The sequence below is a fragment of the Gigantopelta aegis genome, chromosome 8 (genome assembly GCF_016097555.1).
Source record: "Gigantopelta aegis isolate Gae_Host chromosome 8, Gae_host_genome, whole genome shotgun sequence".
Classification (NCBI taxonomy): domain Eukaryota; kingdom Metazoa; phylum Mollusca; class Gastropoda; order Neomphalida; family Peltospiridae; genus Gigantopelta; species Gigantopelta aegis.
Genome location: NC_054706.1, coordinates 33802904 through 33853904, shown reverse-complemented (window position 1 = coordinate 33853904; position 51001 = coordinate 33802904). Strand labels below are relative to the sequence as shown.

Here is a 51001-nt window from a genome sequence, read left to right as displayed (position 1 = left end):
GATCTTCTTGTATTATGCGATCGGAAAACACTGTTAATGTTAAGCATGAGATAAACAAAACTACGATAAGCATTGATAACAGTGAAGAAGTCCATAACTGTAAGTTCGTATAATTGTGTTGTCTTTACAAAGTAAAAAAGCGAGATATTATAGGTGTTACTTTTTCAATGATGACAACTGCGTCAACATTTCATGTGAAAATAAAAATAAATTTTTGCTATTTCTTTGCTAAACTTGATTACAACAATTTGCTAAATTTAATTTTATCTCTTTGTGGCATTTTTCCAACTCAGAATATGCTAAAAAAAAAAATTTTTTTAATAACATACAGAATATTTGTCATCTTTTTAAAAGCAGTTTTTGTAACATTCTCAAATTCGTTTTGCATCTTCCATAATATATTGTTCACACTGTGATTTGAGAGGATTAATATTTTGTGTGTGGATTTTTAATAGTTGCTTTTGCTTCTGTTTAGTTTTGGGTAATTTCAGTGAAATCAGTGGGTCTTTGTTTTGGTCTAGACTGAAAAAGTCATTTGTAGATTTGTTTCTGTTTCAGTTAGCAACCTCTCCAATGTAGAGAACCTGAAGTCTTAGATGTATTCATTCATCTTGCTGAAAGATTTATACTTGAAGCTTAAAAACCAGGATCTGACAGGAAGGGAAGCGGATACACTACAGCTGATAGAGATCTGTTTTATAACTGTACAAATTTAATAAAGTTTTACTACAGAGTTTATTAGCATTGTTTATACATTAACACCCGGGGCGGGACATAGCCCAGTGGTAAAAACTTGATGCGTGGTCTGTCAGTGGGCCCATTGGGCTATTTCTGTAGCGCACGCCCGGCTCCTCCGTCCATAACAGGAAAGGTGGGGGGAGGGGAGAGAAGGGAATATTAGGTCGGGAATAATAATGTGGCTATACCGATCGATGCGTTATGACAATACAAATTTAAAAAACGGAATGGTGTATAGTGCATGAGCGCCACCTGTCAGGAAGTCTATGATAACACTTCATGCAAATGTTATTACTTTGCATTTTGTGCATAAAAGTCGATCAAATGCACCAGTAGACATGCATGTAGTATGCAGGAGCAGTCGGGAAGGGTTTTTTTTGCTGTGTTTTTGTTTGTTTGGGTTTTTTGGGGGGGTTTGGGGGTGCAATGATGTGGTGCAGTTTATGAAAAATATTGACTGTCATATTCCAGAATTAATGAAATTTTTTAAAATGTAAAAAATTAAGGTGAATAAAAACAAATTTGAACAGCCCTGCTAGATGTCAAGACATTTTATAGTTCTGACACATCTTCAGTGGAAATCTGCTATATTTTTTCAGAAGCAGCAAGGGGTCTTTTAAATACTTTCCTAAAGATAGAACTGCACATACCACCACTGGTTGGGCTTTAAAACTTAGCAATCTTAGCACTAACATCACCTTAAGTGCATAACTACTCTTGTGTATACCGAGTATGAATATATGAATAATGGTGAAGCGACTTCCAAGCAGCCTGGATACGGAAAATTGGGTGTTGGGAGCCTCTCCAAAAATGAAGTATTTCCAGACTAAGGACGACATCGCCAAGATCATAAGACCAAAGTAAAGACATAAATGTATGTGATTCACTATATGTAACAAGAGCCCAAACTCCTAGGATGGTTTGGCATTGTCACCCTTTCTCACCAATGTTGCCCAATTTAAGAAAATTATTGTCGCCATCGACTAGCCATTCTAAATATTGTTTTAGGATAACAAGTTATCATTTACTAAAAGCTATAAACCAGTACTAACGTCGACAATCAGAAACAGATTGGGTTCTTTAAAAAAACAAATCCCAATTTATCTATCGAAAGGAGTAATTTCGCGAATTTTACGTTGTCGCTTGGACAACATGCAAAATTAATACAGTCGTAACATAATATTTGCAACAGCTATTGCAATACATATGCGTTGCTAAGATTCTGTAATATTCAATAGTATTCATGTGAAAATTTTAAATAAATATATTTTCACACAAAAAAGTTCTAGTATTTTGAACATTGTCGCCCAAATTCGAGTAATCTACGTTACATTTTCATTTGTTAATTCACTATGCTAATATAACGACGGAAAAACGTGACACATTCATACTTCAGAGCTCTAACATCACCGAATCGATGACAAATACACTTGTTACATTTAATTCAAATTATTGTCTCCATATTGCAAAACTGTGTGTAATTTTGAAGAGTTGTGTTAAGCATGTAATCTACGTGACCGCCTATATCGTACAAATGTATAGCGCCAACCACCCACAGGTTTGTGTACGCAATGCAGTGATACCAAGTAATCTAAATGAACCATATATCTACATGTTACATTATTTTAATGTATTACTGGGAGTGTAGAAGCACTTGAAGTAATTTACGTGATGTAATCAACGTTACCAGTAAATGTTAACATTTTTATTAACACGACAGTTTGCCGTTTAACATGAAAGCTGGTATTTGGATGTACGACTATATTGAATCACACTAAACGTAGTAGTCTCCCTTGCCAAAAACACGTGTTTCCTGTGGAGAAAATATTTGCAAGTGACGAAATTTGAAAGCTGATATTAATCGGATGCATCGCACAAATTGTTCAAGATCTTGGACCAAATAAGGTAAGTCAGTGAATAAATGTAATCTTTCTTAATAATTTAATATATTTATTTTAACACAACCGTACGTTTGTGTGAAATTGTACTATAATGGTTCAACATAGGCTATCGTTTCCGAGTTTGTTCTTTTTTCTATTCATGATTATAACTGATTAGTCGTAAATAACAGACCAAAGACATTACCTTCGAAATTTTGACTTGATGATTTGAAAATAGTGTCAGACATAATTGCAGGCAGACAATTACTTTGAATATTACTAAATATGTGTGCAATGTATAGGTAACGTAGATTACATATATATTCTAAGTGTACTAAAATAATGTAGTCTTGGAATAAAATGTAATTGTTAGTTGACAAAAATCATATTACTAACAGTTGGCCTTAAGAACCAATGTATAGATATTAACTAACTGTTGAATTTGTCAGTGTGTAGTACTTGTTTCAATGGTAACGTAGATTACATATGTTGGTAACGTAGATTACTGTAAAGGACTTTTTTATTTTCAGGATGGGAAAATCAAGGGCAGAGATTCAGAGAGACTATAGACAGAGAAAATTGGAAAAGGAAGGTGACGGTTATCTAAAAAAGGAAAGAGAGAGAGTACAAAACGTATTATGTACCTATAACGGAAAGAACAACAAAAGATGCAAGAGAGAGGAGAGAGAAGGTCAGAACATGGGTAACAAAACACAGGAAACGATTAAAGGATGCTGAAAAGAACATTTCTGAAGGTGGTTCTAGTCCGTATATCAATGTGGATGTTATTCAGGAGGACGAGATCTCTTCAAGTACAGACCCAGCAAAGGCCAGACCATCCTTAATTGTTAAACTGCCATTTTCTGATAAAAAGCAGAGGACAAGGAAAAGAATAAGTCGTGCCACAGCCAAATCAAGAAGGCGCATCAATGTTCTTACATCACTTAACAATAACTTGATTAAAAAATATAAATGCGTATCGAAGAGATACGAGAGACTAGTTAAAAAGCAAAAAAATGCATCTGCCATTGTAAGTGTAAATTCCCACCCAAATGAACCAGAAATGCAAACTCCTAAAAAAGAGTTGTGGCAGAACTTCGTAAACATGGGATGAGTCCAAGGACTGTCCCAAAAAGCATCACCAAGAAGTTGATTTTAGCAAATGTTATTGGTGAAGAAATTAAACAAGCTCGAATATCAAATGGATATAAAGGAAATCAACTGGTTAAAAGGGTTGTATGTGGTGCAATAATAAAGAAATATCGTTTGCAAAATTATCTTGGAAACATGACAGGTTTTAGCCGTAAACGATTTTCAAAACAAAGCAAGGAGTGTAAAAGAATTCCCCATATCACAAGATTACTTCAGCAACGCCAATGCCTTCAGAAAACGTTGACAACTTTTCTGGAAAGAGATGACAATAGTAGAGTGATGCCAGGAAAGAATGACACGAAAAACAGTACATAAGGAAAAGAAACAGAAAAGAGTTTTGAATGACAACTGTTCATATCTGTACCTTAAATTTATGTCAGAGAATACAGTGAAGATGTCACTAGCAACCTTCTGCAGGATGCGACCGAAACATATCATCCTAACACAATACATTTCTCGAAACAAATGTCTTTGTCAAAGACACCAAAACATGGCATTATTATTGAAATCTATGAAATCTTCAGGTTGTAATGTGCCTCTCAGTCCTGATGAATATGGACGCAAGCTGAAGGATCAATCACCTGTAGATTTTCTGAAAGAACTGAACAGGGAGAAGATTGTTTATGGAAAATGGAAGAAGGTGGATATGCCAGATGGAAGGAAGAGGACAAGAATTGTAGAAGAAGAAATAGAGAAAGAACAATTTAGTAAACTTGTCTCAGAACAATCATGCGAGTTCTTGGCACATGCATCACGGGTCAAGGACCAATATAAAGCCATTTCAGATCTGAAAAAAACAATTTGCCGAAAAACCACGTTCTTGTTCAAATGGATTTTGCCGAAAATTATAGCTGTAGCTCTCCAGATGAAGTGCAAAGTGCATACTGGAATAGTGTTGCTGTAACTTTGCATCCCGTGGTTGTCTATTTCAAGACAACTCCTGAAGATGGCCTGAAACACAAAAGCTACGTGTTTACCTCGGATGACTTGGGACACAATATAGGGACAGTGTATGCTATCCTGAAGAAGCTAGTTCCTAATATACAAGCGGATTTCGGGCCCATAGATTGGATACATTACTGGACGGACAGCCCATCCTCTCAGTATAGAAATAAAACAGCATTTTATATTGTCTCAGATCATAAATGCTTGATGGGTGTCCCTGCAACATGGAATTATTTTGAAAGTGGACATGGGAAGGGACCATGCGATGGTGTCGGGGGCACTGCCAAACGCATGGCTGATTTATCAGTAAAGCAAGGCAAAATGAGAATTGAAAGTGCAAGAGAGTTTTACACATGGGGACAGAAGTATCACCATAGTGCTAAGTACATCTTCGTCAGTGCAGAAGAATGTGAAAAAAAGCTCGTTCAGAAATTACAGAATTCAATAAAATCCTAGTTCCTGTTAAAGGTACACTCCTACTGCATGCTGTGGTGCCTGTCAGTCGTGGAGTTGTAAAAACTCGAGTTGTTTCCTGCTATTGTGCACAATGTTTGGAAGGAAAGTATCATGCCGATTGGACTGTCACAACTGTACATGGTAAACACCAACTGCCTCCACCGGTTAATCCCGAGAAGACAGACCAACTGCCTGCAGATCTTACTCCTGAATGCTCTATTACAGCTGACGTTCCTCCACCCGGTACGTCCTCTGAAAATTCAATTGGAGCCGGTGATCTCTCTGAGGATATGTGGATTGCCTCAATATATAACAACGATTGGCACATTGGATGCGTGAAACAGATTGATGCAGATGATAAAGATTGTCTGGTTACCTTCATGAGACGTGAATCTTCGAGGCTAACCCAAAAACCAACTTTCAAATGGCCTAGTTCCTCGGATGAATTATGGATAAAGTTTGAAGACATCATCTACAAAATAAATACACCAGAGCCGAAAGGGCGCAGCAAAAGAAGTTTCGAGATCACAGTTGATGAGACTACGCGAATTTCTGAAGCGTTCAAAATTAGGATGAAAAAAAAATGAAATGAAATGAAATCTACGTTACTGTTGCTTTCTTACAAGCATTACCGTTCAATTAACGTTACATTCAAAGTTAGTTTAGTATTTTGTTCGATATATTGTGCTTCATATTATTTTAATAAGAATCCAATGATACATTGCAGTGCACATTTTAAAAGTTCATATTTCTGATGACAACATTCTACTTTATACCTTTTATGTACAGATTATTAAAAAACCCTAAGTTATTTAACTACTCTGAACATGTGACTACATGACAATAGAAAAAACAAACAAATAACTGAATGGTTTAATTAATGAAATATGTTCATGTTCATTGTTTACTATTCACATTGTGTGTTTTGTAATCTATTTTATTTTTATGTATTTTTTGTAATTTACGTTACATAATTATCAATCAGACTTGGTTACACAATTGGACAATGATCTTTTTGGTCTTTGGCTGTGATTGAGTACTTTTTCTAGCAAATACGATGATACACCAAATGCAGTTTCCAAGTAATCAAGTTTTTTGGCATGAGATACATTAAAGATGTATCATTGTAATTAGTAGTGAACAGACTTTAAAATTATCTTTAACACATAGATAGTTTATGTTACTTGATCAAATGCCTTATTGTGTTTAACTAATCAAAATCTATGAAATAACAATAAACAAGTGGAGTATGTCTGATTATATTGTGAATGACTGGGGATAACAGTTACATCAGATAATACCATTGACTGAGGTCACGTAGCTTACCTATAACAGTTTGTAGTGTTGTCGTAGAAGATGTAGAACTTTGAACTTTTTTAGTTCCGAGTTCTGAAATTTCAGATTTTTACCCTCTCAGTATTGCTCTTTTAATAAAATATGTTTTTATAAACATTCTAATGTTTTCCATTTTCATAATTTTGAGCTGTCAATTTGGGCAATATTGGTGAGAAATGGTGTTGTACATCTTTGAAAAAAATTGAAAATTAAATGTCCGGAAATGAGTGGCCGCCATCGTTTGTTTCTTTCTTTCGTGCTTGTATTAAATTGAGGTTCAGGCACGCCGTCCAGGACGGTGGATCAATCGGGACCATGGGAACAATGTACACTGTGAAGTGCACTCTGGACACAAAACATTAAAAATATATAGTAAAATAAAAAAGCAGCGAACAGTTTGTAACTTACCTGAAAACTAGAACAGTCTTTGAAGCTGATAAATTGTGGAATTGGAATAGATTCTTGTGGGAAGGCAGCAAGGAAGAAAATGTATTTTAAAAAAATCACACTCACATGGATAGACATTGTGAAACCAGCTCACATGTGACAAGACATAAATTGATGAAAAAGGTACTTTGAGTGGGGTGGGGTGGGGTGGGTGGGGTGGGGTGGGTGGTGGCAGGGATTATCATAGGTCATTTTATGAATGATGCAAAAAATATGAAGACATAGTCTCAAAACAATGGTAATCAAAATGGAAATCTAAAGACTATTTTGTATTTTGGCAACATAGTTTTCTTGTTTTGAATGTAGTGGTGTCATAAAAAGTTAAATGCAAGGCAAGTCATTTGTCCCAATAGAAATCTACTAATCCTTGCATTTTTCTCTGGAATTTGTCACTGACAGTTTTATAACAGAAAAATGGCCAATCATGTTCCCCACCACCACTCATCCAAATGACATAAAATTATGCTATAGTACACAAGAGAGAAGTTACATTCTGGCAATGAGGCTCAGGCTTAAAAAGAACATATATATTTTTCAAGTCGTAGTCAAACGACACTTGTCGTAAACAGTGTTCATGGTACTATGTATTTCTTTATTTGCTTCATGCACTAAACACTTTTGGAATTTTAAAGCCTCCCTCCCAACTGTCAACTGTGCAAGCTTTCATTAAACGAATTCCTGTCGGTTTCTTTCAGCTGTCTTTTACATAATTTCTGGGCTCCAAACTACAATTAGTTTGTAAAATTTGGTAGCAACTGTTGCTGAGGTAACACATAAAAATATATATATTTCTATCTTTGTACAGTACATTTTATAATACAGTACATTGAATAAATTATGGAAAATATTAAAAGAAACTGATGACAAATTCTTTTACAGTCATGATGTTTTGCAATTTCGCAAAAACTGTTAAAACACCCACCCTACTACTGATATTGTTCCTTCGGGCCTGAGCATAAATGATTAGTACATTATCATTTAATGTTTTATTAATTAATAATTGCAAACAAATAGGATAAATTTCAAAACTACCACAATATAATATCAAGATAATTCTCTTCTTGCAAACAAATACCAGGGGCGGCAGTGTAAAAAAAATAGTGGTACGGCCCTGAATACCTTAAGCCGTATATAGGCAAACAACATGTTACACTCCTCAAACGCTTCAGCAAATGCATAGGATTGAAACTACCTTTCCTTGCAAATACTAACAACCAAAATTTGCATTCATCTGCAGAATGTCATGACTGAATTACATTACAAAAATAAGAATATTACTCAGACAGAAAAACAAAAACGTATTAATCATTGAAAAATACATCAATAATGTTCCCAATAACTTTAATAAACTAAAGATATATACACTACAGATTGTGTTGCTTAGAAGCAAAAAAAATAAAATAATAATAATAAACTACAGGAATTTCTTAATACCAACACCAAACCAGTAACGTATTTGTTCATGACACAATAGCAAAACTGTAGTTAGTATAATAATAATAATAATAATAATGATGATTTGTTAAAGCTGCCATCTCTGGTTTCAGTCTTATACAATCAAGTTCTAAGTTCAAATACAAGCATAACTGCACTTTTAATTCACTCGCGAGTTGTCGCCATTAACGCATTTCGTCAAATGCTTACTACTCACTTCGAAAAATTATCACCATTTTGTAATGCAACAGTAGCTAAACCGTGCTATTTTTAGCCGTATTTGACGTCGGTAGGAGCCCGTCAAAAGTGTCCCACTTTCAAAATACTGGGTTTATTTTTAACTTGGAAAAGTCAGCGTAGCGAATCCAATGCGGAGTGCGGCATCTTATATGCACCAAATATGATTGGATTAACTGTTCTAAATGCTTAAATAATAAAAATATTCCAGGGACTGCTGCTTTAATTATATCAATTTTATTAAACAAATTTAACCATTTTGTAATCATAGTCTCACATCTTTATTTCCTAGCCTGGTTTTAATTAACAGCATTTTCTGCGCTTTAAAATTGACAAATACAGCAAATATATATATATATATATATATATATATATATATATATATATATATATATATATATATATATATTGTTAATATATACTGTATGACCTCACATGTATTGATTAGGTAAGTTTTATTAATTAGCCACCTGTCTTAAATAGAACTCTTAAAATTCTTCCAAATCATAAGAAACTTCTGCACTGACTCTCGAACAATGAAGTTGTGTTTTGAGAACGTGGTGATTTCTCTCCCCCCACCCCCCACCCCACCCCACCCCACCCTAGGGGCTGTGCTGCGTACACTTGGGCCTTTGTCCAAGTACCGCATTGAGCACAATGGTGATTCAGCGACCGTCATGCTACTCTACGGCGTAGATGGGAAGCGACGCTCACCGAGCAGAAGACGGAGGAGGCGACCTAAGACTACGCGGGGGGGGGGGGCTAACTTGGCGGCTCAACCGCCAGGGGCGGCCCCACCTGTTCCGAAGAGGAGGGCGAGATTGACAGGGGCGGCGCAGGGTGATCCAAACGGTTCATTCTGCGCGGCCGCCCCCACCCACTCGACCGAAGCACTCGCCAGGAACGGTCCAGGGGGACCAAAGCTGTCAGCTCCACTGACAGTGGCGGCCCCTCCTGTAGATGTACCAGCTCAAATGGATACGGGACACGTGGTCATTACTGACCCCCCGGCAAGTCCACCAGCACCTCCGGCAGTTGTTGCTGTTCCAGCGGCGGTCCAGCGAGAACCCAAGAGGAGGAAGATGTCAGCGGCCACCATACCGAAGACATCCGACCAACCCGACTGGATTCTCGTCTGCGACAAACTTCCAGCAAAGTACCGAGGAGCGGTTATCGGTGACTTCACCGACAGCAAGCACCTCAAGGGATCGTGGGTAGAAGAGCTGTGGCGCCAACTTCCAACAGGACAGGGGAAGTACCAGCTACAGGCAGCCATCCACTCAAAACAACTACGTGACAGCACAGCAGGACGGACTGTACAGGCAGGGACTCCTGATGCCATCGATGTCCAACGCGACCATTCATCGCATCCTAAAGATGGTACTGCGGGACATCTATCCAGGAGCCATCGACAGAAACATCCAGCTGTTGACTGAAGGACTCTCCAACTTCAGGCCTGAACAGTCTATCACTTCGCCATGAGTCCTGCTGCGCCAACCTTAACTAGGACAGGTAACCTCCTTTTTGGGGCTTAGTTGGACTTTAAAACTTTTTGGTCGTGGTTCAAAATTCTTATGTTTATTTTTTTATAAATAGTCCAACGCATTTTACTTTGGCGCCCGTTCAATTGCTCAAATCACCTTAAAACCTTTTAGGCCGATCAGTCAAACTTACTTTTGGGTTTAAATTCTTAGTCCGGACATGATTTTCGGTGCAGTTATTCTCCGTAGACTTAGGTTTTTTACAGGTAGAACCAAAGGAATCGAACTTTAGCCAATGAGAACATGGCCCATACTTGGTGTCTACTATTCGGTCCGCGCAGTCGCTGGACCTTACTAAATAGTTATATTCCAAATTCTGCCCACTTCAAACTCAACCCCCCCCCCCCCCCCCCTTGTCCTGGACTTAGTCACTGGCGAATGTCAGAGATTAAGCCCAAGACAGGCGTGTGTGAAACCTTCGTGGTATATACGCACGTTAAACTCTTACCCTGACCTGACCAAATCATCCGTTTCAGAATGCAAAGTGACCTTTTTAAAATTCCATCTCTCTAAATAGACCGCTTGTAACATTCAAATATGTTTTGCAGAGATTTGAAATAAACATTTTTAATATACTGTCATTTAATTATGACACTGAGCAGAAAATACATTCTAATTCAGATATAATACATTAATTAGTATAAGAAATCTGCTGATTACATGTACAGTAAATAATTGTATCGTTATAAAACCATTTTGGTAATACATTTATTTCATCAGTATACAATATATACACACATCATTATTAAAAAAAGCAGTTACGATCTCGGAAAAACAAATAATGAAAAGAGAACATTAAACAGCTTCATTTTTAGAACTGCTAATACTAATTATCTCATCTAAATATACTCATTTCATATTTTACAAATCAATACAAACAATATATTCAAATCTGAAAAAAAGTCCATAAAATTATCTACACAGATTTCAAAGTAAATAAATGTTTATTCACATTTCCAACACCTTTGGAAAATATCTTTTTTAGATAGCAGGACTTGCTAATATTGTAACCTAAGTCAAACTTATTATCAAGCAACAAATAGTGCGTCACTTATTCATTCCAATTAATTTAGTGAAAAGAAATGTGTCATATATTTATTTCTATTAATTAATTCAACAAAACCAAATTTTTCATCAATTTTCTTAAAATGAACCACCATAATTGATAATAGCAAGAAAGTTGTCTGCATCAAGTAACTTGCCATCCTCAGAGTACTTCTTAAGAATGTGCTGCCACAAGCTATTGCAGCTTAGCAGATACTTGTTACCTGAAATGAAATATAATACATATAATTATTACATCATGCATTTTCTATCTGATTTCCGATTGGTTAATATTACGTCACACATGATTCTGTCTGAGATCATATTGCACTGCTGTGGTTTTTCCGTAACTGATAAATCATGATATTGCACCATTTCTGGTGTAAAATGGGGAATCCCCTTAGCACTGACCGATAAGCGCCATCAGTTTGATTGACATAATTTGGAAATTATTGCGTAGATGACGTTGTGTTTCACGTATAACATCATGGTGCAAAATACTTACTAGATTGCATAGTGTTCGATTGCTTATTTAGAAAATAACTAAGGAACTACGGGGAATTATGAAATATCTGTCCCAAGTGAATGAATGTTGTAAACCCGAGGGACAGATAATTCAGAACTCCTAGTAGTGAGTTGGTTCTTCTCTTCATTACCTATTGTCACTTTGAAACAAACTAGTCAGATTGTTTCTGTATATCTTTGTAGATTGTATAATGTATGTGTAATCTGACTCATGAATGAAAACATTATATAAATGAAAACATTATATAAATGAAAGCGAAGTGGCAAACAACCAACCAAACGTCATGATTTTTAAGCCAGCCATTCAGTGGCTGAAGATGCAATCGAAAAAATATTACCCTTATATTTCAGCCCATATAGGTAATAGATGTAATTTATGTAATTATTTTTTATTAAATTGATTGAAGTAATAAAACAATTATGGCACCTCAGCCTCCAGCCTCTGCCAATATTATTATATAGGTCTCATCAGTGCCATAAATGCATACAAGAAAGAGGATTCTGTCTATATATTTATGAATGATATTAGTAACATGCTGAAGTGTGAATTTATTATTTTAATGGGCGTGACATAGCGTAGTGGTACAGTGTTCGCTTGATGTGCGGTCGGTCTGCGATCGATCCCCGTCGGTGGGCTCATTGGGCTATTTCTCGTTCCAACCAGTCCACCACGACTGGTACATCAAAGGCCGTGGTATGTGCTATCTTGTCTATGGGATGGTGCATATAAAATATCCCTTGCTGCTAATCGAAAAGAGTAGCCCATGAAGTGGCAACAGCGCGTTTCCTCCCTCAATATCTGTGTGGTCCTTAATCATATGTCCGACGTCATATAACCGTAAATAAAATGTGTTGAGTGCGTCGTTAAATAAACCATTTCCTTCCTTTGTTATTTGATTATGATCACACAAGTTCTGGTTGGCACAGGGCTCCGATTAGTGACTATTTAGTTGCAAATGTAACCATAATTGGATGTTAAATTTCAAGTTTGTTTTGTTTAACACCACCACAAGAGCACGTTGACTTATTAATCATCGGCTATTGGATGTCAAACATTTAATAATTCTGACAAGTAATCATCAGAGGAAACACATACATTTTTTTCCTAAAGCAGCAGAAAGAAAGAAATGTTTTATTTAATGACGCACTCAACACATTTTATTTACAGTTATATGGTGTCAGACATATGGTTATGGACCACACAGATTTTGAGAGGAAACCCGCTGTCGCCACTACATGGGCTACTCTTCCGATTAGCAGCAAGGGATCTTTTATTTGTACTAAAGTCGCCACCATCGGTAATTATTACCGTCGTATTATACGACGTCATAACGATTAGCACAAATTAGTTTGACGTAACACATTTTAAATAAATATTTTGAAAATATTACGCTCAGAGTAGTAAGGGGGCTGTGGTATGTGCCTTCCTGACTGTGGGAAAGTGCATATAAAAGATCCCTTGCTGCATTAGAAAAAATGTAGCGGGTTTCCTCTGATGACTACGAGTTAGAATTACTAAATGTTTGACATCCAATAGCCGATGATTAATTAATCAGTGTGCTCCAGTGGTGTCGTTAAACAAAACAAACTTTTTTTCAGCCTAAGCGAAGATGAGCTGTAGATAATAATGTTAAAAAATAATAATAATAATAATAATATGATAATAATAAAAACATTTTAAATTTCAGTTTCATTTTAAAGACAGTTCAAAATTATATTCATAAAACGTTTTATGAAATATGTGGGCAACCAAAAGATGATGTTGGGCAACCAAACTTTAGCTAATGGTTGCCCACCGGGCAACTATCACAATTTCACATTTGTGCACCCCTGATAAATAAATGAAAATTATATAATAATAAATGGATTAGGTTTCGTTAGGTTACTATAACCATTACATGATATGTATTATACGTTTCTGAATGACGCAGTAATCGGCCATGTACTTGTACACATTTATCGATTTTTGTGGTAAATCCAAGGACGGCTAGTTTCGTTTTCCCCCAAAACATTTATATATAAAGACACATCATATTCTAGTGAGCTGGTGATTGGATGGATGTGACGTCACCCAGGTATAACTGGTTACGAGTACATACTTTAGACATACACGGGATCAGCCGTGATGCAGGAACACTGTAATTATAGTAATTAATGGGCAATTAATTAACATTACAATTGTTTAAAAAGTTTGTTTTGTATAACGACACCACTAGAACATATTGATCTCCTAATCATCGACTATTGGATGTCAAACATTTGATAATTCAGAATTTCTGACATAGTCTTGTAGGAAACCCGGCTACATTTTGTTCCATTTATAAACGTACGAGACGGGAGTGGGGACGGGGGCGTTTCAAAAATGATAGAGACCTTTTTACTATGTGCATATATTTCTATCATTCTACCCTGATTGGTTGTAATCCATGTGAAAATGCGTTATGATTCGTTTGTAACCCTATATCATCCGTGGCCCTGTTTCGGTGAGGGCCGTGTTTCGGTGGTTTCGTCGTTTGTGCTTAACAGTACTTCATTTGAAGATTTCTGACGTCGTTGACTTTTGCATGGGGAAAGTAAACAAATGTTTGTCACATTCACAGAAACGTTCGTAAAAATAAGATTAAAACGAGCAAAGAAAGAAAGAAAGAAGTGTTTTATTTAACGAAGCACTCAACACGTTTTATTTACGTTTATATGGCGTCAGACATATGGTTAAGGACCACACAGATTTTTTTTAGAGGAAACCCGCTGTCGCCACATAGGCTACTCTTTTACGACAGGCAGCAAGGGATCTTTTATTTGCGCTTCCCACAGGCAGGATAGCACAAACCATGGCCTTTGTTGAACCAGTTATGGATCACTGGTCGGTGCAAGTGGTTTACACCTACCCATTGAGCCTTGCGGTTTGGAGTCGGTATCTGGATTAAAAATTCCATGCCTCGACTGGGGTCCGAACCCAGTACCTACCAGCCTGTAGACCGATGGCCTGCCACGACGCCACCGAGGCCTGTCTACGAGCAAAGAAAGCAAGATCGAACTTAACCCACTCATAATCACGCCACATTTTTTTTTTTCAATGATTTTCGAATACTGTTATTTCAAACAAAACTTATTTTTAAAAACTACTTTTGTCTGTTCTCAGCTGTACTGCTATTTTGTTATTGAAGTCACATGATTATCACGGCGTCTGCTGGCAACTCTCTTTACAGATACTTGCCACAAATATATGTTCCTTATATGTTTTAACATAAATATAGTTCTGGATATCTGTTTGTATATTTATTAAAACTCAGAATGCAGATTATATTTTTAACCAAACCATTTTACCATTATAGCTATTCATTTGTTCAACTTTTAACACAATTGCAAGACATCAGAATTGTTATATTCGTGTTCCTAAAATGTTGTCTGTTAACATTGGTTCTCGAGGACTCCATTTTGTAATTTGTCTTAAAATATTTTTTATAAATTATTATAAGTACATGTTTTGTTGAACAACATACATGTTTTGATAAAACACCGAACAGTTTGGTGTTGGAAAGTTTTGTTTGTAAGCTATACCACCAAACGTTTCACTCACCGAAACAGGTTACTGTCACGGGGATCCTATAATACCCGTAACTGAATAAAACACGATTATCCAAATATCTCTCCTAACTGTATATCTATTAGATCTCTCTGTATCGGGCAGTCTATACCCGAGTGGCTCGGCTCTAGGTATAATCAGAGATAGTATCTTATATAAAGTATATGTAATATAGCACGTTTAGTTCACTAGAAAACACAACAAAACACAATACACTTTGGAATCTGTATTAACCTTACGCTGACACATATATTTGCCGCAGTTAATTACTTACAACAACAATAATAATAACAACCCAGAACTAATCACTTAATTAGTTAATCACTAGGTGTCTAGTTTACACAATATTCTAATCACTTCACCGTGATACAACACACACACGTGTGATAATTGAGAAACGCTTCCAGGGGAACTTAATTAATAAATAAATTACAACTCTATTCCTAACTGGTTAATTTTTAATTAACCCTTAACTACTCATTCAGTAACCTTGTAATACAGAATTAATACTGGTACATGTCACCATAAAGACAATAACCTACAGTTTACCTAGGTCCTCTAGGATGACTGGCTAAGCTTTAATATTTTAGACAGTGAAGCCTACAATTTACTTCGTCAGATTACCGGAAACACTGTCTAAATAATATTGGTATAATACAGTATTAAAATATTTAACGTCACATCAATCACATCAAGGTTATACAACAGAGCAGAAATATATATTTACCAAGTCCAGTCGGACTAACGTTCCCCGGGAGCCTTCCAATATGTTTCTCCTGGATATCTCTAAAATCCTATCTATTTATTACAAAACCCGAATATCGCCTGGGGGCACATCGCGGTACTCCCCCTATTATGTGAATTTTCAACAGCGACCAAGACGACATTTTTTCTTAGATGGTCAGACTAGCTGTCGCCATTCCGCTAGGAATACAAGGTCGTAAAACAGAACTCGCGAAGGTATTACGTAACTACTGGCCACATGGCCTCCACACCTGGTCTGGGTGTGTATTAGGGGGTACGGTCGCGTGGAGGTATTACGTAACAAAGTGCCCACCTAGTCTAAGTGCATATTGGGATCAGCTCGACCACCGTCGCGCAGGGGTATTACGTAACCACGCCGCACACGGCCCTCTGAAACAATTAACATCACCACAGGCGAAAAAATAAGAGCATGTTCCGTCACAGTTACGTATACAATATTTACTGCTGATGCATGCTACAGTTTTGACGCACGTGCAGTGATCTTTGGTACATAGCGGCCAGTTTAGTGCTCATTTGAAGCGTAACAATACAGGACAGCACATACCATGGCCGTTACATCACGGGTTTTTTCTTTTCCCGAATAATAGAAGTTAATCGACGGATTTAGCCATAATTTTGGTCATATTTGTAAGTTATTTCACGATACAGTGTGACCATTCTAAAGTATTTGTAAGTTATTTCACGACACAGTGTGACCATTCTAAAGTATTTGTAAGTTATTTCACGACACAGTGTGACCATTCTAAAGTATTTGTAAGTTACTTCACGATACAGTGTGACCATTCTAAAGTATTTGTAAGTTACTTCACGATACAGTGTGACCATTCTAAAGTATTTGTAAGTTACTTCACGATACAATGTGACCATTCTAAAGTATTTGTAAGTTACTTCACGATACAATGTGACCATTCTAAAGTATTTGTAAGTTACTTTACGATACAATGTGACCATTCTAAAGTATTTTCAATCTGGACATTTCCTCCATGCCCAGGGTCGGTTTAATGAACAGCGGGGCCTGTAGTACAAATAACAGCGGGGCCTGTAGTACAAATAACAGCGGGGCCTGTAGTACAAATAACAGCGGGGCCTCCTTCCCAGGAAATATATTTGTGCACAATTTTAGAACAAAACTCAAATTGAGATTATTTTGTTTTCATTGCCGTCTGACCCATAATAAAATTTTATTAACATAAGCAGTCAGTTTGAAAACATTTAAAAATAGTATTAAACTTTGTCTTGTTTAATGACACCACTGGAGCACCTTGATCATCGACTACTTACATTATTAAACATTTGGTAACTGTGACATACCGTCTTCAGAGGAAACCCGCAAGATATGTTTCCATTAGCTGCAAGACATCTTTTATATGAACATTCTCACAGACAGGACACTACATAACACAGCCTGTGATATCCCACTCGTTGGAATGGAAAAACAATCCAATAATGGAATGGGCCAATCGATGTGATTTAACCCTTCGACGCTGGCATCTCAGGCGAGTGCTCTACTGATTGAAGAGGATCCCGCCCCTTTAAACTGTATTAGGCACTGCTGCTTTGGTTTACAAACAAAACAAAATGTTCAATAGGCTTACCAAGGCCCAATACAGGTCTTTTAAATGTAGATACGTTTTACAATACTTTGAATGTTTTAAATATTGTGTGTGGCAGATTCCATTATATTATTATTTCTACATGTTTTATTTATTCTTCTACATCATATACCAAAATGAAAGTCAATGAAGTCATATACTCATAAGGATAATGCAAATCATATATAAAATAGTCATTTGTAACGAACAATGCACATCGTATAAAGATAAAAGCACATCCTTTATAGAAAAATAAAGATATAATTCATGAAATACTAGCATCAAAACGAAAAGAATAGAGAATGTCATTTTGAATATTATTATATTCAAATTAAAATATTTCATGTGGTTAAAGCCACTGACCCTAGTTTCTGAGGTACGTAACCTTTCTGTTTCGTATAAAATTAATTTTTGAGCTCCTACATAGCCGAGGACGACCAGAAACACACACTGGATTTGCCAAAATTAAAGGGACAGACCCTAGTTTCAACCCGTGAAATTAACACGAAGTTTAGTTAATCAACAACATACATTTGGATAAAGTCTGTGACTTTGAAATGGTGAAATACCCTCTAAAATAGACTAAAATAGACTCCATAACTATTACTTCTCAGACGCATGTGGGTGGGGGGGTTTTAATATGAGAAATGCATTTTGTGATATTAAAAATACCAGGATAACCAAAGCTTAGTAACTGGTTTAACGTGTCTATATACCACTATGGTTTTGAACACGCCTATCCAGAGTCCGGCCTCCGATAGGATCGGGGGTCTGACTCGGGACAGGAATAACCTAACAAATAGGGTCAATTTTGAATATTAACGCCAAAAGTATAGAAAAGGGGAAAATTGGGGTTAATAAGTTTTGGCTGCGCCCTTAAAGAAACATATTAACATTCCTAACCTATATAAATTATTAATATAATATAATTTTGGCGCAAATTTAGATGGGCTGGCCTAAAAGTAATAATAATTCTTAAACAATATTCATTAAACCCATGGGAGGTTAAAAGGAAAGGGGCTACCAATCATATTTTAAACATTGGTGTGACCAGGTGAGGGTCGGAAAGGAGGGGAGGCCGGCCCTACACAAAACCTAAGGCCGAACCGCCTACCCCCCCCCCCCCCCACCCCCACCCCCACCGTGTCCAACCGCAGTTCAGTCCAATCCTGGCAGCCTAGTAGTTGTTTAGGAAGTTATTATAACTTCCTAAACCGGCGTCACTTGAAGAGTGACGCCAAAGGGTTATAAGAGTTTAATCGTTGATGCCACTAGGGGAGTGGCGCAAAAAAACATCCAGCGATGGTTAATTTAGTACTTCGTTTTGGGTACCAAAATTCTTTTGGGAAGAAGCACAGGAACAGGCATTTGTTCGTCTGGAAGAACAGTTAGGTTCGCCACCTGTGCAGAGATGGCATATGGTACAGCCTTCTCTCGCAGTCTAATCTTGTAGGTTTCCTTTGTTTTACCCAGACCCGAGAAGAGCTTAGGATATACCTCTCTGTAACTGTTGGATGTATTCTGAACTGACTCGATACGTTTTATCAGTTGTAATGCTTCAATCGCTGGCCTGCCTAACAGCGGCTCTTGCAGATTCTTCACAATATAGACATCTTGAGTTGTAACAGCATTGTTAAACTTCATCCTAGTGCCGAACTTGCCCAACACATTCAGTGAGTTTTGGCCAGAGTCAAACAGTTCTTTCATAGACGTCTGAAGTTGAGTTTTTATCTCTGTGATGACAGTTACATCTGCACCTGTGTCCATCTTGAAACGCACACTTTGGTTCTCCATGAAAACATTAACATACCAAGATGCGACCCACCATCTTTGAAACTGCACCTAGAAATGCATTTTCTCTTGAATCTTCAGTCATACCACTAACATCTCGGTGAGACCTCTGTCCACCCGGCTTGCCAACCTTGCTGTAACTCATTGCAGCATAATGTCCCATTTTAGAACACTTACGGCATTCGGCATCTTTGGCTGGAAAAACATCATGTGGTTTATGTGGCCTTCCACATTTCTTACATTTCTTTTGTTGCACAGTATGTTTGGTTCCCGGGCTATTTCTCCTGTTCACTCTGTCTGTGACTCCTGGTGCACTGCTCGTAATTGCTTTTACTTGTATGTGTGATGACTCGTGTGCTCGGCACACTTCTATGCACGATGACAATGTCAACTTTCTATCCTCCAAGAGTTTCTGACGAACTGTGTCATCTCTCGTTCCATGTACTATCCTGTCTCTGAGCATACGATCCTCATATGTATTAAAATTGCATATTTTGACGAGTTTCCGCAGTGAAGTTACATATGCATCGATTGTCTCGCCCTCTTCTTGGTTCCTTTTGTTGAAGAGAAATGTTTCGTATATTTCATTGGCTTTGCCTGTGCAAAACTGCTCAAATTTTCTTAGCACATCGTCAATGCCATTTGCATCTTCATCTTGTCCAAAAGAAAACCCCATCAAATATGTCGAAGGCTTCTTCACCTACGCATGCCAAGAAGACAGAAGTACGGTATTTAGGAGTCTAATCTTGTTGCAATTTCGTAATTGCTCCATTGCCTTTTGAACTTTCTCCATGCTACCTCAATATTTCGTGCATGTACTTCTAATTTACTTGGAACAGGAATATTAGGTCGAAATTGGTGTCTCAACACTTGTTCAGCAACTTCTCCGTTCTCATTTTCTGCTATTTTTATTTTCAATGTTCACTGATTTAACAGTAGACGAAAAATAGTTCAAGGGGTTTAACTCTGTCTGTCCTCTTAGGATAGTTACAAACGCGGTTGTTTCCCTTGATTCGGCGAATCTTTTACGCGCAACGTTCTGACGTCAAACTAATTTTGCTAATTGAACTGACAAGATGAGGCCGCGATTTCCTATTTCTGGAAATACTTCAAAGTTCACCTTTGTTTGTTACAAAAACCTCCGGATTCTGACACCATATTGTGTTAGGCTGACCTGGGCGTACAGGTTATAAGTCCTTGTAATGATAAACAATAAGAACGTGACACTTTTAGTATGCTGTAAGGTTTAATAGATAGATAGATAACTAGTTTAACGTGCCCATATACCACTAGGGTTTCGAACACGCCCATCCAGAGTCCGATCTCCGATAAGATCGGTGGCCTGACTCGGGATGGGGGGGGGGGGGGGGGGGATAGAGTTGAAAATGGGCAGAATTTTTTAAAATACAAATTTGTAAAAAAAGTTAATAGAATTTTTAAAAAAAACAAAAAATTGACTGCTCGGCCGAATATTTGGAGCATTTTAGAAGGACCGTCCAAAAATAAATAAGAGAAAGAAGAGAGGATCGGACTATTTAATAATATTAAAAAAAAGAAAGTAATTTCGACATAAAATTTTGAACGGAGGTCTAAACGTTTTTTTTTTGGGGGGGGGGGGGAGAGTCGAGAGCACATGAACATACGTCCAGCTTCGTCGCTTGTCAGAGAAGTGTGTGCAAGGTTTAATATCTAAGACTACCCATGCGCGTGCGCAGGGGGAGGGGGGGGTCGAAAATTTTCATATCCCGATTTTTAATGTAATTTCTTTCCAAAAAAATGTGGTCAGAAAGCAGCTCGGCTAGCCAGCAAAAAACACCTCAGAATAGCCCTAGAAGGGGTCAATTTTTCAAAAATTTCGGGGAGAGAGCCCCCCAGACTACACATACCTCCCCCCACCACGGGCTTCGCGCCTGCGGCGCTCGCGGTTTTGGGCTTCGCCAGACACCTCGACCCCCCCTGCAGACCCCCCCTGCAAAATTTCCTGCGCACGCCCCTGCTACCATTCCATGCCTGGGGTAACTCCCCGTATGTACTTCTGTATTAAATCCCTAGACTATATTAGATGCTCTCTAACCTTACATAAGGCCTGTACGTATTTCACTAGCCCGAGTACTCTGACTGTAAGAGAGCTAGACGGACATTTGGACATAAATACGCTCTCATTATTTCACTTACGTATTTCACGCCTCGTCCCTGACAACAAAATTATGTACCCTAGAGTGGAATAGCCCTGTCCCACATGGACACATATGAAGGATTCTTTTAATCTAAGCCTGTACGTATTTCATGTATATGGCTTAAGTAAATGATATTGGAAATAAAAAAAATTATAATATTATTCTTATCTGTAAATATAAACACGCAATGTGTGACATCTAAAAATCAATGGATATAGGACAAATCAATGAATAAATGTACTTTATTAACAAAATAAAAATTAGGGCGAATCGAAACATGGGGCGAAACGACTCGGTTAGAGGTACGAATCGACCCTGTTCAAAACGACGTGGGTGGGCGAAACGACCTGTTGGGGGGCGTGGCCCTAGGTCAGCAACATTGGCATGGCTCCAAGTTCTATTTCCAAGAAAAATAATGATTTTTCTTTTTGCAAGCTACTTTCAGTTTTAAGTTGTCAGTTATCCGTTTATGGTTATGGGCAGTTCCATAGTACTTTAGGTAAGCCAGAATATTTTGAAATGCATTTTTGTGAAACTGGTGTGATATTATTTGAAAGTTTGTGATATGTACTATGTAGGTCTAGTATCACAAAACAATTAATCTCTTTTAAACTGATATATTGTCATTTATAATCCCCTAATATACAAGTAATGCACATAAAAATATTTATGAAAGATACTATTGAAATATTCATCAATATATTTGTTATAAATGTATAAGCATGTGACAAATTTCTGTCATGAAGTGGCCATATTTGTTCTGCCATTCTCCAGTTTGTATTTGAGAGTAATTTAGTAGCAAGTAATTAGTAGAATTAGTTTACATCAGAATGTGTTGGTCTTATGTAAAATGTGAAGGGGAGACTGAGGCACGCAGTGGGGAACTGTTTTCAAATGTTGAAAAAAAGAAGAAGTTTGTTTTATTTAACGAAGCCACTAGAGTACATTGATTTTTTATCTTATCATCGGCTATTGGACGTTAAATATATGGTCATTCTGACACTGTGTTTATCTTATCATCGGCTATTGGACGTTAAATATATGGTCATTCTGACACTGTTTTTATCTTATCATCGGCTATTGGACGTTAAATATATGGTCATTCTGACACTGTTTTTATCTTATCATCGGCTATTGGACGTTAAATATATGGTCATTCTGACACTGTTTTTATCTTATCATCGGCTATTGGACGTTAAACACAATATGGTCATTGTTACAAAATCTTGCAAACAACCTATATGGTCATTCTGACACTGTTTTTATCTTATCATCGGCTATTGGACGTTAAATATATGGTCATTCTGACACTGTGTTTATCTTATCATCGGCTATTGGACGTTAAATATATGGTCATTCTGACACTGTTTTTATCTTATCATCGGCTGTTGGACGTTAAATACATGGTCATTCTGACACTGTTTTTATCTTATCATCGGCTGTTGGACGTTAAATACATGGTCATTCTGACACTGTTTTTATCTTATCATCGGCTATTGGACGTTAAATACATGGTCATTCTGACACTGTTTTTATCTTATCATCGGCTATTGGACGTTAAATACATGGTCATTCTGACACTGTTTTTATCTTATCATCGGCTGTTGGACGTTAAATACATGGTCATTCTGACACTGTTTTTATCTTATCATCGGCTATTGGACGTTAAATATATGGTCATTCTGACACTGTTTTTATCTTATCATCGGCTATTGGACGTTAAATATATGGTCATTCTGACACTGTTTTTATCTTATCATCGGCTATTGGACGTTAAATATATGGTCATTCTGACACTGTTTTTATCTTATCATCGGCTATTGGACGTTAAATATATGGTCATTCTGACACTGGTTTTATCTTATCATCGGCTATTGGACGTTAAATATATGGTCATTCTGACACTGGTTTTATCTTATCATCGGCTATTGGACGTTAAATATATGGTCATTCTGACACTGTTTTTATCTTATCATCGGCTATTGGACGTTAAATATATGGTCATTCTGACACTGTTTTTATCTTATCATCGGCTGTTGGACGTTAAATATATGGTCATTCTGACACTGTGTTTATCTTATCATCGGCTATTGGACGTTAAATATATGGTCATTCTGACACTGGTTTTATCTTATCATCGGCTATTGGACGTTAAATATATGGTCATTCTGACACTGTTTTTATCTTATCATCGGCTATTGGACGTTAAATATATGGTCATTCTGACACTGTTTTTATCTTATCATCGGCTATTGGACGTTAAATATATGGTCATTCTGACACTGTTTTTATCTTATCATCGGCTATTGGACGTTAAATATATGGTCATTCTGACACTGTTTTTATCTTATCATCGGCTATTGGACGTTAAATATATGGTCATTCTGACACTGGTTTTTTTTAGAGGAAACCGCTGTTGCCACATAGGCTACTCTTTTATTACAGACAGCAAGGGATCTTTTATTTGCACTTCCCACAGGCAGGATAGCACAAATCATGGCCTTTGTTGAACCAGTTATGGATCACTGTGGTTTACACCTACCCATTGAGCACTCACTCAGGGTTTGGAGTCAGTATCTGGATTAAAAATCCCATGACTCAACTGGGATCCGAACCCAGTACCTACCAACCTGTAGACCGATGGCCTAACCACGACGCCACCGAGGCCAGTCTCAAATGTTGAAATGATATCTCAATATTAATTTTACGTTTGAATCACTTTTGTTATGTCAGACAGTAGCATAAGAAACTCATTATGTGTTTTAGAAATTATTTCAACATATTTTTGTTGTGTGCAGTTTACCCATGCCTGAAGCACATCGAGATACATGGGGTGGACTGAGATGTAATATGTGTACAGTGAAACTCATTATGTGTTTTAGAAATTATTTCAACATATTTTTGTTGTGTGCAGTTTACCCATGCCTGAAGCACATCGAGATACAGGGGGTGGACTGAGACGTAATACGTGTACAGTGAAACTCATTATGTGTTTTAGAAATTATTTCAACATATTTTTATTGTGTGCAGTTTACCCATGCCTGAAGCACATCGAGATACAGTGGGTAGACTGAGACATAATACGTGTACAGTGAAACTCTGCAAAACTGGACCCTCTTTAAATTGGAAATTTTTTAAAAGTCAATTTTTTAAATATCCATGCAGAACAGAACCTCTCTAAATCAAACACCTCTTAAAAGCAGACTTTTTGCTTTGTCCCGTGGGATGTCCGGTTTAGACGGGTTTTACAGAACTATATACTCGCATAAAAAGTTCCTTGCAAAGGGTCTTAAGCAAAGTGCAGCTAAGTTTGTAAATGGTTGTAATTTTATAAAGATGATGATATCAACATAATTATGATCATATGTCATCTGTTAAATGCAGGTGGGCTGTGAAACGTGTTGCGACATAATCTCCATCAGTGGCCCTATTTGGCTATTTTTCATTCCAACCTATGCTCGACAACTGGTGTAACAAAGGCCATGGTATGTGCTATTCTGTCTGTGGGATGGTGCATATAAAAAATCCCTTGCTGCTAATTGAAAAGAATAGCCCATGAAGTGGCGACAGCGAGTTTCCTCTCTCTATGTCTATGTGGTCCTTAATCATATGAGTGCATCGTTAAATAAAACATTTCCTTCTTTTTCTTCTGATATTACATATTATACCCAAGAAGTTTCAAAATGATATTCAGATAAAGCTATTACTGAAGGTTATTTTTCAGAAAAAGGATAAGGAATCAAAATGGATAGTGAAGATATATTTGTAGAACACATTGGAAGGTTAATTCTGTAAATGATCTTATCAAGAAGATTAAAGACACCGGGTCAACAAGAGAGTGAAGTCCAAGCATATGACACTGTACGTGTTAAAGTAAAAACAAATCCCAAATCTTGCCAATTAAAGCATTTTATAATAATTGTTATAATAACTGTTTATTTGTGCAAATTAGCACATTAATGCCATGTAATGCCCTATTTTTAGCAGGTAGATAAAATGTAAAGTACCAAATTTTTTATGTATACTGTGTGAATATATAGGTCAGTACTAGTTTAAATGTATTTAAAAAAAAATGTTACAAACACTTCTTAGAAACATGAATGCTCTTCTATATAATTATGTCTTAATATCTTTTATGGTTGTATATATTGTACATACATGTATGGTTTTGTTAGTTTTTATTTTTAATAATTAATATGATTTTGTTATTATTATTGTTATAATTAGTAAGAAAGCCTCAGGGGATAATAGTCTAGAACTAACAGAGCTACCTTCTATAAATAAATATTTTATTATTATTATTATTATTATTATTATTATTATAGTACATTGTTTAAGTCAGTTTTATTAGTTTAACCAGAGGGAGCTATAGTAGGTTTTGTCTCCATCTGTTTGTTCATTTGTCTGTCTGTCTGTCTGTCTGTCTGTCTGTCTATCTATCTTTCAGCAGTCTGTCCCACATATAATTTTTCAAATTGTTTTTTGCAATACATAAAAATATTGATGTGATTTTTTTGCATATTTTTATCATGTACAGTTATAGATCTGGCCTCAGACCACAATTAATTTCGCTATATGTTTCTATATAGCCTTAGTGGCTATAACATTTTTATTAATATCAGCAGGCCCGTGAAGTTTTGTATGTACCTTTGCCTGCACGGGGGACACATACCCTGAAAAGGACAACCCCTGTTGTCCAGCTCTTTCTCCCAGCATATTGGTTTAAACAGACACACCCTCTAAACCAGGCCGGAGTACACCCATTTTACACAAAAAGCACTACTTTTGCATGGGCCGGAATTACCACAAACAAGTCTTCAATGTCAACAAGTTACACATGTTTACAAACTACATGCTATCCCCTGTCACTTCAGTCAAACAGTTGCCACTTCATAGCTGTCTGCCATGAAATAATCACAGTCAAACAGCAGACTACTTGCGCGGTGAAACTTCCGGATTTTGGACAACCAAATGGGAAGATAACTGTAATCTGAGGCCATCTGTCACGTTGGACTTTCATGGCAATTTACCCTTTTTTTTAAAAGAGTTGAACTTAAGAGATACAAAAATCTGTTGGGCAAAGTAGGGGGACATGTATTGATTTAGCAGTGTCTCTCAGAATTCTTGTTAAAAATTATCATTATCAGCTATGTAAAATTAATTAATGTGATGCAACCTGATGCAAGCCTTCAGTGTATGATATAAGTATTCTGCTAGAGAAAGTGCATATTAAATAATCCTTGTTATTGAAAAGAGTACCCCTGTGAGGCAGCAATGTATTTATTATCTTTCTGTGTAGATCCCTTAACACAATTCAGGCCTGACTTGGGGGGGGGGGGGGGGGGGGGGGGGGGGGGTGAGCACTAAGGGGGATCGGGTACAAACTCTATATCAGATTTTGGTTACAATGGCAAACATTAATGTGATAAAAAAAATATTTATGTGCCCCCCTCCCCGGTTCCTATGAGCCTGCAGCTTCTATATGTTTGACACCTAGTAGTCTTGTATTAGTCCCCTATGGGTCCAACTGGAGGGGATGATAGGTTTCATCTCCGTCTGTCTTTTCACAATGCCTTCAGATAATGAGCTGACATTTTGTGTATAGCTTTATCATGTACTGTTACAGCTCAAGTGTGACAGAGTTATAGCCCTTGAACTTAGGGAATATAAAAATGTGTTTTCTAGACTGCAATGACTCGAGATATATGGCAGATTAAATTTTAAAAATGTTTTCTGGATTTGTCTCTGCATATTTTCTTGTCTCTCCCCCCAAAAAAAAAAACAACAACAACAAAAAAAACGCCAACAAACCATTCTGGTTTTTGTCCTTGCATATTTGTCTGTTTCAAGAATTTTGGATATTTTCCTAGTCCAACACAAAACATTCTGGATTTGTCCCTGCATATTGTGAATATTTTCCTAGTTTTATTCTAATTGCAGAGATATAATTTTTTAGCTTTTTATCTGATATGAGCTTTTTTTTGTTTTTGTTGTTGCACAGAAAAATTGCAATAAATTAAACTGAATTTCATCTGAAATGCTGAACAAAATCACTGATATTTGAGCATGGTATCATTTTCAGCTTTTATTTTTACATTGACATCAAATTCCTGTAATTGTAAACTTTTTTTAATTTTTATTTTGGTGCGAATTCTTTTTCATTTGTTTTATTGGTTTTGTTTTGTTGTTTTAGCAGAGAGAAGCGGTCCTTAACAAGCTGAAAATGCCTAAGAAAAAGAAAGGTAAAACTATTTGAGATCTTTGTAGTGTTTGTTTCAAAACTCCTGTCCCACGACTAGTATATGAAAGACCATGGTATGTACTGTCTTATCTATGAGTAAGTGAATGTAAAAGAACCCTTGCTTTTTTGGTAAGGAGTATCCCACCGAGTGGTGGCAGTGGGTTTCCTCTCTTGGTCTTTGTGGTTCTTGGTAGACCAGTGAACCGGCCTCGGTGGCGTCGTGGTTAGGCCATTGGTCTACAGGCTGGTAGGTACTGGGTTCGGATCCCAGTTGAGGCATGGGATTTTTACTCCAGATACCGAATCCAAACCCTGAGTGAGTGCTCCGCAAGACTCAATGGGTAGGTGTAAACCACTTGTACCGACCAGTGATCCATAACTGGTTCATCAAAGGCCATGGTTTGTGCTATCCTGCCTGTGGGAAGCGCAAATAAAAGATCCCTTGCTGCCAGTCGTAAAAAAGTAGCCTATGTGGCGACAGCGGGTTTCCTCTAAAAAACAGTGTCAGAATGACCATATGTTTGACGTCCAATAGCCGATGATAAGATAAAAAAATCAATGTGATCTAGTGGCGTCGTTACATAAAACAAACTTTACTTTACTTTGGTAGACCAGTGGTAAAGCATTTGCTTGATGCGCGGTCAGTCTGGGATCGATCCCCATTGGTTGACCCATTGGGCTATTTCTCGTCACAGCCAGTGCACCACGACTGGTATATCAAAGGCCATGGTATGTGCTATCCTGTCTGTAGGATGGTGCATATAAAAGATCCCTTGCTACTAATGGAACACTGTAGCGAGTTTCCTCTCTATGACTGTCAAAATGACCATATGTTTAACATCCAATAGCCGATGATCAATAAACCATTGTGCTCTAGTGGTGTCATTAAACAAAACAAACTTTAAAACAAACTTTTTGTTATTCTTAGCCATATGTCCGATGGCAATATAACCGTAATTAAAATGTGTTTGGTGCATTGTTTAATAAAACAGTGAATAGTTGAGAAACACGAATAGTTAAGAAAGTATTCCCTCTTTACTTTATTTCTTATTTTTTTAATACCTATAAAAATGTTTTTTATCATGTATGTTTTGTTTTGGGCTCCATAGTCATTTTCGGGATAATAAATAAATAATATTTAAATAAATAAATCAGTCAATCAGTTAATGACTCTATTTGTCACAGCTGTAATCAGTCTTTGGCTGAAACAGAATAATTTACATTTTGCACGAAATTGACTACGAAACTTCAGCATATAAATGTTATCAAAGTATTTTTCAAAAGTATAATCTTGTTTATAGTGACAATAAAATGATAGACGTGATGATGTAAATAACCTGGCTAACATGTTTTGTATTGATCTCTAAGGCATTGTTTGATAACTTGGGGAAATAAGTCCTTTTCCCCAGGCTTCTATAAATCCAAATTCATAAAGAAGAGTTGCATGTGAAGCCCAAATCTTACAATTTCTAATACACGTCATCTCAAGCTTTGAAGATCGGTACGTTTCATATAACCCCTGTGCGTGCTGTAACCTCACCGTGGTGCAGGGGTGTAACATTCTCTTTGAGAATGGCCAATACAGCACAAATTGAAATTTTGAGTAAAAGTCAGTATCTGTCTGTGATATTTGTATTTTTGCACAGTTCTTTACTCTGTTTTTATTTAAATCTTGAATTTTTATATTGATGTTGATCATCACCTTATTTATTTGCATTACCATAGTTTGACGCCCAATGGCCGATGTATTTTTCATGCTGGGGTGTCGTTAAACATTCATTCATTCGTTTCATACAAAATAGGTTTGGTTATGAACAATTTTTAACCAATATAGGTCGGACTACACCAAATCATTTCCCATAGGCGACAATGTTAGCATTTGAGGCTAAATATAGTATATGCAGGGTTTCAACCCACATGAGACCCCCTCAACACGCTCATATACGTACCAAACGCACACTTTAAATTGCCGTATAACATGTCATTGGATTTTTAAAATGTCAAATATGAACTTGTATGTAATAGGTGCCCTCCCCCCACCCCACCCCCACCCCCACTCCCCAGTTGCTGCCATCTTCCGACGCCTATGCTTTTGTATAAAATATTTAAATATATACTTCACTTAGTATACATGGAAAGGAGTGTTTCAACGATGTACTCCCCATAATGAGCGAGAAAACCCGATACCGCCACATCGTGGACTACTCTATTCAATTAATTAGTAGCAAGGGATATTTTATATTCTCCATTCTGCAGACAAGATTGTACATACCAAGGCCTTTGATATGGATGAATGGAATGAAAAAGAAAGAAAGAAATGTTTTATTTAATGACGCATGCAACACATTTTATTTACGGTTATATGGCGTCAAACGAATAGGGGCATATGGCCTCTCCTTATAAACATTATTCTAATAGTGGGGTCATTTGATTGGTAATTAGTAATGATGAACGTCTAGATTACAGTTCACATACACTAAATGGCCTCTCAATGCATTATTCACCAATGGCTAAATTCAGATTGTTTGATAGGTATTAAAATGCTTATATGCCAAGGATTCAAACATGCTTAATGTGGGCATAGCATCTGATTAAAATCAGGAACACCTACCAGATCAAACCATAGTAAGAAGGGGATGGGGTATGAGCAGAATAAATGTTTAAAAGTTAATAAACAAAATATACACAACAAAATGTACAATGAATATATAATAATGTTTAATTAAATAACAAACTCATCTTGAAATAATAATATCAGGTTGTTTAACAACAAACTTTCGTTTGCGTATAACCCAGATATAAGTTGCTTTCATTAATACAGAGGCCGAGATTACCGGTCCGAAATTACCTGGGGCCGAGATTACTCGGGTCCGAAGTTACCAGGCTGAAGTTATCAAAGTCTGAAGTTACCACGTTCTGCGTCAAACATATGGTTAAGGACCACACAGATAATGAGAGAGGAAACCCGCTGTCGTCACTTCATGGGCTACTCTTTTTGATTAGCAGCAAGGGATCTTTTATATGCACCATCCCACAGACAGGATAGTACATACTACGGCCTTTGATATACCAGTCATGGTGCCCACCGACGAGAATCAATCCCAGACCGACCACACATCGAGCGAGCGCTGTACCACTGTGCTACACAGACTAAGGGACCATGGCCACATATTATATAAATGATACGGTATTCTTTTAGCTCTATCTCGATGATCACATGACAATACAAACATAATTGATTTGACTCCGATCGCATACAAGCATTCATTTCTGTACGGCATTTATTGTCCTGAATGAGAAAGTGCCTATGATATACATATACAAAAAATTTCCTGGTATTCTGTCCATTTTTTCGGTAGCAATTTTCTGTTGTCATTGCCTAGATTGTGTTATGTTCTAGCATTGAGCTTTGTCTCCCACATCTCATCAGATGCAACAATTCTTGCAGTTTACAATTTAGTGTATCATGATTTACTAAATGCAATATTTTGTTTCACGACATATTTTAAACAATGGCCATTAGGTGTGTAACAGTATGTTTTACGTACAGATGACCCATGTTACAGTGGTGACTTTCTTATTCAGAACGGCACTACTTTGGGGTACGTTACGTGTTTTCTCAAATATTTTAACTGGGATATTAACAGTCTTTATTAAAATTTATAGTGTGATGTGATGTAATATAATGTAATATAAAAAAAAGTAATAAACACAAAAATATCATGACCCCTCGCCTCCCCCAAACCCCCCCCCCCAAAAAAAAACGCATTTTACCAACACCCCAAAACAACATTATATTTTTGTGTGCAATTTCGAAAAGAATCAGCTCAGAAATAAAGAACTTGAAATAAATTCCATGGTATGAAAAAAGGCATTCCCTATGGGGAGGACTAAAAGTAACGAGACATCTACTTGATATGATAAATACTTCTTATGTGTTTGTAAATGTTACCATTGGCATCTGTTTAAATGTTGTAATAATGGCGGTTTCTGCCAAAAATCTTTATTAATATTTTCTTTAAAACATAAAGTGTATACTTTCAGCTATAGCCTCTATTAGAAATTCGCGAGAAAAAAATAGGCAGAGTTACGTCCCCTAACCACTAACTACTTCCGGCGCGTTCCGCTTTCTTTGGGAATACCTGATGGCCACAGTTGTTTGTGAATCTTCAGCTGAAATTTATGTATGCCAGTCCCTGGCATCATAAATGTCCCCACCTATGCTTTAAAAAAACCCAAATGATACAGATAAAAATTAAGTTGATGAAATTGCGTTTTGTTATAACTGACCATGTGTTAAATATAGGAGATGAATCTAGTGGCCTGTCACACACCCTGATTGTTTTGGTTTTCTTGCATGGAAATTTGTTTTGTTTTTTGTTTTAAAGCTGCAATCTCGTCTCACATAAATTATCATAATTTCATTTAAGCATACAAACACACCTGCAGTTTTAATGAATTGTGTGTGACAGTAACACTGTTGTACTAGACACTAGAAACATATGTTTATAGTGCGTCCCACGGGGAACGCATTTTTTTCATACCATGGGATTTACAAGTTATTTATTTCTGAGTCGCTTGTTTTCTACATTACACACAAAAATAGTATATTTTAGTTATTTCCAAAAAGTTTTATTTTTATTTTTACGTCAAACCAAACTTAAATTATTTACAAAAACAACAAAACAACATTTTTGTAGGATGGGACGGACTATATGTAATATTCCGATCAGAACAGTCCCCTTCCCCACGTAGACCGTGGGCCCACTATAACCCTCCCCTGCCCCTCCCCCATAGGGATTTTTCAAGATGAGTATATCTTTGAAGCCTATCCATAGACATATACAAATCAGCTTGTCTGCAGGCAATCTGTTGGTGGGTGTGCCTGTAGGGCACGTTTGAGTGTAGGCACCCTATTTATTTCTGATCAAGGTGAATGTTCCACATAATTTTCAAAAATATTTGAAAATAATTCTGGACTATATCACTGCTTTTACTTTAAAGCTGGGTTACTAGTGAATGTATTCCACCAAAAAATAATAAATGTTTGGCACCTGACTAAGCATAGTGGTGAGTCAATGAATTTGAAATGTCCTGAGTATTACAAACATAGTATATGAAAAAACTGCATGACAATATTGAAGTTAACATGCATACATATTTTGAACAGGTTTAAGACCAAATTATGAATGCTATTCATGTTAAATTACATGTTCATAACAACAAAGCATAAAGCAATGCAATATATATGGTATGGATATAGTCCCGGAGGTATACTCACCAGCAAAAGTTACACAGTTCCCGATATACGTAATTCTCTATGTACATGTGTATATATACATACCGTACCTAAAACATTCTGATCCTTTTATTATTGTATTGTATTTAATATCTGAAGGCAGCATTACTTAAATATGGTGCAGTACATGCTATCTAAACCATTTACATGGATATTTTGAATATTTTTACTATACACACAAGTCTTACAAACATAAAACGTGAATTTACATACCATTCTAGGCAAGTCTGCATTACATATACAATTTATCTATCTCACAACAGTTCATCTTACAATAACAAGTTTTCTTGTTGCTTTTTGTAATATTTTAGAATTACAGTTCTATTTATATTATGCTTAACTTATGTTTTGGTGTATATAATTGATATCTACATAGAATATTGTCATCTAACTTTCATTCCCAATTCTCAATCATTTTATGTGACCCAAGTATGGTATATGTGAAGTTTACAATTTTCTATTTCTACATCCTTCCTTTTATTCTATAAAGTAGATGTTAATAACAATTACAAAACAATATAATATGAGGTATGAATAATTATATACTTCTCAAAATAAGTTATTAGTAAGCAATGCCAGAAATGTATTAATTTCTATGTATACACATACTTAGGATTGCCTGAAGCTTTTATAATTAAAAAAACAAATTGACCTGGCTTTTTTCTATAACATATTGAGGCTTCATTATTCAAATATGGTTAAGTATATGGAGTTTATATACTATGTTCACAAATTTATGAAGATGGCCCTCTGTTCTTAGTACCAGCCAATTATAAGTACTTTTCCTCGGCATGTGTGTTAAAACATTTACAATTCATCTATCTCACAGAAGCTTGTACTATTTTTAAAAACATATTTGTATTTAAATTGTGCTTAATTTATGCTTAGGTTTATATAATTGACATCAGATATAGTTATCAGGCATATCTAGCACTTGACTTTCTTTCCTATTTCAGTCTTATCATCTGACTCAAATATAATGTCTATTATGTTCACAATATCTGTAATTTCTTATTTTTCCTCTGGGCCTTTGCTCTTGTTCCTCCCTCAATATGTCAACAGCTCTTGCATTATCAGATCACAAACCATCCACTTCAGCTTCAGTATTTCTTTGGACATTTCTCAGCCATTTCTATGTGGTTGAGGAATACCCTGGACTTTGTGATATGACTAATACCATAGGAGACCATGGCAATTTGCTCTCTTCCAATTTGCTCTATTGGTACAGCATATTTTCAGGGAATATCTACTGGATTGAAGGTTTGCAACTAATCCACAGTAGCATAATAACAGCATTCGGGGTTTCGCACTAAAGTTCTGGAGAAGGAGAATACCAGATATTGTGAACATGAGACAGATATATTTTAATTGCATGTAAATGCAAAGGAATATGAAAGGAAGTCAAAACTTTCCTAGCCAATATTTGATGTAGAAACTAATTATATACACCTAAGCACAATGTAAATATAAAGGCAAATCTAAAAATATTACAAACACAGACTAGTATAAGATGAACTTCTGTGAGATAGATGACTTGTACATGTAATGCAAAAGAAATTATGGTAGGTACACAAAACTGATGCTTTAAATTTTTAACACTGGTGTTTAGTAAAGAGGGACATATTCATAATATTGATGTACATACATGTATACTCAACAAAATTAATTAAGGGCTAGTAAACTTTCTTATTTTATAATTCTTTGTTACTGTCATATTATTTTAGCATGTTTTGGTCATATATATGGCTTTTATACATTGTTTCAGTAAACGTTTACTGGTTATACACGCAAAAAACATACTTATGAAAAATATTGAAATGAACATTAGGCTAGTATTTGTTACACATTTGTTCAGAATGTTTTTTGTCATTGTGTTCCCTCAAAATTGTTATTTAAGTCATTAAGTTTAAGAACATGCCACAATGCTGACAACTTTCAACGGAAGAAGTTGTATTTTCCCCCATATTTAAAAGAAAATGCTAAAATATCTATTGGACCTTAATTAATTTTGTTGAGTATAGTATAGGCAGATATACTGAACCATATTTGAATAATGCTGCCTCAATAGAGCAATTTTTAATAGTAAAAGGTTCAAGCAGCCCAAAATATGTGTAAATATAGAAAATAATGCATTTCAGGCATTGCTTAACTTTTAACATTATTCACACCACATATTGCATTGTTATTTGGTTTGTTACTATTAACATCTAGTATAGGATGAATATCATTCATTTTGGCCTTATATCTGTTAAAAATGTATATGGATGACAACTTTATCACTATATTTAATTTTTCAATATAGTGTTTTTGGGACACAAAATGTGCAACGGTACCCCCATTTAAATGGCGATATTTTTTTAATCCACCAACATTTTTGCTGCAGACAAGCAGATATTAAATTCATATATAATGAGGTATCTAAAAATACTTGTCTCCAAAAATCCCTTGGTGGGTAGGGGGGAGGGTTTCGGTATCTGGCCCATGGACTAACGTGCTATATTATGGTTGTTGTTTTTTTCAGTGTATTTCTGGGGATGCATGACCCGACCCCTCCCCTAAAAACACCACTAGCCAGTCTAGACTTCCTCTACACAATTTCCTGCATATGCACCTGTTTGACTAAATATTTTGTTTGCTGTAAATAGATTAGGCCTATATACATTGCAATATAAAGTGTAAATTTTGCTGTACTAAATGCTAAATATATAGTTTAACCTAAAAACATCTACCAATAGTAACAGTACTTGTTTTGTTTACATCAAAATATCTGTGTAAACATATTTATGTTGGTCTTGCATGCCGATTATTAAAGGTTAAATGTTAAAATGAAGACATTGTTCTATACATGGTTATAAGCTTAAGTGGCAGGCAAAACGAAAAACCCAATATTTTAAAAATATCCCCATCAACAGAGAGAGAGAGAGAGAGGAGAGAGAGAGAGAGAGAGAGAGAGAGAGAGAGAGAGAGAGAGAGAGAGAGAGAGACAGACAGACAGACAGACAGACAGACAGACAGACAGAGAGAGATATTAGTGGTGCAGGAAGGTGCCAAAAGATGTGGGGAGGAGCCACACACTTTTACACTATTATAAAGCAAAATATCTGAAAAGTGGGGGGCCGCCCTGCTTCCTACGCCAGTGTATATATATATATATATATATATATATATATATATATATATATATATATACCATGCAATGCTTAATGGTTGTGCATAATATTAATAATTGCAGGTAGATAGTCAATCATAACTATTAAATTACACATGAAATTGTGTCCGTTACACTACATTATGTTCATCTGACAATGACACTGGACTTGCTGTTCCGAGTTGTTTGCGAGTAAGACAGTAGAAACCTTATCGTTAGGTGAGGAAGTGAATTTCTGTATCATTAGTTTCATTATTAACTACTGCATAGGTTGTAGTTAATAATGCAGCTAGCGGTACAGAAAATTGCAGCTAGTCATTTAGTCAAATTAATGTACACTTCCATTCATACACAGTGATATATACACAAACACATGTATATTAGTTGCAAATATCACTGTTTTATGTGTACACATTTATCACACTAAGTTTTTTCCATAATTCTTTGCAGACAACTGAAAAAGAAACAAAGATGGTGACCATGCTATATATAGCCACACATTATTCGGAAAACCCCTTTTGCAGTACAAGAGGTTTAGAAATGATTATTTTTTAGTTAATTATGGAAAGGTTATATGCATGGGATTCATTAATTTGTAGTTATTTATTAGAAATAAATTATGTGATAATAACAAAATATTGTTGTTACAACTTTGACATAGGACCTTTAACACCATCAGTGTGCTAGTTTGTCATTGAACAACATTCTTTTCCTGCAGCATCTCTGCAACAAGGTCAAACTAATGGACAGGTGCGAGGTCACAGGCAATCTACAAGAAAAACAACCTTGGACTCTTATTCCAGTGATTTGGGGGAGGACGAGAAGTTTGCCTTGCCGCTGCAGAAAGTCAGGATGAAGGGTGATCCCAAGATGGTAACTAAGTCAAATGATAGAGATGCTGCTGCTGATAATGACAAAGACAACTTGCACCTGAGGGAATCAACAAGACAAACGACCGAGCAGACATCATCTTCTTCGGACTCTGATTCCAGTGGTTTGGAGGATAATGAGAAGTTTGCCTTGATGCTGCAGAAAGTCAGGATGAAGGGTCATCCCCAGATGGTAACAAAGTCAAATGATAGAGATGCTGCTGCTGATAAAGACAAAGACAACTTGCATCTAAATACAGAAATTCAAAATGTCTGCCCTCTTGTATTAGAAGTGAGACATTGCTGGTATATTTTATAAATGTTCATTAGTACTGTGCCACAAAAAAAAACCCCACAATCAATAATCACAAAGCTTTGATTTGTTACAGTGGCTTTCTTGAACAAAAATATAATTTCCAAAAATACTAATATTTTATATTATCATTCAGAGCTCGAAACAGGAAGAAAAATATGACCTGCTATTGGCCAGAAGAAATATGGCTTGTTAAGAAACAATATGACCTGCTATTGGCCAGAAGAAATATGGCCTGCTAAGAAACAATATAATAATATAATAATAATAAATTCTTTATTTAGTGAGGGTAACACAGTTAGCAAAAGCTAATCTTCCCTGAGGCCCTCAGGTACAAACAATACAGAATTACAATGCATACATTTATGAACAAATAGAAAATATTTATATGGCAATAAACATATATACAAATGATATTATTTTAGAAAATATTTCTTGAGTCTATATTTAAAAACAGCAGTATTTGGCAATGATCGGATAGCTTTAGGCAATTTATTCCAAAGTACTGGTCCAGAGTAACTGAAAGCATGTTTAAATAAAGACATTTTAGGTTTTGGAATTAATAGATTTCTATCCTCTACATTTTGAAGGTTGTAGGGATTGTTTTCTCCAACATATATTAATAAGTTTGAAAGATAGTTTGGGGCTTCATTGTATAGACATTTATAAATTTGTATATGACTTGCTATTGGCCAGAAGAAATATGGCCTGCTAAGTAACAATATGACTTGCTATTGGCCAGAAGAAATATGACCTGCTAAGTAACAATATGACCTGCTATTGGCCAGAAGAAATATGGCCTGCTAAGAAACAATATGACTTGCTATTGGCCAGAAGAAATATGGTCTGCTAAGAAACAATATGACCTGCTATTGGCCAGAAGAAATATGGCCTGCTAAGAAACAATATGACTTGCTATTGGCCAGAAGAAATATGGCCTGCTAAGAAACAATATGACTTGCTATTGGCCAGAAGAAATATGGTCTGCTAAGAAACAATATGACCTGCTATTGGCCAGAAGAAATATGGCCTGCTAAGAAACAATATGACTTGCTATTGGCCAGAAGAAATATGGCCTGCTAAGTAACAATATGACCTGCTATTGGCCAGAAGAAATATGGCCTGCTAAGTAACAATATGACCTTCTGGAAATAAGAAATGCTTTGTAACGTAATTAATGAATAGTAATATCTACCCAGTACAGTGTGCTAGGAATGATATGTAAAATGGGTGGAGAGGGTAGCTAGGGGACCAATATTAAAGTGGCACAGACACACCTTTAAAGGGACATTCCTGAGTTTGCTGCATTGTAAGATGTTTCCAACTAATAAAATATACGATTAAACTTACACATTAAATATATTTTCTTGTTTAGAATATCAGTGTCTGTATATTCAGTGTGTTTCTGGTCATCTTAATATTTGTATGAAGCTCAAACTGGATTTTGTCTTCAAATATTTTCGTACGTACGAAAAAACATATTTTAGGAAATAAAATGACATTTAACCTAGTACAAATATTACAACGATCAGAAACATGTTTAATATACAGCCACTAATATTTTATGCAGAAAAATATATTTGATATGTAATTACAATCGTTAAAAAGTCTCTGTTAGTCGATAACATCTTAAAAATTGCAGCAAACTCAGGAATGTCCCTTTAAAAATGTATAGTAAAACAAAATAAATATTTTGGGCCTCACTTGAACGTGGGTAAGCACAGCCCCCAACCCTCACACGCTGGCTTCTACAGCCATGCAATGATGTCATTAAAAATAGAAATAACGGGTGAAAATTAAATTGTAGCTGGCTGTTGCAGTCGACTGCTACAAATGTGACCTAATCAGATTGATACTGAAGCTTAAAGTTACAGATTCTTGTATCAACCCGTGAGAAAAAGAACTCTTATGTTTGGTTATATCTACAAACCTGGAAGTCATTTAGATTAAGTTACAGTACAGTGAAACGAGTGGGAATTTGAAATGGGGAAATACCCTTATAAAGTAAACAAGAGCTCATCTCCAAAACTGCTACTTCTTAGAGGCACGTATATTTCTTAAAATATGATAAATGCATTTTGTGGTATAAGAAACACTTAATCCAAACAATAAAAGCAAAGTAATGTCTGACTTTAATCATCAAAACAGCTCTTATAGTGAAAAATATGCTGTAGTGTTTAAAAACCAGCATCTGTCACTTTAAGAATGACACAATTTGACTTGAAAACATTAGACATTATCGACCAGCTTTTAAATGCTTATAACAATGTTATCGACACGACGCAGATTAGATTATAAAAATATAAACATTCAGTCAAGGAGCGTAAATTCTTTGTAATTCCATACCCAGTGAATATTTGTGATATAGGTGGTGAAATATTGCTGGTTGCCACCTATTAATGACATCACCATCTACCTCATAATTATGTCAATTTATTGCCACTAATAACATAAGTGTTATTAATTACGGTAATTTATTTTACTCATTTTGATTGGTTAAACCTCTGTTCTGATCTCAATGCCATTTTTATGTTTTAAAAATAAAGATAATAATTACCTGCTTAAGGAAATTACATACATTTTTGTTTTATCCCGTTGCATGCTGCATGTGGACATTTTTTTCTTTTAATTATTATTATGGGGGGGGGGGGGGGGTCATTTTGTTTTCCAAAAGTCATTAGAACAATTATTTTTTATTATTTTGTCTTGATCACTGTGGTGTTGTTTGATTGTGTCTGAGATAATTGGTTAATGATTTTGGATGCTGTAAGTAATTTGTTACTCTTTGAAAATTTTCACCTAAAGTTTTAAAACATGGTACGCTACAGTTATTTTCTGGAGAAGACTACAAACAAATAGAGAATGATGTTTAAATTCAATTACTAATGGCTAATTAAATAGTGGAGCTGGAGTAGGCCTCTTGTTGTTTATCGTATTAATGTTGTAAACATTTGTCAATCTGTTTCTCTTGTTTAGGAGTCTGAAAGAAAATCTGTGAAGGAGACAAATGGTTTTGAACAAGCATCGGCAGGTATTTTCTAAAACTTTATTTACTTTAGCAAACTTGTGTGTTTACTTTAGCAAACTTGTGTATTTACTTTAGTAAACATGTGTGTTTACTTTATTAAACTTGTGTATTTACTTCAGCAAACTGTGTATTTACTTTAGCAAACTGGTGTCTTTACTTTAGCAAACTTGTGTATTTACTTTAGCAAACTTGTGTATTTACTTTAGCAAACTTGTGTGTTTACTTTATTAAACTGGTGTATTTACTTTAGCAAACTTGTGTCTTTACTTTATTAAACTGGTGTCTTTACTTTAGTAAACTTGTGTATTTACTTTAGCAAACTTGTGTGTTTACTTTATTAAACTGGTGTCTTTACTTTAGTAAACTTGTGTCTTTACTTTAGCAAACTTGTGTGTTTACTTTATTAAACTGGTGTCTTTACTTTAGCAAACTGTGTATTTACTTTAGCAAACTTGTGTCTTTACTTTATTAAACTGGTGTCTTTACTTTAGCAAACTTGTGTGTTTACTTTATTAAACTGGTGTCTTCACTTTAGATCCCCAGTAAATAACCACTAACAGTTAACAACTATAACCCACTGTCCTGGACATACAGCCCAGATAGCTGAGGTGTGTGCCCAGGACAGCATGCTTGAACCTTAATTGGATATAAGCACTAAAATAAGTTGAAATAAACAATAAATAAATAAATAAATAATAATAATAATCTAGGATCGTCATTAAAAATATTTGTTTCTTTTCCATCTGGCTGATTTCAGCAGTGGCAAATAAGTAATTCTAATTCCATCAGTGGTTACCTAATACAGTTTGTTTTCAAGGTAAGCTTGTCGAGACTGCTTCGGCTCAGCAATTCATTGAGGTCGACTGGCCACTGAAGGATGAGTTCCACTTCCGATTGGCTTGTCAGCAATGTTTTGTTAAGACTGGAGAGGGCATCAAGGGGTATAACTACAAGGAAGGCCTGCATCACAACTGTAACTATGACATCATGCTCATTAAATTAAAACAGAGACCTGATATCAAGTGGATCAAGGTGCGACCCAGGGCAAAACACATTGGGAAGATTTTTAATGGATACAAGATATGCTTTCATTTTACGGTAGGTGCATAAGGCACACATATATATGTGCCCATATTTCTTAGGAAGTGTTATTTTGTGTATTCAGTGTTGGCCATAAAACTGTCATAATTACTGAACGTTAACCCGTAGACTGCTGCAGACGTGTATACACGTTCTAGGTCAAGTATTATTACGTCACATGGAACTGTTGTCATAGCGTCAAGTGTTGTTAATCCTCAGCCACATTCATTTCAGTAATGCCAGAAAATACTAATTAATACTTGAGTATACATAACGACATAATTATCAACTACTTAATAATATCACATTTTAATGAAACATATAACTGTTTTGTTTAAACTTTATTACCGGAAGTAGTATTTTATATCGAAATATTACGATTAGAACCGAGTGTAAAATTCAGAATTTTTCTGATTGAAGGCAGAAACTGGTGAAATGTAAGAAGTGTACCGATAAATGTTCACTTAGCCTATTTTTATCAAATCACTTCTACTTTTTCTATTCTAGATTAGGGCCTGAATGGGTAGGTGTAAGGTCACTACACCTTCTTCTCTCTCACTAACAAGTAACCCACTGTCCTGGACAGACAGCCCAGATAACTGAGGTGTGTGCCCAGGACAACATGCTTGAACCTTAAGCACGGAAATATGTTAAAGAAAGAAAGAAAATGAGAGTTGCTTTTCTTTCTGGCATCCTTGAAGTAAAGAGTGACAGTATTTCAAACTCCAGGTGGCAAACTTGTTAGTTGTTTTAGTAGAATGACATCACGGGCTATATTATGATAATGTTTGTGTGCTTAGCTATAATGATGAGAAACCTACATTAAAATGAACAACTATGGATCAGGGGTGGGAATTCTCCTCGGATCAGCAGTTTTCCTCTCATGGAACATTGCGTTTCCTCGCATTTTAATCATCCTTTCCTCCAAAATGTGTCAGATGGCAAAGATTTTAACTTAGGATTTCCAGGACCCCTCTAGATTTCCTCTTTTTTACAGTTCACGAATTCCCACCCCTGATGTATGCAATTATCAGCAACAATAAATAAGTTTATGGTAGGCAAGACATTGAATTCCATGGAATTCTTGGGGTTTTTCTTTTTTTAGGCTGGAGAGCCTTGCAGCTTTGGGGAAGAAAAATGTACATTTCCTCATCATGTCGCTGAAAAGAGACTCTGGGAAATGGACCGAAATGGAGAATTCAACATCCAGAGTTTTATAAGAGAAATTATGTGGAATAAAAGATTGTGTATGCATGTTATATGATAATATGTCATTAATATGTAATAAATATAACAGAAATGTGGCATAAAAGAATGGGTATGTTATAGGATAACATGTCGTTGATATGTAATAAATATATCACATTTCTGATTAAATGTTTTGTCTCATGGAATTAAACGAAGGCAAAAGATAACCAACTAGTATTCAATTTCAACATTGATAGCAATGATCAAGTATGACAGAACTTTAACAATTTGTTGAAGATTTACTTCTGTACACATTAAGTATTTAATTATCTATTTATGATCTAAGCAAAGACCAATTATGTAATTAAATAACATTTTTGATCCAGTCTCACTGCTTAACTATGCTGGGGTGTTGTAAAACATCTATTCTATTCTATTCACTACTTTACTAATACATTCCACAGACTAAGTCAAATCGCCTCAGTCTAATAAAAGATAAGCTATCCTTCACTTCACACACTTAATGAACATACTAACTACAAATATTCCATTTAACAGCATCACAGCCAACGCAGCAGCAATTCCAGCCACGGATTTCTCCTGGAGATCAAGGTTCTCAACAGGCTGCAGATGCTGATGAAATGCGAAAACGTGAAAATCCCCTCAAGTCGGAATATGACTTCAGGATAATGTGCAAAGAGTGTCTTGTTAATGGTACTCAGCCTGGACTTTCTGTGCACAAGCCACATGTCCATAACTGTGAGCAGAATGTTCTAGCTCTGTACAAGAGAGGTGAACCTTCTGTTTTGATGAGAGTGAGGGAACGCACCAATCATCGTGATTTTCCAGGAAGGTACATTATTTGTAATAGTATTAAATATGGGAGGCCCGATATGTGCAGATTTGGGAAAGAGAGGTGCAGTTTTGCACACAACCGCGTTGAGCAGATCTTGTGGACCCAGGAAAAAGAAGGAAGTTTTAACATTTCCGAGTTCATTCTTCAGAACAGGTCTGCCACTGGTGGAGCTAAAGGTTACACAGTGGAAGAATTGTTGAAAAAACATGGGGGAAATTTAAAGTTTATTTGTCGGCAGTGCTTCTGTGCCCGACCACCAAGAATAGAAGAGCTTGAAAGGAAAGGTTATTGCAGTGCTAACCGAGAACATTCATGGAAGAACAGCAAGGTTCTTGCTCATATTGGATCACAGGGCGGCATCACCATCATAAACAAGCGAGTGTTTGTGCATAAATCAGCATACTTCAAATTTTGTTATTGGAAATCATTCTGCAAAAATTCTTTGACAGGGAGCTGTCCGTTTGCTCACAGCATGGTGGAGCGTGATGTGTGGATGTGTGAAAGAGATGGGGACTTCAGTCAGGAGCAGGTGGTGGATAAGTGTAATGCCATAATGTTTGGTGCAGCTCCATCTCAGTCTCAAGGTTTTCGACCACAGGACAACAGCAGACCAGCACAACCTTATGCACCAGGTGCTTCTCAGCCAGAGTTTTCAGAGACTGAACCACCAGCAAGAGACCTCTGTCCTTACAATGTCCAAGTTCTCTGTGGCACGTGCTGGAAAAACGGAACTCGCAGCAAGCAGGATGGAAGCCAGGACAAATGTATTAAAGGTCACAACGACTGGCACCATGTAAAGATTTTCATGCTTATGCCAGATAAAAAAGAGATTCGACCTCTTCCAAGGAGAATTCCTGCTCGTCTGAACTTTCTCATGTGCAGTGATTTTCTAGCAAATAGAGAATGTAATCATTATCTTGGAGGTCCTTGTCAGTTTGCTCACAGTGAAGAGGAGAAAGATGTATGGGTCTGGATGTGCAGAAATGATAGTAAGTTTAGTAGTTACATACAGTCGTCTTGACAATAACAAACACTGCTTGTCTCTAAATCCATACAGGACTTTAGATTGCACCAAAGCAGAGCAAGCCCACATTATGTCCAAACATACTAACCTCAAAACATTACACCTCCAAATCAATGGAATGTTAAGCTGTAATTACCCGGTAGATTAAAATATCTTGTAAAACATTTCAGAATATACAATTGTACAACTCTTGACCAGCGATTATTAACATTACTACACTAAGAAAAAGTAAAGTAAAGTTTGTTTTATTTAACAATGCCACTACATTGATTGTTTTATCTTATCATCGGCTATTGGACGTCAAACATATGGTAATTCTGACACTGTTTTTAGAGGAAACCCGCTGTTGCCACATAGGCTACTCTTTTACAACAAGCAGCAAGGGATCTTTTATTTGCGCTTCCCACAGACAGGATAGCACAAACCATGGCCTGTGTTGATCACTGGTCGGTGCAAGTGGTTTTACACCTACCCATTGAGCCTTGCAGAGCACTCGCTCAGGGTTCGGAGTCGGTATCTGGATTAAAAATCCCATGCCTCGACTGGGATCTGAACCCAGTACCTACCAGCCTGTAGACCGATGGCCTAACCACGACGCCACCAAGGCCGGTACTACACTAAAAAGACCTTGATGTGCTCAGAACAGACAACATTTTGTGCAATTATGCTTGGTTCAGTATTTTTACTTTTGTTATGGTCCATTAATATATTAAGGATTGAGTGTGATCATGTTTCATGTTCAAGGAAGTATGAATCTTATTCGTAACCAGAAGATCCCCCAAATATTTTCTTTGCATGACAATTAATGTTTGTTATTCATGATTAAAGTACCTTCACTTCAACATGGGTCCACAAATAAAGTTTAATTGTGGTACTCAAAACTTATATTTTTCTGATGTAGAATGTTTAAAGTTTGTATGTGCAGACTTTGAAACTTTGTTCAGCAAATACTACTGACAAAAAAGTTATGACTCTTTTTCATCTGTCAACTAAAAAAAGAGTTTGTTTTGTTTAACGACACCACTAGAGCACATTGATTTATTAATCATCAGCTATTGGATGTCAAACATGGTAATTTTTGACACAGTCACAGAGAGGAAACCTGCTACATTTTTTCATTAGTAGCAAGGGATCTTTTATATGTACCATCCCACAGACAGGATAGCACATACCACAGCCTTTGATATAACCCACAGCCTTTGATATATCAGTCATGGTGTACTGGCAGGAACGAGGAATAGTCCAAGGGGCCCACCAATGTGGATTGATCCTAGACCGACCGCACATCAGGCGTGCGCTTTACCACTGGGCTACGTCCCACCCCATCTGTCAACAAAGGGTGGTTACAGACACTACAGAGCTTTTGTAAAAAAAACTATAAGTTGCCTTAATTTTGTTAAATTTTTGTAACATTAAAAAATATTGCATTTTTTATTCCTAAAACATACTAATTATTTGTTAGAAAATTCAGTGCAACATGATTTAATTTCACTTAATTTTTAAAGACTTAATGTCCATATAGCATGAGGTGTAGGCTGTTTTTGAAAAAAAGCATAACGAACTATAGTACACTTACATAAATTGCAATAACTTTTGAACCTGATGACCAATTTTTGAATCGTCTGCAAACCACTGTCATTTTAACAAAACATATTCGATACATTTTTACAATAAATGGATGATTTCAGTGAAATTAAAAATGGATGTCTGTAACGACAAACAGTACCCTAATTTGACCCACTAACTGACTCAGTGTGCAATTTTGATTGAAATGAGAGACTTGAATTACTTCACACAATTAGGTATGATCCATATGCATCAAACCAAACAGTGATGTGTTTGGCCACAATATTTCATTGTAGGATAGCATAACATACTGAATTGGTCCCTTTATTGTAACAAGGCCATCATAGACTTGTTGCTGCAAATAAATTAATGATGTGTTTAGTTAGTTTGAAACTTGATGGGTAACACTGAGGTTCATTATTTAATTTTATTGAAATATTTTTGCATTATTTTGTTTTCTTTACTGCTTCTTTACATCAGGGCTCAAACTTAACGTTGATACCGATGGCAATTGCCGTAGTTGAGGGTCATAGTAGGTCAGGAGCATCACCGATGGCACTTTGCAAAATATACACAATTTGTTTTTTTATAAATAATTTCAGTTTGGTTTGAAGTAAGAAAAAAAGTAAAAGTGTTTTGGAAATAACAAAACAGATATTATTTCATTTCAGAAATAAATAACATGTAGTATGAAAAAAAGGCGTTTGTACTTATGAAATATGTCTACATACAGAAAAATAACATTTCAGTCATCGTTGGTTGCTGCAAAAGGCACTTTTTAAAGCAATTACCATAGACAGGCTCAAAATTGCCTTTGGTGGGCTATTTCACCTAAGGCAATTTTTATTTTAATTACTGTAGGTGACAAATTCTTAAGTTCGAGCTCTCTTTACGTATAACATTGTTCACTAAATGAGAAAAAATTATTAACTTTCTGTAGCATTCATTACAATGTAACATCATCCCATTGGTCAAGACGTAGCAATGGGAGTTTGTTCATTTCTCAATGAACATAAAAATTACGAGTCTTATTGAGTTTTATTGTTTATGGTCAAAAAAATTATTCAAAATAAAGTAAGAACTTTTAGTGATATTATTAGCAAGTATCATTCAAATTTAATTATAAGTATTGTTTGTTATTTCTTTTACATTTATCTGGGTATGAGCAAAAAAATTATCCGCAAACTTATGTGAGAACGGCTTTGCAGAAATAACAGACAATCCTTAAATATCTTTCAGTTGACACTCTTGATAAACTGGCAAAAAAGGCAAGCAGTTGGACAAGCAGTTGGACAAGCAATTGTGATGAATCTTTAGTTGCTGCTAGTAGACCAGTAACTAGACCACTGGTGCCATACAACTTGAAGAGAAATAACAACTACTGCCAGTACTGTGGGGTCCAGTGTAACGGTGAGAAACAGTGGGATGACCATTGCGCATCGGAATGTCACAACTTCAATGTGAACTCGGACAAGGATCACCAGTGGAATTTCCGTCAGCCACCTTGGGGTTCAAGCTATAAACTGTGTGAGAGGTATGTTCTTTCCATTTCTTTAAATTGTATTAGTTCTACAGCCTAGTCTTTGCCTAAGAAAGGTGAGTGATCAATCCCACTTTCCTCCACACTTCATTTGAAACTTCATGTGATTGCTCGCCTGGCATCATTTAAGGAAAGTGATCTTCAACTGATCGTGAAAACTGATAGCCTGTTATGAAGAATCATGTTTCTTTTTAATTATATATTACAGACATATGACCAGTCAGTCATGTCAGTACTCCAACGTTCTAGAAATGTACAACTTATGTATGCACGCCCACTCAGAGGAGGTGCTGGACGAGTGGAAGGAACGCTACAAGTGGCGTCAGATGAAGCGACACATGGCCAAGCAGCAAAAGGTTTTCTCCTACATGGACGAACTTCTTGACAAGTACGAAAGCACAGATTCAGGCATTTCTGTGGTAGGTAGTTTTAAAGATTACAAACAGTCTAATGAATAGCACACTGGTGTCTCTCTGGGAGCGAGATGCAGATAGCTGAGACATAGAGATCTCATCTGAAACAATATAACAAAACAGCACATTGCTGTTTGTCTGGGAGTTGAATGAAACTATGATAACCAGGCTTAATTGGTTGCTTATCGATTAAGTCATCAGGCTTAAAGCTGGTAGGTGCTGGGTTCACATCCCAGTACCATACTGACTTGTCTTTCACTAATCATTAACTCCCTGTTCTGGACGGACAGCCCAGAGTTGGCTGAAGTCGCCAAGTTCTGGGATTATAAAAAAAAGTGTTTAGCATTTTCTAAATACTCACATTGGCTATGCTTACCAAATAAAAGCAATGAGTATTTTATATGCACTTTCCCACAGACAGGCCTTTGGTAATTGTAGGGCACTGGGTTGGATGTCGAGAAAACATGACAAGTTCATCAAGAGTGGTCATTCCCATGACCAGTTGCAGTTAACACAAGCACTCTACCACTAGGCTATATTAATAATAATTATACCTGAATGCTTTAATTAGAAACATTAGTCTGTAGGAAATTTAAAGAAAGAGATTCATTTTTCAAATGAATCGCTAATTACTCACTTGAAGCTTCTGAGGAGAGCAATTTGTTACTGGTCTGAAATATTCAGATGTGAAAAACAGATTTTCGTGTATTTGTGTTATTGGATGAATATTGTTGCTGTACAATTAAACTTAAAACCTGTTACTTCATACTTAAATGTTATCATTTAGTTATCTTTTTCTCTAGTTATCTGAAGAAGTAAATGATGTTGACATACAGTGTTCTGATGAACTGCATGTGTACAAGGAAGAGAAGAATGCTGTGGTAACCTGGTCGTTTATCATCAGACCACAAGTGAGATATTTGATAAGAATGGCATTACTGAAAAATTTATGAATCACCAGAATTATATTAAATTCCAATTCAAACTGCATTTAAGGAGAAAGTTAAAAGTTTGTTATGTTTAACGACACCACTAGAGCACATTGATTAATTAATCCTCGTCTGTTGGATGTCAAACATTTGGTAATTCTGACACACTCATCAGAGGAAACCTACATTTTTTCTAATGCAGCAAGGGATCTTTTATATGCACTTTCCCACAGACAGGAAAGTACATACCATGTCCTTTGACCAATTGTGGTATACTGGTTGGAATGAGAAAAACCCCAATCAATTGAATGGATCCACCGAGGTGGTTCAATTCTGTGACTCAAGCACCTCAAGCGAGCACTCAACTGACTGAGGTAAATACTGCCCCACATTTAAGCAGAAGTTTAATTGGCTAATCAGATTTATTTACAACACTAAAACCAGAAGGTATTCCAAAGTAAATAATGACAACTTTACCAATTTATGAATCTTTGCAGTGAATACGTTATTGAGCACCAATTATAGTAATGAGTATATGGAATAAGGAAGAAGCAAAATCGGTAATAATAGCTGACATTGTCATTATTAAAACAATGAAATACAAAATTAAAATGGGGATCAAGAGTTATATTACATGTGAAAATGTATATTTTAATTTGCTTGTGCTATAATTATGAAGATCACTTCAAAGACGATAGTAGTAACAGGTTTTTGTTAAAACTGCATTCTTTGTGAAAAATTATATTTACATGAACAGATTTTTTTTTTAATGGATTTATTAAATTAGAATGGGGATAACCATTTTGTATTTGACCATTTATGGACGTTAATGCTGGTTTTACTGTCACAAATATCTGATTTACCATCTCCGCTTCACACTGCCAGTAAATACAACATAGTTATCCACAAATTTTTCCGTCTGTCTGGCCAGTGTTAAAGTTTGCTTAAAGTTCACCTATAATAACATTTGTACTTGTTGTTAGGTCCAAATATGTTCATTGTTAAGTGTTGAGTATGTGGCACTTTTCATCAGCATATTAATCTTGTACAATATACTAGGTATATTTTGTAATAATTAAATTTCTGTTACATTCATTACAACATATAACGTCATCACATTGGTACAGACGTAGCAATGGGAGTTTGTTCATTTCTTGATGAATGTAAAAATTACGTCATCAGGAAATGTCATATCTGATGACGTCATTTTATATGGGCAAGTTGTCTTATTGAGAATTATTGTTTATGTACCAAAAATAATTCAAAATAAAGTATGAAGTTTTAGTGTTGTTATTAGCAAGTATGATTAAAATTTAATTATAAGTATTGTCTGTTATTTCTTTTACGTTCATCTGGGTTATATCAAAAGAAAATCATCCGCAAACTTTTTTTTTCATACCCCAATGAACGTAAAAGAAATAACAGACAATCCTTAAAGGTTTTATAAAAGATCTGTGGCAGTACATTTTGGGGGTCAAAACCTTATTACAATAGGGCTTCTAGGATTTTTTAAAAAATCCTCTAGCCATGGGATCAGTAATTTTTTTAATTTACTAGCCACAATTAATAATTAACTAGCCCTACTTTACATTAAGTTAATATAGTTTTACTAAATAATAGTTATAATCAGATATGTTACCTAAAGAGGGAGACCGATATTAAATAACATTAGGGGCTGGGGTGGGGTCAGGATATTCATATTTACAAAATAGTTATAATCAGATATGTTACCTAAAGAGGGAGACCGATATTAAATAACATTAGGGGCTGGGGTGGGGTCAGGATATTCATATTTACAAAATAGTTATAATCAGATATGTTACCTAAAGAGGGAGACCGATATTAAATAACATTAGGGGTTG

At 36.0% G+C, this 51001-nt stretch overlaps 1 protein-coding gene and 1 long non-coding RNA gene across 2 annotated transcripts; both read left to right on the top strand.

Annotated features, from left to right (window-relative positions):
- On the top strand, positions 1-734 carry LOC121380018. Its single transcript, XR_005958871.1, has 2 exons — positions 1-99; positions 559-734. It is a non-coding gene; the product is annotated as an uncharacterized LOC121380018 (long non-coding RNA).
- A 21284-nt stretch (positions 735-22018) lies between these two features.
- On the top strand, positions 22019-49163 carry LOC121379632 (zinc finger CCCH domain-containing protein 7B-like). Its single transcript, XM_041508277.1, has 10 exons — positions 22019-22144; positions 27839-27887; positions 37052-37494; positions 40492-40546; positions 41361-41641; positions 42729-42870; positions 43370-44656; positions 47497-47791; positions 48006-48216; positions 49014-49163. Exons 2-10 carry the CDS (start codon positions 27869-27871, stop codon positions 49161-49163), a joined length of 2883 nt encoding a protein of 960 aa, XP_041364211.1. The 5' UTR covers positions 22019-22144; positions 27839-27868.
- Positions 49164-51001: the final 1838 nt, after the last annotated feature.

Excerpts from the sequence above, each read along its gene's own strand:
- LOC121379632 (XM_041508277.1), top strand. Across the intron at positions 37,495-40,491 it reads TCTGCCCTCTTGTATTAGAA|GAGTCTGAAAGAAAATCTGT; the intron begins GTGAGACATTGC and ends TCTCTTGTTTAG. Across the intron at positions 44,657-47,496 it reads CTGGATGTGCAGAAATGATA|TTGACACTCTTGATAAACTG; the intron begins GTAAGTTTAGTA and ends AATATCTTTCAG.